The sequence below is a fragment of the Primulina tabacum genome, chromosome 1 (genome assembly GCF_025594145.1).
Source record: "Primulina tabacum isolate GXHZ01 chromosome 1, ASM2559414v2, whole genome shotgun sequence".
Classification (NCBI taxonomy): Eukaryota; Viridiplantae; Streptophyta; class Magnoliopsida; order Lamiales; family Gesneriaceae; genus Primulina; species Primulina tabacum.
Genome location: NC_134550.1, coordinates 7,161,448 through 7,232,668, shown reverse-complemented (window position 1 = coordinate 7,232,668; position 71,221 = coordinate 7,161,448). Strand labels below are relative to the sequence as shown.

Below are 71,221 nucleotides of genomic sequence, written 5' to 3'. Positions count from 1 at the left end.
ATTCGCGAGACCGTCTCACAAGAGACCTGTTCATCAAAAAAATTAATACTAAAGGCATGAAATAATTTTTTGTGCTAGGAAAGAAAAAGCTCAAGAATAATAAATATACATAGTATCAATTTACACTACTATATAATATATATTTTTCATAATTATGGGCCTCCAATAAAAAAAGGACCTGAGTCGGATGACTTGTTTGCCTTCAAATTGGAACAGCTTCGACCTCGTTAGCTAGGTAAATCGTCCAGTGTGATAGGTTCATCCAAGATGTGTTGGCAGATATAATTGAACATCTGACCACTGACCAAGCGCTCACCAATTCTGACATCCCTTCGGGACGTTACTAGTTGCTTGTTCGTTCAAAGTTATGTTCGACGAGATATCATATCAAATATCAAATAATTATTAAAAAAAGCTCACAATAATGTGTTCAAATTAGTGGAACTGGCAAACACAGTTAATCAATAGCTAAAACTTGATTCCCTCTATATCAAGAATTTTCGGTGAATCTGTCCTAATACGATTTACCTAACTAATGTTATTTACCGACAACTACGTCTATGTATACAAAGCTCCCTCACAAATGTGAGCGTGTAATTATATTATATTCCAAACCAATTAATTATTCTTGTAGAATTTTAAAATAATCATATATTATTATAATACTAATAGAAAAATTATAATTTTTCTAATCATGAAACCAAATCTTTATCATATATATATATTCCTCAGCTTCCCTTCTAAAAATACATTTACAGGAAACTTTTTTTCAATAATAATAAAATGTAACAAAAAAAAGCCAATAACTCTTTGGAAAAGCAAAAAGCATCTGTAGTACAATATTAGCTAATTTGTGAAAAGTATTGTGTTCTAGAAGTTGAATTAGTGCAAGTTGTTTTCCAAATAAGATGATTTTTTTTTGTCAAACTATTTTTTTTTTTAAAAAAACTTTATTCTTAATTTTATCAACGACAAAAACTTGTGTGAGACGGTCTCACAAATCGTATTTTGTGAGACGAATATCCTATTTAGGTCATCCATGAAAAATTACTACTTTTTATACTAAGAGTATTACTTTTTATTGTGAATATCGTTAGGGTTGACTCCTCTCACAAATAAAGATTCATGATACTTGGTTGGTTGATATATACCAGTAATAAAAAAACCCCTTGGATAATAGATATTATAAATTATATAATTTTTTAATCAAACAAAAGGAGGACCACATACAATATACTTTTTAAAATATCCAGTAGGGATCAACTAAATTTAATTATGTTGAAGTCACCTATGGCGCCATATATTTGGCAAGTGGACATTTATTAATATTTGTGATTACCTAACATTTAGACCTTAGTGAAACATAATTATAAGGCCAATAATAATTCTTATAAATTATGTCATAATCCAAGTTGTTTGACTTTGAAAGTAAATGCATAGCTACAAGATATTGGTCTCACATAATATTTTTTTAAAAAAATTATCGCGATTTCGGATGATGCTGAATAATGAACATTGAGAAAGTAGTTATAAATTTTTTCTTTCCGTTGTACTTTTTGAGATCATTCAAAAAAAAAAAAAAATCGTCGAACAAAATATTCGAATTATAATATATTATTTTCAGTTGTAACATGTTCAAATAAATGCTAAAACATACATGAAGATTTCAATCACAAACGAATGAAATGCTTAGAAGAGTAATATATAGAATTGATTTAATTCAAAATCATATTCCGTTCATATGAAAATTCCGTTTTAACTTTAGAAAAATTCGATTATTTCGGTTTATTCGATTTAATTTCAATTATTTATTTTAGAAAAATCAAATAAACCAAATAACCGATTTTTCTAAATATATTTCTGTTTTTTTTCCTTCCTATGGAGTTGCATTACATTCAAATAAACCTAGTCAATTGTCAATTTTATTTAAATTTCAATTAAATTCTGTTAATAAAATTAATCAAAATTTTTTTTTGTTTCGTTAAAAATTTAGATGCTTCGATTTGTTTAGAAAAAAAACTCAATGTCGTCGATAATTAAATTAATCGAACGTACGTGCGCGACTGATATTAGTTAATTTTTAAACAATATTAGTTTTTTTGAACAAATATTAGTAATATTAAAATATAATTTGATATGCTATTCTCTACCATTTTTTGGAATGAAAACCATCGTTAGCTTCTATATTTCTTGTAAAATATAATTTAGAATATTTTCCAAAAAATAATATTTTATATACAATAATAAATTTTTAAAATGTTTTCCAAAATACCATATATATATATATAACATTAGTTAAATTTATTTATTTGTTGTATAATCGTAAAACCCTAGAGTCTCCTCCTCTGGTCTCGTGAGTGCGAATCCATCTTTACCAGAGACGATACCGTAAATCACCGATAATTCGATCGTTCCGCCATGGCTCGTAACGAGGAGAAAGCTCAATCGATGCTGAACCGCTTATTTCCATGAAAGAGGATGAGAAGAAGAAGCCCAAAGAACGCCGCCCCTACCTCGCGTCGGAGTGCCGAGATTTGGCGGAGGCTGACAAGTGGCGCCAGCAAATCATGCGAGAAATCGGGAGAAAAGTTGCTGAAATCCAGAACGAAGGTCTCGGAGAGCACCGGCTCAGAGACTTGAACGACGAGATCAATAAATTGATTAGAGAGAAAACGCATTGGGAGAGGCGCATTGTTGAGCTTGGGGGGGCGAATCACGCGAGGTATTCAGCGAAGATGACTGATTTAGATGGAAACATTGTGGACGTTCCGAATCCAGGTGGACGTGGGCCGGGATATAGGTATTTTGGGGCGGCTAAGAAGTTGCCCGGTGTCAAGGAGTTGTTTGAGAAGCCGCCTGAGTTGCGGAAAAGGCGTACACGGTAATTTTTTTGTTCAAGTTTGCTGGTTGAGTGAAGAATTGAGGCACTGTGTGTGTTTTCTTTCTTATTTTGTGGATTAGGGGTGAGGTTTTGAGTTTATGATGAGTGATATATATTGTTCCTGTTATGATAATGGTTTTGTTTGCTTTGCACATTTAGAAACCAAGGGAATTTTTTTCGAGCTGGCTACATTTTTTAAAAATTTATTGGGTACACAGTCCAATCATAAGGTGCATAAAATGTTACATTTTATGAGATGATTGTCTCAAGTAAACTTCTTTAGTATACTTTTTACAGCACAAATAACAGGTTTCTGAATTAATGAATGGTTAAATTCAGAGAGCCGGACTACAATGTTGGCCATAGACGCCTTTATATTACTGACTAACTTGATATATAAGTTAGGAAACTCGGATTCTATATGGTTGTCTTGTTTGATTTTTGCTTTAAGTGAGAGTGTAAATTCGCATCCTTGACGACTGAAATTTTTGATGTAAATTTTTTGGACTACGGAAGTCATGATGGGTTTTCTGATTTGTGTAATTATCTTACTGAATCGTCTTGCTATTTTATTTTATTTGTGAATGGGACTTGAGCTAATGTAGCTCATGCACATTATCCGCAGATATGACATTTATAAAAGAATAGATGCAAGCTATTATGGTTATAGGGATGATGAGGATGGGATATTGGAGAAGTTGGAAGGGCCAGCAGAGAAAAAAATGAGGGCTGCAGCTCTGGAGGATTGGATGGAGATGGAAAAGATAAAGAAAGAGGCAAGGAGGGAGGTGAAGAGTGGAGAGGTGGCAGACGTGGGTAATGTGTCCAGCATATTATTTGAGGAGGAAGAGGATGTGGTGGAGGAAGAGAGGATGAAAGAGAAGGAGAGAGGAGAGAAAGAGAAGGAAAATGAATTTGTTGCGCATGTGCCACTGCCAGATGAGAAGGAGATCGAAAGGATGGTGCTGGAAAAGAGAAAGCAGGATATCTTGGACAAATACATAAGCAATGAGCTGCAGGAGGAGATGACTGAAGCAAAGACCTTGCTTAATATACAAAGATAGATGGTATGCTGTACTTTTCACCTCACATGGCTTAATGTTGCTGTTATTTTTTCAGCACGTTTAGTTGGTTGATGTATTCATTGATTGACTGACGATCGTTGTCTCTTCTTTACATTGGGATCCTTGCTTTTTTTATTCTTGTTCATGGCATTGAATTATTCCTTAGTCTATCAAATGAAATTTCATTATAGATGTGAGGATTATTTCAGATAATCTCCTTTCTGTTTGTTGCATTTTGAAACATAAAAATCTCTATCTTTTTTTTATGACTGCCTTTAATAGAGGCAAAAGATGTGGCATTGGAGCGGGCGTATGGCATTTTCTTTCAATGAAATAAACCTGCCTTTTACATGGTCTTTACGAGCCTAACAACTTTGTAGAGATGTACTAGGCTGTGGTTGTCTTGAAGTTGAATCCTTTGATGAGATGTCTGATGTACCCCGAACGGAAGCGATGCAATTTTGGATGGCTGTGTTGTCATGTTTTTTTTAATCAGATTAACCTTGTTTGATGTATGATATGATAGCCATAGATGGTGTCTCTAAGTCCTTGCAACATGTCATAGTTGTGTGCTGATTCTTTCGGCCATGTTTTCTCTACATTGGTTTAGGTTTTCAGCTTTTGTTTGGATGTTTTCATGTTTCCATCTTATGCAGAAGTCAATTATATTTGCATGCTACACAGGTATGCCATCGGTTGTGGTAGGTGAGTGCTTTGCTATCAGTTGTGGGAGGCGAGTAACTTGAGATGCTTTTAAAGGTGAATGAATGATCAAGATTATGACACAATTGCTATTTGCAAGTGGCGTGCATGATGGAGGCTTAAATAAGGCGAACCTGTCATTGATGGACTTGAAAAAATTGAGCTATGAAACTTTTGTTATGCCACTAATGATACCACTGTCAGTTGTGGAGCAATGGATATACAACTGTTGTGGCTTTATTTTACTGTATGTTTAGGTGGAACATAACCTGCAACGAGCTGCCTGAATGGTTTCTGCTAGAGGTTCCTGTATCAGGCGAGAGTTCTACTTTTTGATGTGTTGGTTGTATTTATCAACTGAATTATTTTGTTATGCACTTGCTATTCTTGCAATTTCCGCATGTAACATGTTGCACAAGATGAAAGCTTTTATTTATCAGATGGCACGTATACAGTCCCTTTTCACCAAACAGATCAAGTAAAACAAGCTCATTATTGAAGAATGAACATAATGGTTGATATATGATATGCGCTATTAGATTTGAGATGCAAGTGAGGCTAGGATTGTCGTGCCAAAAATTTGAACTGCATAATGTTAATGAATCTCGGGGACTATCTTCCTCATTCTCTACTCTTTGTGAGATGTACATGTTTCCTTTACCATTTCTCCCTATCCTCTGTTGTCAGCATATCTGTCATGTAAAAAGAGGATTTGTCGAGTTACAAACTTACAAGTTACAGCATTTCAGTAATATATACATGTACAAGAAGAGAGGTAGAAGATAGGAGTTTAGCCGAGCCGGATATTAAGAAACATTTAAAGCTCGAATTTGGTTGAATCTATTATATTCGAATATGAATTTGTTTAAAGCTCGAAAATTTTTTTTGCTATCAAGGCTCAAGTAGGTCGAAATTCAACATGTTCACGAGCTTCTATGAAATTAAATGCGAAATATATGTATTTAATAAAGGTGCGAATAAGGGTGTCAAATATATTTATTTGACATATAATTGTACGTAGCAAATTTATTTTATACAACTTTTCCGTATACCTATGGAGAAAACCTCCAACCATTTAAGAAGTGGCTTTGTCAGAATGTTTTCTGGAATTCACTAAAATTAGTATCAAGTATGATCAGTTCGAAGACGGTAGAAAAATGAGTTGGTGGTGGCCCGACTTTAGTTAAAAGTTGCCGCACAAGTCATAATTGTAAACTTCCACCTATGTCACCTCCATTTATCAACTGTTGATATTTGCTATGTCATGCCACGAGGTTTTGTTATTTTTAAGTTCATTTTGGACCACTAAAAAATTACCATATCGCAACATCGATAAAAAGGGCGACAGAATGAGATGAAGTTTACCACAAAGAAACATAACTAAAAAAGATTCTGTTTTCTTTTTAATGTTGCTCTTTAATTGCACAAGAAATGGAGGTTTATACAATAGGCCACATGCTACTAAATTTCAAAATGATTTACTACTTTTGACAGTATAACTAACTCCCACGTATCCACAATTCTATACCAAAAACTGAAATTCCCAAAACCAGACAATTTCAATTTTATCTTCCCTCGAATCGAAATCAATCAATCCCTTCATCAAAATGCGGCATACCAGAGTTGGATGGTTTCTCCTTTTGATCAATCAAATCATCTGTGCCACCGAATCCTTTACTGATGTCACTTCTTATTGGTTTCTCGGAGAATGAAACCAATCCCATAGTCGTCAAGCTTTGCGTTAAAACATCTAGGTTGATGGTTCCACTATAAAGACCCCGGCTTCCAGCAGCAATCACATTTTGCTTGTCATCGCTGCTGCTCAGCATGGAAGGCAATACATCAAGAAGCTGAGAATTGGGTTGGCTGGAGCCGCTTAAGAGCATCCGAAGCGTTTCCCTAGCACCTTTTTCTAACATGGATTCAGCATCTGGAAGAGGGCCCACAAGATTTGGATTTAATGCAGAAATTGCGGTCGAAATAGCAGGCCCTGCACTGACCAAATACCCTTGGCCAGAAGAACAGACATCAATCACTGGAATGTGGACAATTGGATCACATATCAAAGGTGTAAACGTAGGAATTTGCTGAGAAGTTGGCAGCCTGACAAAAGGCTCAGGCGCAAATGTAGGAAAATCTAGAGGAGTTTCGGCTATATTTAGGGATTGATTTGAGGTTAAAAGCCTGGACTGTCTAGTAGCTGATAGGAGAGAAGAAATCGGAGGCAGAGATAGTGATTCAGTTGATATAGATAGGTGTGAATTTCCTTTAGTGAATTGTAGAGCAGATGCAACAGGAGGGCACCAGCAATACTGAGGTGACAAGTGAGATGAGCCTGAAGAAGGAATTTGTATTTCTGAACCTGAAAATGGAGTCTCCGAGGATTTTCCAAGTATCTCCAACAAACTGAATGCGGCTGAAGTACGACTTTCATTTGGTTCTGAAACTCTGTCTTGCTCAAAGCAATTAGTACTAGATGGATCAAAATTGTTTGATGAAGCAAGAGCTAAGCTTTCAACATTAGAAACGTAATTCTCCACACACCACTTCAATTTCTCTCTGGCAGCACTCCTCATAGAAGACACACTCTTAGACATGCCTTCCTTGAACTGGTTAGACTTGGGACTGAGGCTACCCTGGTAGATTAAGTTTGTCTTTGATCCTTGCCCGCCACATTGCCGGACATAGGAAAATTTTTGGCACGTTGAGGAAGGTTGAGAAAAATGTTGTTCGCAAGGATCAATGCTGTCAGAGGAAGCTGACAGAACACCACTAACTTGAGTACTGGTTACAACTGATCCCGCGAGATAAGCATGAAGATGAGTTGCAAAAATGTTCAGACGTGACTCACTAATTCCGCTTAGTTCAGTAAGTGAAGGTTTTCTCATTAGCAAATCCTTCATCTAGACAGACATAAAAAGGCAGAATGAGGAATCATATTAATTACACAAGAAAACATTAGAACATATATGAATTGTATTGACGATCTTACATTTTTTAGCAATTCGTTTCCCAAAAGCTTAGATTTTTCAGAGCACCAAAAATAACAAACCACAGCATCTGAAATCTTTATTAAGAATGATCTTCCAGATTTGTCAGCAGAGATCTCTTCAATTTCAATGGCAGTGCATTGAGCCTTGGTGCAAAATGTTGCCAGCCTCTCCACAGAACCATCATCACCATAGAATGAGATGCGTAGGTCAGAAGTTGGCAAAAGTGAGAGGCATAATTTTCCTCTGTACAACATGCCACACAAACGAAAGGATCAGAAAAGTAACCACCAGCGTGAAGCATATCACAATATATATCAATTCTAAAGTAAAAGAGAGTTGTCATAGGCATGTGCAAGACTTCATACGTCTCCTGACTCCAACTAACAATACGAAAATGTGAGTTGTGATCTGAGTCCAAAATTTAAGATGATAGACAAACTATCTAATCCTCTTCCAAAGTAATGCATGAATCTAAAGTTTTTCTCTATTAGGTACCAAGATATTCACAGATAAAGGTAAAAGGTTATTGACAGTTTCAATAAGTTTTCATTTAATTTTTTTCACAACCAATTTAACCCACGGCTTAGAAGTTAGAACATGGAAGTAAGCAAATTATTAAATAAGCCCCAAACCTAACCATCAGATATATATTGGTTCCATTCATAAGAATGAACAGAGGGAAAAATAGATCAAATAGAATTTAAGTTGTGCAAACAATTTCGAAAGATCAAAGCCCATGCATACGTAGGAGTCCCATCCATATCATCGCGGGCATGCTGCTGAAAAAATAATCAAATATCTAGAGAAGGAAAGTAGCCAAATGCATGTGATAAGAACCAAACGTACAAATTAAGATGTTACAACAGCAAATTAATAAGGTAAAACTAACCAAACTATTAAAGCAAAGAATTACGATAGATATAGAATAGTTACACAACAGCAAAAGTACTATATGAGAAAGATAAAAATGTAGTATGAAAAAGGACACAATTCTGGCAAGATATAATATAATACATTAACATAAGATCATGAAGCTACCTTTAATTCTTCTTATTTCAGAGATCATTATAGTATAACGCCAAATTTACCTACAAGTCAAAAGATATCCTCACTTGGAAGGCCAAATAATCTAGCCATTACAACATAAAATACAGCACTTCGTAAGGACGGTATGATCAAACGTAGAGGACGAATAAAGTCATATTAAATACCACCTTGTCAGCAAATTATTCTTTTAATTTCTTAAACATAAATATTATCAATGAGAAATCTCAGCGAATACAAACATCTTATGCACATAAGAGATATAACATGATCTAAAAGACAAAGGAAATGACGCCAACATACTGAAGCAGATATATTCACTAAGTTGATTCAGTTTATCAGATTTCATATGAGGTTTTCATATAACAGAAGTCAGCAATAATCTCCCTTGATAACCAATATAAGAATATATACACCACAACAACCTTCCCTGGTGTCTTCACATGTCATACGCGCACCTCATAGCAATGTAAAGTCATATCAAGATGAAGGGATCTAAGAAGATTCCCGCATGTAGTGCCGAGATGATTTAGATAGGTCTGCAAATGCACATACAAGACACTCAAAAATGAACCCCAACATGTTCGGGGTCAGAGATGATAACACAACTCTCTAATCCTAGGAGTCACTTGGCATGTAAAAATAATACGAAGACCCATATCATATAACAAATTGGAAACTGACCCATATCATACAACAAATTGGAAATTGTTAATTAAAATCATCAATATGCATAATTAAGCGCACACAGGCACACCAATAGATGTATATGTAAAAAACAAATGATTCACTTCTTACAAAATGAAAGGGAAGATGATCATTCATAATGGAAAAAAGCAAGTTTGGCAACATAAAATTGAACTTGGACAAAGTTAAAGAATTTATCACAACAAATCAACAGCCTAAGGAAACATAAAGCTGGTTTATCATTATTTTACAAAGCTATATTGTATCTTTACAACAAGTAAAAATTGAAACTCATTCCCATATAGCATTTCTGCCAAAAGATAAATTGGCAAAAGAGTTTACATAACACAAAATTGACTTCTCAAATTACATTCTTAAAAAATTGATTAAAAAGCCAATGAGGTTATCATTGCCTCAACAGACTACAACCACACTTTCCTATAATTTATTTGGGCAGAGTATTTAGAGACCCGTTACTTGCATGTTATAACAGAAGTATATAAGTTAGTTGTACAAAAAACGAAAAGTAAGTGTCACTAATGATTACCAATTGGGGAGTATAAAAAACAAACATCATGTCAGAATTCATAATAATTTTTTTCACCCGTGACTCCTTGCACTCCGATTTATTTTTCGATGCACTGTCTCTACGCAACCCCATATACTCAAACAAGTAAAAAGGCCCCTTTGTCTATCCCTCACATCCAAAAGAACCACCGAATCACAAAAACTATCACAATTTGTGAAAGAAAATATTCTTAGGCACGGCACAAGATAAAGTGATCAAAACTTTGCCCATATAATACCATATAATTTGTTATGAAACGGTACAAATGCGTGCAACGAACTACCTTATCGATGTTGGAGACAAAAGAGTTCCTTTCTTCTCGATCTTTCCCACCCGAATAGAAACAAGAGGTATGCACAGGCACCTGGCCAAAATAGCGACTTCTGATGGTTCAAAGTGCTGGGAGACGACAAATAGGAAACAAGTCAGTGGCCCAAAACTGAGAAAAGCAGAAGCTTCATACAACAAAAATGGTCAGAATCAATCAGAAGAGAGATACAAGGCAATGAAAAACTCAATTATAAGTTCAGTATCAAACAACTTCGTATATAAGCATCACAACCACAAAATGCAAGTCAATACAATTACATGTAATTAGTTTCATTATAGAATTAGTAAATTAATGAATATCAGTTCAACAAATTGATTATTCATCAAATCAGATACGAATCCCGGATCCAAAACCTGCCACACCCATAAACCCTATCTGAAAGCAACAGGCAACACAAGCAAATCTAGTTCGACCGATCGAGCATACACATACCTGACTAAGATGAGCTAGCAGACGATCCTCAGCCGCCCCAGTGGAAACATTGAGCTTCAGCAAAGGTTTCAACCTCTCATCCGCCCGGCACGCACCCATCACCTGAAAATCCAAAGCGCGAAACCATTGCAGAAAGCCATCCTCCCTATCGCTAGTCTGAAGCAGTAGATCTCCATCCCCATCCTCCATAAATATCTCCGTCAACCTCCGCACAATCGACGGATTCGCGTTTGCCAACGTCTCAGCACCAGACGACGACTCGTCAATGGAATCATTTCCGTCGAAATTACGGTCCCCGCGATTATCATCTTCACACCGTCGGTTGTTTCCAGATTGCTTTTTCTCAGAATTAACCATTTGCCCAAAAAAAAGTTCGTAGATCCCAACAGAATCCGAAATGGAATAATCCCTAATCTTCGGCTCTTCGAATCCGAAGAAAACAATACACAGATACAAAAATCTCAATCAAGAAACCGTAACCTTAATAAGATTGGATGAAATCTTCGGCCGATGATGAATGACGCCAAGATGAGGCATCAAATCAAATATGATTTGTAGAAGGCCCGGACTCGAAACATAATATTCTCTGTGTTTAGTATTGGTCTGACGTCCGAAAAATATTATTGGTCTTGGACGTCAAACACGTCAGCACTGGGCCATGGTCGGCCCATATGTCCCACACTATAAATATCGAAGTACACGAAGCCCTACATTTTTAAACTAAAAAATATTTAAAAAATATCATTATCAAATAATAATTTATAAGTTAATTAAATTTAAAGTAAATTTTCTTTGAATCTCCAAATCCCTACTTAAGGCTGAAAAAAATTCTTATAGAAAAAATGTGTTTGAACTATCTGATCTAAAAATAATAATTTTGAATTCTTTGAGTCCATATATATGTTTTTTGAGACGAAGATGGTTACAAAACATTGAAAATATGACATTAATATATGTTTCTGTTTGTCGCGAAAATTTGCGGGCGTGCCAGGCACGTGTTCGTGCCGAATGTGAATTAATCTGACTTCGTTTACCAAGCGTTGCAAATCTCGATTCGACCGTTTGTTCTAATTCCCTCGAAATGACTCCAAAAATAAGAACGTGAAATGAGAAATATAATGAAATTAAAGGAGGAATTCATAAGCAACATCAATATTTATTATGCCGTTATAAATTCGAACAAAGCATTCACATGAGACTTGGATGGACATTGCTAAAATCTATAGAATGCTTGCTGGAAATGACAATAAACAACGGAGCAAATAAGAGAAATTTTGCATAAAATTGATAAGGAATTCTGCAGAGTTTTTGCTGTAGATTTTTGTGTTGATTTTTTTGTCGGTCCCTTTCTGATTATTCTTTTTGCTTTTGTTACATTCCGCACAGCAGTTTTCTCTTCCCCCATCACTCCACGTTCTTCCACGTCGGGCACTGGCAGCAACTGATATCACGTTGATTCATTGGGCCAACTGCAATTTCATTTGGGCCGAATTTTGGGCTTCTGAAATATTAGGCACAACAATTGCCCCTCGTAGCCAATTTGGCCCATGGGCCAATTTGGCTATGTTTTCGCATGTCCCTTTTCAAAACAAATGGAATTCCTTCGCACATTTCCCAAGCATTCCGATCTTCCTGGAGTCTTCAAAATGAGTTTAACAAATGTAATCCCTTCACAATAAAAGATCCTGGCTTATTTATGTTTCTTTCTCAACTTTCATTTTCAAACTTTATTCCTCGATCCCCGCGTCAAATCCCTAAAAATCCTCCACACTCCCTTCGTTCCTTCCATTGTCTTCTTCCCCAACTCCTCGCCTACGCTGGATAACAAAAGCATCGATTTGCCTCATCATTCCACGTTCCTCGATTTTGCCCATCGCCCAAATCCTTTCGGTTTACTGGGAGCCGCGGTCTGTGATATACCGCGTGCACCACCACCCTCATTCTCCTCTCTTGGTTTTCTCTCATCGCCACGCCGTTATCCAAATAGTGTAAGCTCCTCTTCACGGGTCTGTGATTCCTTCACTCGCCGTCCACCGTCCGGGCAACTACAAGGAACATATAGATATCCCTCTTTTTGTTTCATTATCTCGGTTGATTCGATTGGATGGTATTTTGTGTCTATTCAAATTTATGTTGGAGTATTGCTCTGTGTGGCTACGTGTTCTTGAGTGCTTCATAAGGATGATTACTGCACATTGGCAATTCCTCTTTGTCTGTTAGATACGCAACTTTAGCTCACGTGATTCTTCTCAGTACCAATGTATATTTCTTCGATTTTCTTGTCTGGGACGTGAAACGCCTTTCGTATTTCACCTTGTAGGGATAACCGGTGATCTTTCACTCGTGGGCGCACACTCGTCAGCGTATCGAAACCAATCCTCTACGCTTAGCGATGAATTCGTTATTGGGATGTCTACCCCCGTGTATGTTTCCTCTTTGTCTGGGTGTACTTTGTTAAGTATTAATTCCCCTTACTTTGAATCTTATGCCATTTGCAGACTTTCGATGATCACTGAGGGTGATTCTAACTTGGTGGAAGCCTTTGATCATACTGTTGATCCTTCCTATAGTCATATTCCCTTATCCCTCGAGGCCACCAACATGCTATTTCCTCTTTCCATCCTTGAGCCAAGTGCTTTACTGCTAAATCGCACCGTTGTACCACCTTTTGAGTTTGCCAAATTTAAATCTTTGCCCAGGGGAGATGTTAACTGGAATGTTTGGGTTGAGAGGTTGAAAAAGTTTGATGGGAGAATGTGGCGAAAACATGGCCTTTACCAATTCATCCAAATGTCCACCACCGATCGTACTTTTAATCTAGACCTCATCGAGGGTGCCATTCGGTTATGGGCACCGCCTTGTAATTCTTTCATTCTCCCCTGTGGCCCTATGTCCATCACTCTTCAAGACGTTTTGCATCTCACTGGTCTTCCCGTTCTTGGAAATGAATTTGCCAGCCTGGTGGATACCCGGGACTTACCTCAGCTCTCTGAACAATATTGGAGTCCTTCTTCTTACTCTCAGATTATCAGGTCTTGGAGCGCTCTCAAGAGGACTTCCCCTACCAGCGAAGAACGTATATCCTTTATGTGGGTACTGATATGTAAGTATCTTTTTTGTCCTTCTTCTGGTAAGCCGACTATGGAATACTTGGCCCTTGCCAGGTCCCTGAGCGTTGGAAATGTACACGGTCTTGGTGTAATGTTTTTGGGATCGATCTACCATTGGTTGAACGTTGCCGTGAATGATGTGCCCCTCTCTAGACTCAATGGGGTTATGTGGTTTCTTCAAATGTGGCTGTTCTCTTACTTTCCTGAGTTGAAATCCCCGCCCGGCCTTCTTTCTGAGAGGTTGTCATGGAAGGAACTCATAACTTGTCAGAGTACTTTCACTGTTGCAGGGGTGTGTACTTTTATGCGATCTCTGCCCTTCTCTCGAGCAGTTCATCGGCCTCCTTTCCTTACGATCACAGCCGATGATTACCCGTGGATTGGGTATATGGCTACCAGTAAAGCGATAGACGTATCTTCCTTGGTTAAAAATGTGCGGACTGCCACCCTACATCCTCGTTTCCTAGTACATGACGGGGTGTCCCCACGTGATCAAAGTACCCATATTTTTGAGTTTTAAAATCCAACCTTGTACCCCTCCCAGCTAGGTTTGTGTCCAACCGTGCCTTCAAACGCATTGTATCTGCCTCGCCCCCTGAACGAAATGATAAAAGCGGAGTTGTCTCAAAAGAAATTCACTTCACTATCGTTGATCGAATTATCGGAGCAAGCCGAATATTTTAAGACCCCTGTTGTGGAGGCCCCCATTTCAGTCTCTGATGACTACCTTGCATGGTGGACTACAAGATACCGTTGTCTTATCCCTGCAGAGCTGGACATATCAGGTATATCTCCTCCTGCTTTTTGTATGATTTGCTACTCTCATATTTTAAATATTATATGTTTGGATATGTAGACCCTCAAAGTCCTCGACAAGCCTTGGATCTGTCGGTTGCAAGGAATGATAGAAAAGGCAAGGAGGGAAAACCAAATCCTACTCAAGTGACTCCGTCTGCTCAAGTGAAACAAGTACATGTTCCTTCGCCGTCAAGATGGCGGACCCGATCCACCGCTCAATTGTCTCGGGCAATCCAACCACTCACTTCCATTCCCTCAGCTGGCCCTGTGACAATAGAAAATCTTGACTCCTCCTCAACCTCCAGCCCTTCCGCAGAGACCGAGTCGGATGAGCATGTCCCTTTGGCCACTCCTTTGGCCTCACTCAAGCGTAGGAAAGTTCTCCCCGGGAATTCTTCCGATGATGTGGCAGAGAAATCTCCCTCGGCTGGCTCCCACTTTCTGGTAACAACCATTCTACTCCCTCTTTAATTATCAGTTTGTTGTTTGTGTCTCACCTTCTCCTTGGCATTTTAGGATCTATCGGCACGGAGAGCGATGGTCTCTTTGGTAGAGGAGACTTTGGATTTTGATTTCAGCTTTTTGGAGTCAGGACCCTCTCATATGGCCTCCTCTTTGAATGTCCCCTCTGGTTTGGAGCTTGCTACCGCAAAAGCTTCACTGAAGCATTTCTTGAATATGAACCTCAACGCCTTAGGGGATATGGAAAAAACCACCATTTTATCTGCTGTGTCTATCCTGAAAAGCAGCCCAGATTTCTCGTCATCCCCACTTCATGAGGTGTTGGCTGCTTTGCCAAACATATTCTCAGCTTTCCAGGACTCGAGTTCTATATGTTCAGAGACACTAATTCGAGTGAACAACTTCAAGGAGCAAAAAAGACCTTTAGATGGTACGCTCTCCGAACGGAAAGTTGCTCTTTCTGATTTACATCAGAAAAATGAGGAGTTTGACGCCAAAGAGGAATTGGTGAAGAAGCTAGAAATGGAAATCGCCCAACACAAAGCTGATATGGTAACTCTCCTTCATGACAGTGAGGTTTTAAAGACTTCCTCTGACAGACTCAAGGCAGACATCCAAAGCTTGGGCGACAATTTGGTAAGTCAAAGGCATGCCTAACAGCAGTGGGAGGATACATTGAAAACGGCTTAGCAGACTCGGGTTGAATGCTTGTCCAAGTGGGAAGAGCTACGTCAACTTGATTTCTCTTGAAGACTCCATCTCATCTTTATGGCGATATTGGTTTATGTTTTGGTATTTTGTGGACTTTCTGGACTATAGAGTAGTACATTCTTGACATATTGCGCCTGTCTGCCATGATTTGGCTTGTTCTTTTTCTTTTTCGTGAATGTTGGGGAATGTTTAGAAACTCAGCTCTGTTGTTATAATGCATTATTCTCTGGATATCTGTTGCTTGGGGCTTGTTTGCAGGTGTTTTATATTTTTGGCATATTATACTTACAAGCGAAACTCTGCCAAAATTTTTTCTAAAAAGTGAACATTTAATAACGATGCAAGCAAACGCAAATCAACATACATTCCCAATGAACGGCCAAACCACAATTTTTGAATAAAACTCACCGAAGTTTCAAGACATGCACTTAAATGAACTTCGTTTTGTTACCGATTTGGCCAACTAACAAAACGAGCACTCTACCCAAATTAACTACCGCGAACTCCACGAGCCAGTATTTTTATTTATTTACAAATGCTCCATCACTCTTTACAAATAAGTTTGCCAAGGAATGGCTTAAAGCCTATTCCTTGCATATTCACAATAACTTTTTACAAGTTAATACAATGGATTCAAACAAAGTGGCCATCTAGCCTACTTTGTACCAACTCCTTCTCATCCAGCTTCATGAACCCTTTGTTTCTGACACCCCTACCCAACTACTGGGGTAATAATGCTTCAAATATTTGCCATTAATGCACCTTCTATGTGGCTCCCCATTAAGACTTGCCAACCAATATGCATTTCCATCTAATATTCGATGAACTTTGAATGGCCCTTCCCAGTTGGGTGACCATTTGCCGAACTCCCTGTCATTGGTCCCGAGGGGTAAAATCACTTTCCAAACCACGTCTCCTTCTTCAAATATTTTCTTATTCACACGCTTATTGTAACTTCTGGCCACCTTGGATTTCTGAAGCATCAAAGCATTATATGTCTGCATTCTCAGCTCATCCAAATCCTCAAGTTCCATAATCATAGCTTCCGTGTAAATCTCTGGTTCCAAATCATTCTGCCTCATCACTCTCAAAGAAGGGATTACCACTTCCATAGGCAATACTGCGTCATGCCCATAAGTCAAGGTGAAAGGGCTTGTACCAGTAGCACTTCTCTTTGAGGTCCGATAAGCCCATAAAGTCTCTGATAGCAGTCGGTGCCAATCTCGGGGATTGTCTTCCATCATCCTTTTCAACATCTTGATCAATACTTGGTTTGAAGCTTCAGCTTGACCGTTGGACTGGGGATAATGAGGTGAAGAATTAATTAACTGGATTCCGTAATCTTCGGCAAATTCCTTCATTTTTGACCCTACGAACATAGTTCCCTGGTCGGTAGTGATCGATTGCGGGATTCCAAATCTGTGAATAATATGTTCTTTTACAAACAGAACAACATCTTTCTGCTCTACCTTTTTCATGGGGAGAGCCTCAACCCACTTGGTGAAGAAATCGGTTGCCACAATTATAAAGGAGTGTCCTTTAGACGAGGGAGGATAAATTTTACCTATCAAATCCATGGCCCACCCCTGAAATGGCCACGGCTTTATGACAGCGTGCATTTCATCGGCTGGTATCCTCTGAATATTTCCGTGTTTTTGACATTGTTGACAACCCCTCGAATATCTTATACAGTCTTTTAACATCGATGGCCAGTAGTGGCCATGTCTGCGGATTAGCCATCTCATCTTGATTCCTGACTGGTGTGCCCCACATATTCCTTCATGTACTTGCTGCATAACTCTCATGGACTCTGGGAAATCCAAACACCGCAACAATAAACCATCGTATCCTTTCCTGTACAGTTCATCTCCCATCAAGACATAATGCAGAATTCTCATCTTCAAACCATGAGGCAACCTCTGCTCAGGATTCCTCAATGCATTTTTTATTTCATCTCTCCAATCCCCAGCGAGGTCAACATCAATGTCAAAGGTATCCACTTGTATTCCTCGCTGATGGATAGAAGGGTGATTTCTTTTTTGTATCAACAAGAGTTTGTGGGTGAGCTCGGACGACATCTTTAAACTAGAAGCAATTTGAGCCAATTCATCAGCTTCCCAATTGTCTTGCCTTGGCACATGTTGGAATGTCACATCCTCAAAATCATCAAGGAGCTGTGAAAGAGCAGTAAAGTAAGGGGCCAACGCCAAACTCGAACATTTATATTCCCCTGACATTTGCTTGAGACTAACTGGGAATCCCCAATAATCAGCACATCTCTAGCTCCCAAATCTCGTAAAATTTCCAAACCAATCACTAGTGTTTCATATTCAGCCTGATTATTGGTGCATGAAAAGTCCAGATTGAATGACAAAGCCGTCTTGACTCCTGTTGGGGATGTTATCACGACTCCAACCCCTGATGCCCTCTCCGTGCTGGAACCATCAAACTTCAAAATCCAAGGCTGATTAATACAGAAAACTGGTATATCTCCTGGCACATTCCCTGTCACATCAATCATAGGATGGTCTGCTAGGAAATCAGCAACGGCTTGGCCTTTCACCGATTTTTGTGGGCAATAGATCAAAGTGAATTCGGCCAATGCCAGTGACCATTTGTCAATTCTCCCAGTCAAAACAGGCCTGTGAAGCATGTACTTGACTAGATCTGTCTGCGAAATCACATAAACTCTTGAATGAATCAGATAATGCCTCAATTTAGTACATGAATAATACAACGCCAAACACAGCTTTTCTATGACTGAATATCTAACCTCCACCTCTATTAATGATCGACTCAGATAATAAATGGCTTGCTCATAATTCTCTTGGTTATTTTGTGCCAAAAGACACCCAATAGAATCCTGAGCGGCCGATATATACAATTTGAGGGGAAAACCATGTTTTGGGGGCATCAAAACAGGAGGTTTAGACAAATATTCTTTTATTTTATCAAAGGCTTCCTAGTGACATTTTTCCCATTTAAATTCCTCCGAGTCTTTCAACTTTAATAGTAGAGAAAATTCACGAGTTTTACCTGCCAGGTTTGAAATAAATCTTCTTAAATAATTTACCTGACCGAGGAATCTTTGTAGCTCCTTCTTATCCTTCGGTGGCATCGCTGCCATAATGGCTTTAGCCTTATTTTTGTCCACCTCTACCCCCCTGCTGGTGAACCAAAAATCCAAGGAAATTCCCAGCCTGTACACCGAAAGTACATTTCAAAGGATTCAACTTCAAGTTGTGCTGCATCATCCTTATAAAACTTTTCTTAAGATGGCCAAGGTGATCTGCTGCTTTTTTAGATTTTACAACAATGTCATCAATGTATACCTCTAAGCACTGACCGATCATGTCATGGAAAATGGTATTCATGGCCCTTTGGTAAGTTGCCCCCGCGTTTTTTAATCCAAATGGCATAACAAGCCATTCGAACGTGCCGATCGCTCCGGGGCATCTAAAGGCTGTCTTAGATACATCCTCCTCGGCTATTTTTATTTGGTTTTATCCTGAAAAACCGTCCATAAATGACATCAACTCGTTGTTTGCTACTGCATCGATTAACATATCAGCTACTGGCATGACATAAACGTCTTTCGGGGTGGCACAATTTAAATCTCTGAAATCTATGCAAACTCGAAGCTTCCCATTCTTTTTCATGACAAGGACTATATTTGCCAGCCATTCCGTGTATCTTACTGGACGAATGAATTTTGCTTTGAGTAGTTTTTCAATTTCTTCTTTTACTCTTGCTTCAATCGCCTTGGACATCCTTCTAGCCGGCTGTTGGTATGGTTTGAAACCATCTTTAATTGGTAGTCGATGTTCCACCAATTTACGATCTAAACCCGGCATATCTTCATATTCCCATGCGAAACAATCTTTGAATTCCATGAGAAGTTTCACTATTTCCCCTTTCATCTCTTCCTCCAATAAGTCACTGATGTACGTGGGTTTAGGGCATTCCACAGTCCCCAGATTCACCTCTTTCAAAGGGTCCTGAGTCTCCGGCTGTCGATCTTCCATCTGTGCCGGAGCTAAGACTAAATCTTCCAGCTGTAACTCTATTTCCTCACCGTTATCAAATTCATCTTCAAATATTACTTCAGTTCCGTCAATGTCCCATAATTCATGAGATTGTACTTCACTCACCAGCTGCTGCAATGTGGCTTTCCATTCGGAAGTTGCAGCCACTTCCATTTCTTCTTTAGTGAACTTAATCATCGACCCCCTCGATAACAGGTCGAACCATGGGTCTATGAGAGACCATGGCAGTGGGTTTGAGAATTATTTCAACTGCTTTCTTTATTTTCTTGGTGTCCATGTAGACTGCTCCTTGCTGCCCATTCACCTTGTAATCACGAATTCTGATAGGTCCGAAGGCTCCATCATAATATCTAGCTTCTACTGCGTTGGAGTTTGACTGATACGGCTGTGAATCAGCCTGTACCACTTCCACCTTATCTCCTTTCCACATCAACAGCAACTGGTGCATGGATGATGGCACACAATGATTGGTGTGAATCCAATCCCTTCCTAACAAAGCGTGGAAACTTGCACTGGAATTTACCACGAAAAAAGCTGACAACGAAGATCGGGACCCTACAGTGATGTTTGCTGGCAATACTCCCAAAGTTTTTGTAGACTCCCCAGTAAAAGCCGCCACGGAAACTTCGGTGGGAATCAAATCCTCCACCTTCTTCCCCAATTTCTGAAGAATTCTGTACGGAAAAATATTCACAGCAGACCCATTATCTATTAACACTCTAGACAACGGTTTTCCATTCACATGCGCTACAATATAGAGTGTCTTGATATGCTGAGTCATTTCATTTGTGGGTCGCTTCATCAATACTCTTTTCTCTTCATCGACAAAAACACCGACGCTTTCATTGAAAATATCAGTCTGAACAGGTTGTGTACCATTTTGATTTCCAGCGAACACCTCGGATTCACACATCCTTTTGCGTTTGAATTCCTCTGGAAACATTAACGAGTCAGTGGCACACTCAAATGAAACCAAAATCTGCCCTACTTTGAAAGTAGCCCTCTTGACTGGTTCACTGTCTTCCTCCGATAAGAGATCATCATCTTCCTCCTCATTATCTTCAGTAGCCTTCCTCCCAAATTTTTTCTTCTCTTTAAATGACTCCTCTACCCCAGACCTACGTTCAGCAGCTTTTTCTCTCAACAAACGTCGTTTTTGGGTTCTAGAAAGAGGCTTTGGGAATTTTGGATGTTCTACTCGCCTCCATACACCATCAGGGATTTCTCTGGGAGGAACAACAAAGCGGGAATTCCTCTCATTTTTTTTATCGGTGCTCAGAAGAGATGGCCTCTGTGTTATCTTATGACATGACTGCTGGCCACTTCTTCTCTCGTTATTCCTCGACCAAGAATATGGGCTCCTTCTGAGGTACTGGTTCTCCGGCCTTTTGGCCATGGATTCCCTATCATACCTCATATTCCTTCCAGTATAATGCAGATCCTCCCCACTGTAATAGCGATTTTTTCCATGAAAAGTTTCTGTTTTCTTCTCCCTAACCTCAAACATCATTTTTCGAGGCACCCAACACTTCTTTATAGTAATTCCTGGCCTAATGGACATGTCCCTGTTTCCACTCCTTCTCCTCTCATTGATCAAGAAGCGCAAATCAGTACTGCTCATGTTCACATTGGATATCGGGGGAAAATGATCTTCATCCACTATCATTGCTTCCTTTTTCTCGGGGAATTTCAGGATACCCTTGTTGATTCTTTCCTGCAAGACATTCTTGAAAGCCCAACAAGTATTAGTATTATGGTTGAAGGAGTTGTGATACTTACAGTAATCCCTTCCTTTCAATTCCTCCCTAGTGGGCAGCTTGTGGTCTGAGGGGAATGTTATAAACTTTTCCTTCACCAAGTGATCGAAAATTTCCTCCGTCTTTGATGCATCAAAAGTATAGGGTGTTTGCACTGGAGAAATGTTTTTCTTGGAAAGTTCTTCACTTTTGCGTTTCAAGAAAGGGACAATCCGTGATCCGGAGTTTGCTACTTCTTACAATGCAACTTCCTCCACTTCCTGAAAATAAGAGCCCACTGTAGACTTTCTTTTATGACTCTCCTCTCGTAACAATTCCTCATACTCTGATACATTGGCAGCAAGTTCATAAAAATCACGGAATTCCATCCCTTGGAACTTCTTTCTAAGTTCAAAATCGAGTCCTCGCTGTGCCATCTTCACGTATTCTGATTCAGGGAGGAAAACTCGGCATCTGCTCCTCACCTTCTTGAACTTACAAATGAAATCATCGGCAGATTCCCCCGGGTTTTGGACCACCCTTGACAGTTCCGCTATACTAATCTCAGGTACTGTCCGGAAGAATTGTGTATGGAATTGACGTTCCATATCGTGCCAAGTCATAATAGAATTTCGAGGTAATGTTGCATACCATGTGAAAGCAGTACTGGTCAGGGAATTGGGGAACAAACGTAACTTGTAATTAGAAAAGTTCTCCAAATTTGCCAATTCCCCACACTGAATTATAAACCTGGCCACATGTTCCACGCTGGATTGACCGTCTTCCCCGAAGTATAACGTGAAGTCTGGAATGCGGTATCCTCTTGGGTAAGGGTTTTCATGATCCACAATATCAGGATACGGTTTATGGAATTCTGGTCGGTTGATTGGCCTCACTCCTGGGCCATACAACTCTTGAATCGCATCACGTACCATCTCAAAATCCAACGCTGGAGTTTGTCTCAAATGGTGAGGAGGATAGATTGCCCCCCGAGTGTTATGTCCCGAACCTGGCGCTGAATATCCACGCATTCCCCCATCAACATACATCCCTGGATGTAAGTTAGGAGACGTCACAGAGAACACGTTACCAGCCATTTGTTTACTGTTGCTGCAGTTTTGAAATTTCAACCCCAACTCCTCATCCCTTTTGTGCGGAGGAGTGTATCTCCCTTCCTTGGCAGATTCAGGAACTCGTGCTTCCCCCAAGCGGCGATTTTCACCTGCTTGAGAAATCCCTGATCCTTGGCCTTGATCTTTCAGCAATTTAACGTCAGTTTCTTGAAGTTTAACATTTTCTGGCGTAACAGCCTCTCTCTTTGCAGACTTCCTCCATTCCTTCACTTCTGCCACAAATTCCATCATGACAGTAGAGAAAGTTTGGGTCATTTCTCTGAGACCACTGCAGATATTTTTCTCCATGGCCAACATAAAGTTCAGCGAAGGCCCACCACCTTCAGAAACATCAATTCCTTCCTTCATATTCTCTTCCTCGAACTTGTGTACTAACCTTTCCACCGTTCTTCCATCTGCATCAGTTTCCTGAAACTCTTCTTGTGAGCGATGACATTTCCCCATTGATGGAGGAATTCCTTCACTCTTCTCAGTACGCTTTGGAGGCATTGTGTCCCACTGGGCGTGCCAACTTGTTTGTCGCGAAAATTTGCGGGCGTGTCAGGCACGTGTTCGTGCCGAATGTGAATTAATCTGACTTCGTTTACCAAGCGTTGCGAATCTCGATTCGACCGTTTGTTCTAATTCCCTCGAAATGACTCCAAAAATAAGAACGTGAAATGAGAAATATAATGAAATTAAAGGAGGAATTCATAAGCAACATCAATATTTATTATGCCGTTATAAATTCGAACAAAGCTTTCACATTAGACTTGGATGGACATTGCTAAAATCTATAGAATGCTTGCTGGAAATGACAATAAACAACGGAGCAAATAAGAGAAATTTTGCATAAAATTGACAAGGAATTCTGCAGAGTTTTTGCTGTAGATTTTTGTGTTGATTTTTTTGTCGGTCCCTTTCTGATTATTCTTTTTGCTTTTGTTACATTCCGCACAGCAGTTTTCCCTTCCCCCATCACTCCACGTTCTTCCACGTCGGGCACTGGCAGCAACTGATATCACGTTGATTCATTGGGCCAACTGCAATTTCATTTGGGCCGAATTTTGGGCTTCTGAAATATTAGGCACAACAGCTTCAAATCTGATACTAATATATGATTTTTGAGTATCCAAACATGTATTACAAATATTTATACTAATGACATTTGTTTTTTAGATAAAAATCAGTACAAAATATTGAAAATATAGTACTAATATATGATACATAAGTACCAAATATTTCAAATATGATATTAATATTTGAGTACTTAAATATATGTAACAAATTTTCATATTAATAAATAAGAAATGAAGATGAAAGAATAAAGGGAGTGGGAGATCGAATGGAAAATTTTATAAATAGGCAAAAAGACTGATATTTATAAGATGTTTTTATACTATATATGGAAATTATGACAAATGGACTCATAATATGTTTCGTTTTTTAAAATTCTCCCCTATGTTTCTTATTATTGTTATTTAATTAAATTTGAGGCATACATACTAATCAACTTTTACATTTCGTTGTTTGGACAGCAATAATGAGTAAAATAAATGGTAAAGGAGAGACCGTAGTTTATATACTTTTAAAAGCTGTAGTTATTATATGTAAATTGACATCTCTTTTATATTTTTAACAATAAATAACTTTTATAGAACAAAAATAAAACTATAACCACAACGGATATAAATTTTTATCCTCATATGTGTACTTCTTTGCGTTTCTAATGTCCTGAGTATGTCTCTCATTTGACAGTCTCACAAATCTATTTTCGTAAGACATGTCAACCCGTTCTATATTTAAAATGAAAAGCAATACTTTTAGCATAAAATATAATACATTTTTATGAATTGTGTCAGGTTAGAGATTCGTCTTACAAAATTTACATTTGAGACGATCTCACAAGAGTTTTTATGTTTTGTCTTTTACATTGTCAAATTTAAATTTTAGTCATGTATATATCAAATTTTGTTAGTTTTATTCATCTTTCTAAAAAAGTGCTGATGCGTCAGTGCATATATTATTGTCATGTGTATAACATCAGCACCAGGCTTACACTGCCACATCACAGCCATCAGGGCTACCTGATTTTTCTTGCGCCCAAGACGAATTTGAAAAAAAATGGATCATTTTAAGCGATAAAATATGATATTTATTTTATCAATTTTTTTAAAGACAAAAACATTTAAAATAAAAAATAACTTAAATATTGTAAACTGTGTCATTTGAATGCAAAAAATACCATATAAATTTATTTTACAAAAGTTCTATTTGAGTAGAGCATAAAAAAAAACCTAATGAATCATACTCTATTTTTTTTAAAAAAAAATCTTGAAGTGACAATTTCATAGACAACTTCTCAAATAATTGATAGATGGAGTTGTTAATGTCATATGCAGACTAAAACAAAGTTGTAATTAAGCTCTATCACTTAACAAGAAATTGAAATAACTTTCTAGAAACATTTTCACACATTTTTAACGACTTCTCCGAATGTTTCATATCAATATTCACCAATAAAAATGAAATTCAAAATATTACGAATGAAAAATCAAGACAAAAAACTAAAAATTCAATGGGTCTCAACTATGTCGCATGATAATCGTTTTTTATATAGTTTATGATTCGAAGGGGCCCAAAAAAATTTTTCGGACCGTCGAATTTAGTAGATAATAATTGAATTAGCTAGAACTTAAAAATTATTTTTTTTAAAAAAAAATTAAAATCAATGTGTATAACTTATTAATTTTTGGGGATCCGTTAGACGTTGTGGGTATGAGGCGAAGGCATCTTGGGCCTCCCCCCTAAGGTCCGGCCATGACTGTCATGCTTATTTTTATTATTTTTTTGAAAAAACAAACAAGCAAGCGACCAAATTTTGACATACCAATGAAATTTAACAACAGAATCGCAAGAGACCCGTAAATATATACATGATCAAATTTACAAATTTGACTATTCTTGCTTAACACATGAGGATTAACTAGAATCATATGGATGCATAGATTATAGAAATATGAATATTCTCAAATGCTTGATATTATCGTGATAGTTGATGAAGATTGGAATTTTTACCGCGTCTAGTGGTGGATAAAATTGTTGATCCTCTATACTATATTATTAAGTTTGAGATACTTAGAATAACTAAATTTTGGTGTCATGATCTGTTTTAATAATTATATATACACACACACTCTCTCTAATAAAGTGCCTAAATTTTGATGTGAGTTAATATAGCTGTGGACAAAGTCTTTATTCTCTAAGTAATAAGTTGTAAGTTATATTCCTACATGGATCTTTTTATTTTTACTTTCTTATTTCTATTTTTTTAATTCATATTTCAAAATGGCAGTGTAGTCCCTCACTATTTTTTAAAACAACATTTTGATCTTCATTTAAATATAAATTAACTGAATTAGAAAAAAACATTGTACAAGCACGCAACGCATGCGTCGATGTACTAGTGTATACTAAATGTCTAGGCATTTTTAAAGATGATATGTACCTTTAATTAGTGCCCTTGTAAATGGGCAAAGAAGAGATAACAACTTACTAGACTTTGGCACTCTGTTACCTTCTCCAGAAATGTTGAAATTGTGTAATATATAAAATTTTATCATCCAGCTCTAAATGAACAATATTGTTACTTTGTAGATGCCGGCTTTGGAGTGTTGCATTTGTTGGCGGTTTAAACAATAGCAGTAAATTGAGAAACTCAAAGCAAAGTAAAATAATAAAGACCACAGAAATGTATATATATATATATATATATATATATATTCATCTACGTATCACAATTATTACATGCAATCACAACCTTAATTCCCACGAATCATTCTTCAAGAATGGCAACTCAAACTCCTCTAGCATGGCCTCTTTTGATCACTCTCTTCTTCTATTCTGTGCTACTGATTGGCTGCAGTGCTGCTAAGTCTGATGGCGAGCAAAAGGCAAATATCGGTCCCCCTTTTTGTTTCTTTTCACGGAAGAAATTTTTCGAAAATAATATTTCATTTTCGAGTCATATTCATCCCTTTTCCTATCCTATGAAACATACAACAATTTTAGTTTGATCTGACTATTTTTTTACTCCCTTGTTAACTTGGTATTTTGTCTTTCTCACTATGGTCCACGACTGTTGGATTGGAGGGAATTGAACCCCTATGAGTTGATATGGGATCACTCGATCCAATAAGTCCAGTTGCACAGGAGTAGATAACTCGGTGCAACAGGATACCGGGTGATGCGCAGATCGGTCGCGCATCATCGTTTAAATTTTGTTGTTTTTTCATGCATATATTTCTAGGGAAACTATGTCCCCTTATGAACGAATCACATGTAGTGCAAGTGAAATTTCACTTGGATTAGGATATACATATGAATCCATTTTTTTTTTGTGGGCGATGAAAGAAATTGTGGTCAAATAGGATTTGGTGCAAAATCCGAATTATTTGCCAAAAAAAAAACGAAAATTGAAATTATCGATTTTAAAATGAAATGTTTATTATGAATATATAAATAATATTTTTGTCATATATAGGTGTACATCGTGTACATGGGTGATCGTCCAAAAGGTGAATTCTCGGCAGCGGCGCAGCACTTGAGCATGTTACAAACCATTCTGGGAAGGTTGTTTGCGTAGCCCTCTAAAAAATTAAATTATGGTTTATATTTTTATATTTTGATGGGTTAAGTAGTAATTTTCATTCAAAGTAATCACCATAGTTTATTTGTTAAAAAAATTATGAAACAATGAATTTATCTAATGGTTATGATTTTATTAAAAGGGAAAATATCAAATCAATAATATAACTTGATCTAATTGTGATTTTGGTTTTCTAACTAGTCGAAATTCAATCTTCTTACCCTGATAAGATTGCTTCTATGTTAATTTTAGTCATTTTTTTTGCTAGAACACTGATGTGACACAATATAAATTGTTGACGTTATGCTAATCATTTTTAACGTACTCGGTGCCACATCGGCAATTCCTTAAAAGAAAAAGACTAAGATTTACAACATAATTAAAGTACTGATTAAAAGAGTTTCTATAAACTTGAGGTTTCAATGTATTGAAATTAATTATTTCGATTTTTAATCTACATGATTTAGTAATTATTAATTTGGTTGGATTTTGCAAAAGGCCGGCATTGGAATCTTGGATGCACAGCTACAAAAGAAGCTTCAATGGCTTTGTTGCAACGCTGACTGAGGAAGAGAAGAACAAAATAGCCAGTAAGCGAGCTTCGACTGGTTTCATTTTTTATTTTCTAAAAAAATAATCGAACTTTATGTTAAAAGAAAAGCGTATGTTTTAATTAATATCTTTGGTTATTCAGGCTTGGATGGGGTCGTCTCCGTGTTCCCTAGCACGAAAAAACAACTTCACACCACGAGATCATGGGATTTCGTGGGGTTCCCTGAGAAATCTCCGAGATCGGGCAAGGAGAGTGATATCATCGTTGGAATGCTTGACACCGGAATTTGGCCGGAGTCAGCTAGTTTCGATGATAAAGGGCTTGGTCCACCACCGAGCAAATGGAAGGGAAGTTGCCATTCGTCCTCTAACTTCACTTGCAACAAGTAAATAAGCTCGTATTTAAACCCTTTATTTGTTACTAATAGTCAATATACAAAATCAAGAATTGTGTGCATTCATTGGGTGTTAGTGATTTCCTATTCGTGAGAAAAATAAAAAATTAATTTCATTTCTTCAACCGGCGATGAGAAATTCATGTTTTAAAAAATAATTCGCATAATGTGTATAAACCTGATGTTTGACAGCAAAATCATTGGAGCAAAGTATTACCACAGTGAAGGAGCAATTAGTCCACCAGATATTCCCTCCCCGAGAGACACCGAAGGGCACGGAACACACACAGCTTCCACAGCAGCCGGGGAATCGGTAGCTGGCGCGAGCCTGTATGGCCTTGGATCAGGAACTGTACGAGGTGCCGCGCCTTCTGCTCGCCTCGCAGTCTACAAAATATGCTGGTCTGATGGTTGTTCGGATGCTGATATTCTTGCAGCATTCGACGACGCAATTGCTGATGGAGTTGACATAATCTCACTTTCTGTTGGAGGGTTCTTTCCTTCTGATTACTTCGAAGATCCCATCGCTATCGGGGCATATCATGCAATGAAAAACGGAGTGCTCACATCAAATTCTGCGGGAAATTCTGGGCCAGGCCCTGAATCCATTGTTAACTTTTCACCTTGGTCACTTTCAGTTGCTGCAAATGTCATAGACAGGAAATTCTTGACTAAGGTTCAGTTGGGTAATGGTAAAACTTATGAGGTAAGTCGATTTTTGCTATGCAATATTTAAAACTTTGCCATACTGATAAAATATTAGTCACTTTTTAACATCTAACGTCACTTATTTATGCATATACCACTAAAGGGAGTGAGTGTAAACACATTTGACCTCGAGGGCAGTTCATACCCATTAACCTATGGTAGAGGTTGTGATTCCCTGGATCCCAAAGCGGTGAAAGGAACTATTGTCCTTTGCGACTTTTTAAATGATTCCGAGCCAGCAGCAGGGGCAAACGCTACGGGAACCATAATGCAGGACAATGGCTTCAAGGATTACGCCTTCTCTTTTCCCCTATCAGCTTCATACTTGGGATCAAGCGACGGTGCTGAAGTTTTTAAATATTTCAATACCACCAGGTATCGTTTCGCAAGACTACAATGGTTACAGTCTTTGAGAAGTATTTCACACACACATTTATATAGGAAGCAACAAACTTTACACACCATGTTTCAATAAATAATTTGCTTGCAAAATTTGATAATGCAGTAAACCAACAGCAACCATATTAAAAGTGCCGCAGTAAACGAGACATCAGCTCCATTTGTGGTGTCTTTCTCATCCAGAGGACCAAATCCCATCACAAAGGGTGTCATGAAAGTAAATATTTAATCTTATTTCAAGATTTAACCGACCCTGTTTCGTGATTGAAACCCTAATATTTTCATATTTGCAGCCTGATCTTAGTGCTCCGGGGGTAGACATTCTAGCAGCATGGTCTGAAGCCACAACTGTGACAGGATCACCAGAAGATAGTAGAGTTGTACCATATAACATTATATCTGGGACATCTATGTCTTGCCCTCATGCTTCTGGAGCTGCTGCTTATGTTAAATCCTTCAACCCGACATGGTCTCCCTCCGCCGTCAAGTCTGCTTTAATGACTACGGGTAATTAATTTCTTTTTAAATATCTGTGATAGAATTTTAGAAAGTAACCACGGTCAAACTTCAATCATAAAAAAAATACCTCTATTTAACTAAAAATATGTCGTCTTATACTTATTGTCATGCCTTCTGTGAGGATCGATTATTGGCACTAATATACATGTTCAATGTTTTTTCAGAAAAACATTGGCATCACTCCACCTTTTTTAACAAAAACACGTCGTTCTACAAGTAGGATTATGTATTTTTGGGTTAACATACAAATATATATATATATATATCAATCATGCATGCATTGAGTGAATTACTTAGTCATAAACACAAGCTGATTAAACATTATTATTTCCATCACCAGCTACTCCAATGAGTGTGAAAACAAACATCGATGCGGAATTCGCATATGGATCAGGCCAGATCAATCCCCTTAAGGCCAAAACCCCCGGCCTAATATACGACCTGGCAGAATCAGACTACATAAGTTTCCTCTGCGGCCAAGGCTACAGCAGCAAGAACTTGAAACTCATCACCGGAGAAGACATCACTTGCTCCTCAGCCAAAAACGCGACTGTTTACGACCTGAACTATCCATCCTTCACCACCTTCGCCACATCTGGCACCTCGGCCAGCGGAACCTTTTACCGGACAGTCACAAACGTAGGTTCTGCTACATCGACTTACAAAGCAATCGTGTTGGCACCATCCGGAGTCCGTATCACCGTCAATCCTAGCACTCTCGAGTTCAAGTCTATTGGAGAGAAAAAGACTTTTGTTGTCAAGGTTACAGCGACTATAGGGGACGCAGTGCAGTCGGGTTCTTTGGTGTGGTCCGATGGGATTTACCATGTCAGGAGCCCCATTGTCGTACCGGCTTCAGATTCTTCAATTTAATTCCAATATATATAGCTTTCTTTCCCGATCTTTACGATCAATTCAATAAATCAGCTGATCAGTTGAATGTGTTGTAATTTCTGAATCTTAATGAAATGTGACCGAGAAAAGAGCTACGTATTCAAGAAATATGTATAACGGAAAACTGTCACTCAAACAACAATATTAATATTGCTTTCTATATCTAAACAATTATAAGTCACGAGTAGGTCTATTGTAAGACGGTATCACGAATCTTTATCTGCGAGACGGGTCAACTCTTCCGATATTCACAATAAAATGTAATACTTTTAGCCTAAAAAGTAATAATTTTTCATTGATGACTCAAATAAATATCTGTCTCACAAAATACGACCCGTGGGACCGTCTCACACAAGTTTTTGTCACAAGTCTTTTGCAAATCATATAATTTTCTGGCTACTTTGGTCCAAACTTAGTGCTGGATATATCGACATTTTCTGATATTTTGTTAGCAATTTTCTGGCATTATATCTAAATTTTTTGATGTGACCTCAGTAATTTAATAAATATGAATAAAAACAAGATAAATTCTAATTTATTCCAACCAAACCAAACTTTGAATAATTAGTGAACCAGAATCCAAAATAGAAAAAATTAATAAGATAAAAAAATATATTTCCACGATTTTAATATTTCTTTTGGTTGTTTTAATAAGTGCACTTGTTATTATCGAAGAATTATAGAATCAACAAAAATCTAAATTAAATTTTTAGGTCTCGTTTGCCGGGCTAGGATCCACACTAGAGAATAAAATTTGGTAATGCACCAAAGCTGCCATAATCTATCTATTACTATTATTAAGTCTAAACATAATAAAGTCAAAAGTCTGGTGTCATGGTCTATTTAATTTTTTCCGATTGTTTTTTTAATCAATTCAAATTAGAGTTTATTCTCTCGTTAATTATGATAATATTCTTATTTCATTGTAAATAAAAATAATGATAAAAAATATTGTATAAAAATATCACGAGTATACCAGTGCACTAGTAACACTTTAAGGGGTCATTTCTCAGTCTATAGTATAATAAATATATATATTTATACTATTTATTAATGTTAAACCTCATTTTATACTAAGTAAATTTGGCATAGTGGTAAAACTTTTTTTATAATTCTCAAAACACGCTCTAACTATCCAACTATATATAACACATTTTTTTCTTTAAATTTTATTTTCTTTCATATCATTTCAATTTCAACAAGTAATAACTTTCATTAAAAAAAATTTGTTATCTAATTTTTCTATGGAACACATGCATGGCATGTGTCACAATCTGATAGTTATCTATTAAAGTTAAATCCGAATAACTAACTTTGATATGTTAGTGAAGAAGTTTTTTTGTAATTCCAAAAATTTTTTTTAATAATCCAACTCCATATTTCACATTTTTATTTTCACAAACACCATTTTAATTTTTAAAAATTAATAACTTTCATTTTATTTTATTTTTTTAAAAACTATTTCGTTCTTTATTTTTATTTTTATTTTTGAAAATCACACCTACCCCATACTTGTGCCACGATCCACTGGTAAGAGAATAGATACTAGTGGCTGACAGACATGCATTACGTGTATATAAGTTGCTAATAGTTAACACTGAACTTGAATTAATTAATATCCCAACATATTAAACTAATTACCGTGATGAAAAAAAATTTAGCCACTCCCAATAAATTGTTAAATTTTGATATTTATACAATAAGTTGGGTTAGTTTATACTTTTAGTCGTTTTCCTCAATGCCTACCAAAAAACTTTGATGGCATATGATGATACCTCTATTAGAGTTCGGGTCATGAATGACTCAAGATATTATATGGATAATCCAAATCACGGTAAATCTTCAGGAAGGGTACGTCAGAAGCCGGACAGGTGAATGTCCGAGACATCTTCTTACCCGTGACATCTTCTTCTTGGTTTATCAGAAACCCGGACTTTCATACAAGTTTCCGGGAGGCTTTCTACCAGGGTTACCTCGAAAATAGCATTTCACTCGAGTGTAGCAGTTGGGCTACCTTATGTTTGACAATCAATACTATCAGAACTATAAGGGTTTGGCGTGTCAGAGAATTTATCAAAGGTAGGGTATGGGCAGCCACCTTACCCTAATTAGCAGGTGGACATTGATAACAAGGTAATCGTAGTATTTCCTTCCTATAAATAGCAGGTATGTATTTCATTTGAAGGATTCTGGACTTTTGAGCATTCACGTATATTCACACATATACATAGTCATTTTATCTTTCATCCATCACCTGCTCACTTAAGCATCAGAGTGGCAACGACGAACACCACTCCGACGCCCATTCACGAGTTCATTTCTTTGTTTGCAGGTTAAAGTTACAAGATATATCTCCTTAATCATTTTCCTAAAACGAAAACTCTTATAAGATCCGATGGATTGTCCGGACCCTGCTCATTCAATTCGCTGAGATCGCATGCATCAGCATACAAGATAAAAAACCTGGAAAAAAAAAAAAGACGAATTCGCAAAATTGAATTTGAGAATTTTCCTTTTTTCTTTTTTTCTTTTTGACCATTTCCATTGTGTTTGATAGTTGGACAACATGGCTCCCACAGAGAGTTATAGAACTCTCCAGCTGCCCCGAGAAAATCTGAAGGGTCAGAAAAAACAACGGAAGTTTAGACTTGATGTTTGCATGTTTAACTCACCACTTTGTGTTAATTCTCAAATCAAATATTTTCCTGCAGATTCGTCAAAATAAATATATTCCCAAGAATCAAAATATCTTGGGAAGAAAAAAACTTTATGCATGTTTTGGTATATATCTTTAAGGAAAGTAATGGAACATTTGAGATAGAAACGGATCCCAGAATTTTGACAACCGGACGATATCAGAAGATCGGAAGAGGCAAAATTCGATGTTTCAAAAATTTATATATATGTGTAAATATATATATATATATATACATACATACATATATATATATGTGTGTATGTATATATTCATATTAAGGATATCGATTTGGCTACGATAATAGTCAACTATCTACATGTCTGACCTGAAGATATGCTAAATGTATGAGAATAAGCATACATATGTCATGGCATATGTAAGAAAATCTTAAGACATTTATCCTTTTCGGCATTACAAATCTACAAATTTTATTTACAGAAAAATAATATAGGAAAAAAATTACAATTTTATTCTCGTATATTTATCTTTTTGAAATTATAATTTTAATCATCTATGTTATAGTTCCATTCTTAAGTTAGTTATCTTTTGTCTTTCTTTTTTACAATTTTGGTCCTTGTCCGTTGTGGTGTTGACCTGACACGGGCGTGTACAGAGCTATATATTCACTTCCGATTAAAAATGACTAAATTTGTTAAAAATAAGAATTTATACAATTAAAACCTGGTTTTAAAACATAGAAGACCAAAATTACGAAAAGACAAACATGCAGACCTCAAATTGTAAATTTTTTTTTCAAAGGTATGAATGCTTTTTTTTTCAATATAATGAATGGTTTTTTTTTTTTAAAAGAAACCACGTAATCATTCACATAAATCAAAGTTAGTTACATCCATCAATCATGATGATACAAACTCTCGGATTAAATGATATGAATATATATATATATTTATTTACTAATTTGACTTGAATTCACATTCTTTGATGCATCTCTAAACATGCTTGGGAGTTGGGGGCACGTGGGAGAGACCCACCAAGAAGATAACACTGGATAGATAATCGGATAAGGTTCTCAGAATCATGTTCATGCATATGCTGTCATAGGTCAAATTAGGAGTGGAGCTAATACTTCAATAGTGAAGGGAATAAAAAATTAAATGAGACATTTTTATAGAATGCAAGAATATAATTATTTTATAAAAAAAATTGGTTGTGAAAATTACAATTTTGCTCCGAATAAGTTCTCGTTTTTTTACCTGAGACGGATATATATGGCGTCGACATGACGATCACGTGTGTAGTATCACAACAACATTGATGAAAAATGACTATAAATGTCAAAACTTGTCAGATACATAAATAAAACTCAATTTTGATGATATATAAGACCGAAATTATGAAAACAAAAACATTCGTGACAAAAATCCTAATTTTCCCAAATTCCTTGAGCAGAGCGAGTAAATTTCAATTCCGGAGTATATTTGGTTTATTTATTATTATGTCAAAGATACGCGCGAGGATGGCATGGCTTTTTCGCTTGGAATTTAAAAAAGGATATGAACTTAACGTGTGACGAAATTGAATGAAATAAGTTTGGTTCATTTAACATTGAACATTTGAAATGAGATCTCACAGACTTGATTGGGTTCCTCATGCAAGTTGTGAACAAGATTCATTCATACATATAGATATATGTGTGTATATATATATATATATGGTTTTTCATTTTTGATCATGTTATTGGTCAACTCATTTATATTTGGTAGGTCTCTTGTGAGACAAGCTCACAAATCTTTATTTATGAGACGAGTCAACCCTATTCATATTTACAATAATAAATAATATTTTTGGCATAAAAAAATAATATTTTTTCATGAGTGATCTAAATAGGAGATCGGCTCACATAATATTTTTCATGAGTGATCTAAATAGGAGATCGACTCACATAATTTTTTGTGATTTACATTTTTTCGCATTTATCCATTTTACATTTTTAGCATCCCGACAAAAAAGTACTAAAATTGAAAAAAAAAAATAGAAATTAATAGTTTAATAATATGAATTGACAGATAACCTAACTAAAAAAAATGTATAAGTTACATGATAAAAATATGAATTTCCCCAAAAAATTTAAATTATATTATCACCATTCAAGAATTCTTGTGATGTTTATTTTGAAATGGAGACATTCTCATCCCCTAGACCATATCATATCTTCGTTAAAAGGTGCATGCATGCCTATAAATACATGCCACTATTTCGTTTTCTTCATATCTCTACAACATAAATCTATCTACTTCCTTCCTTCCTTCCCCTAAATCTTCATCTTATTATTATTATATTATTATATATTATTATTATTATTATTCATAAAAATTTACTATTTTATAATTAATAAAAATAAAATAATACCGATATATATTATTATGGAGAAATCAAAGCATTCGGGGAGCTCATCTTCGTCTTTTACAATGGACTTGTTTGGTCCAAAAGAGTCTTCGACATCTCCTCTCTTGGGATCAATCTTTGCTCCACAACCCACTGTATGCTAATTACATTCATCTTCATTTAATTCGTCGCCATTTTTTTTTACACACACATCTACGCTCGTAAGAATTTTTTTTTTATTAAATAAAAATTTAGAAATTTAGAAATATGTTTTTTGTAATTAATTAGAATAATATACAAGCACGATGGTTTTTTTTAATTATTTTTAATATTTATGGTACGTGTTTTATAATAAGTACTCTTTTAAATATTTTAGATTAAAATTAGATAATATACATTTATCTCTCCGATCCACTACCTAATACTTTGATATTCTTACATGCATATATAAAGTTAAACAAGGTCATGCATAAATGTTCATAGAAAGGATTTTGTTCATTAATTATTCTGACAATCTATTGTTCAATGAAATATAACAACTTCAAAAACTAAAATATAATAGGATTTTGAAATTAAAAAATGAGACATGGGAAACAAGTATTTCATTAATTTAATTTTTTTTTTGTGAGATGATCTCACGAATCAATTTTGTGAGACATATATCTTATTTGGATCATCAATGAATAAATACTGCTTTTTATACGAAAAGTATTACTTATTATTATAAATATGGGTATGATTGACCCGTTTCACAGATTTTAAGCTCGATCTGTCTCACGGAAAAAAGATAGACCGTCTCCAAAAAGACCTACTATTCCTTAATTATATAAAAGTAATAAATTTCTTATGACTTTTTTTTTCCTAAAGGTAATAAAACCGATGAACTAGACGTTACGTATCTCGAAGGTTTGTGTTTATCGGAATCTTTTGATCTTTTTTAGAACAGAATATTTTGATTTCTTGTCACTATAACACTTTATCTTTTAATCAAGAGTTGAAATATATTAGGATTTTTTTTGAATCGCCTTCGTGACTTTTATTAAAGTTATAGTAAAAATGACTTCGAAGATCTTTTCATTATATATTTTTGAGTTGGGGATAAATTTGTCACAATCGAGTCTCGAATATAAGATATTGTTTTAAATTTGAAATTTTAATATAAAATAAACTATAAATATATAAATGTTTAATTTATTTTCACTTTAATGTTTGAATTTCAGATCTCCAGCAAAGACACATCGACATCCACTCCTTCACTTGCTCGTGGTAACTCCAAGAATTCAACCACGGGTTTGTCTGATTTTTATAAGAATAATATATGCATTAAATATTTCATTCTTTGTTTTCCGTGGAGGATTGTCATGTTTATTAAAATACTTATATGCTAGTGTAAATAGATCTTGTCTTCGTTGAATCTAATAATCTTTTCGTAAATTCGACAAATATCCCACAAAAACTAAATAATCAAAGTCTTCTATATTTTTAAAAGTGAATTTTAATACGGTATTTCAATTTTTGACAATCCTAATATTTTTTTTATTGAAATTGTTGATGTGACAACAAACAAATTATATCATTACGAGTCAGTACCATGATAATTGGTGAGAGATTATTTCGAAATTTGGATAGTGTGAATGAATTGAAAGCACGTTTGTAACGCTTCATTTTAAGAAATATTTTCTCCCTCTCTTTAGCCACATGGATGTGAAAATTAAAATTTCTTTCAGGATACAATGAAATTATTCTGAATTTGTAGGTGACTAAATCAAATTAGAATTCGAATGTTTTTCTTGAACTAATGATGCCATATATATAGAGATGAAACATTGATTCGGAACAGACGCGACTCTTCATTAAACAATGCATCCTTTCATGAAAACGTGTCATGAAACAATATGTTGTTTCCAAATAGTTGTCTTACCCCTTGCGAAAGGTGCCCCCAAACCCCCACGACCTGACCGGGCAGGTCGATACCCGTAATTTTCGCAGTAATAACTTTGTTCGTTATCAACAACAAAATAAATTATGAAAAATTGATCTAACAATAACTATTCCTCAATTATGCACAGAGGACTCTTAATCCTACATCTTTTGATATTTGACAATTTTAATCATTTAATCTTTTAATAAGCGTTACAAATGACTATATTTATCGATGATAGGAGTAATTTAACTTTGTCGTGTTGCCTTTGTTTCATGAACAGATTCCAAAATTTCAAAAGGCAATAATTTGAATAACACAGTGGAGCCTTGCTACTACAACTCATCCATCTATTACGGTGCTCAAGAACTTTATCCTTCAACGAATCCTAATGTTAGTCCTCCCCAAGTTTGATTCTAGATTTTTATTTTTATTTTATCGTTTCGACATCGATTGATCATCATCATCGTCATTATCACCGAATTCGCATTAATAAATATGCATAAAAATAATATAAAATATCATATTTTTAATTATCTTCCATGTACATAATTGATCAGATAAAGAAAGATGGAGGAGATGCTGATCCAAATGAAAGCAATTCTAACTGTGCCTCCAGAGGAAACTGGTGGAAGGGTAATATGAAAATAATCCATATTAAAAACTTCCATATTTATTTAATTTTTAAATAAATTTTTATTTATTTTTTTATTATCATTGTCACCATTATTATTATTATTTTGCGGTAAGAGACGTACTAAATTAAGTTCAATACTGGGTATATTTTCAGGATCACTATATTATTAAGCCTTCTCTTTGGGTTTTGGCCACGGTTCTACGTTATAATAGCAGGTAATTCAACAAAAAAGTTTCTTGCAGGACCAGCAGATAAGACGATAGAACGGGATGATTTTATTTTATTTTTTGAATTTTTATGTGTAATATTTTTATTTAAAAAATCAAATTTAACAGCCTAAAACCGTTATCTTTAAACAACCACGCGACACGTGCATCGATACATGAGAAGAGAACTAGACCAAGACTTCTCGAAAAAAATTCGTACAAAATAACTACTGCAAGACGCGCTTTTACCCCCTAAAACCATTGTTCCTCCTTTAAAAAAAATTAAGTTTTATGTAATTATCACCATTTAAATGAAATTTACAATATTATTCGAAATTTTGCAGGAACAGAGGGAAGGTGATGATGAAGATTGGAATTTTAACTTACCTCAAGTATCAGGAAAATGATTGTAAAGCTTCAATGTAATGTTCTTTTTTTTCCCCATGGTTTTTACTAATAAATTTTGCTACAAATTACAATGTAACATATATGAAGTATATTTAATCAAGAAAATATTGACGAATTTTGTAATATCCTTGTCCCATATTTTAAAAATTAAATATTTAAAATGAGTTTATAATGAGCTTACAATTGACTTTTATAGCAACTTGGGTTAATCGTGTTCGTAAAAGCGAGGACGAATACGGAGTAGTTGCTATAGGGGCCCATTGTGCAGTCACGCAGGCGCAGGCCCGGACCCATGCTCGAGGCGTGACAAATTTATTGAATTAAACGTTTTAAACCTTAGTTTTCAATTACCCTCGGTTTGAAAAATAATGTTAATCGTTTTTTATCATCACGTAAAATCGATTAATATATCGAAATATATCGGGAAAAATACAATCTTTTTCAGAATTTAATTAGAAGTGAAATATAAATTTTTATTAGCCACACACAAAGTACAATGAGATGATTAAACAGAGAAATCATCCCATTTTGATACACGATATATTCCCCTTACAACTACTCTTCATCCACAGAGCTTAAGGCAGTATGTAATCTGCAAAGTACACAAGAAAACAGACTATTAAATCAAGAAAATTTGGAATAGAACTTTTCATACACGAGCATGTTGTATAAATGTGAGATAGGACATTACAAGAATAAGGATTAAAACTATATATTTAACAGTACTAAATATCTTGAAATTCAGTTATTATAACGGTACGCCCCACAAGACGAGCGTCGACACAGAAAAAACTATGTGTATATGGTAGATTCCAATAGCTAATACTCGATTCTGAATTGCCCGGACACGTTGATGTGAGACGTTAAAATTAGAATAGGGAAAATGATTTTTTTGGTCTGTTTTGTCTCGTTTTTTGTTTTGGTTCACTGAGTATTCAAAGTTTGATTTTAATAAAAAAAAATTGATATATTTGGCTTGTTGACATTTTCTGCCGGAGTACCGATGCTGATATAATGTAGGAAGGATTTAAAAAGTACTAAATGAGTTGAAGAAAGAATTCAGAGGCTAACCTCCACACTTGTATCCCACAGGCCTATCAGCAATATTACATCTCTTTGGAATGGTCATAGCAATTTCAAGCTTAACACCCGAGCTCTTTGCGGTATTAGACAACATTACAGCACAAAGACACTTGGGATTCTTCCCCAGTTTCAGAACCTGAGTACAACAACTCCTAGAAACCACGGCATTCGCGTTTAGAGCTGCAGATAAGCATGGAATCAGCTTCATGAGTTCCATGTCTGGGGTCGATCTCGGGCACTCTCCGGCTGCGTTTGCACCGTTGAAAAATGGGTTCCCGAGGATCAGAATGAATCCCAAAATGTGTAAACGCTTGGATGATGCTTCCATTCTATCTGATTTAGTTCTGTTTTGGTGCACGGAGTCCTTGTCTATCGTGTGGTATTTTATAGAGGCATTTTAGAAGCCAATTGTAGCTGACTGGAAATGCATTATGATCTGAAGTGCGTTAGGCATTATTTAGAAGATATATTACAATTATTGCTAGTGCTGCAATGGTACATCGAAGCATGATTTGCAAAGGGATGTGAAATCAAGTGGAAATATATAGTGCTGTTATTTTATTGAATGCTGAATTGCAAAGACATGACAATTTTTGTTTTCATATTAACATATTTAATCTAAACAAGACCCGCGGATTTCGGGGTCAGATCCGGTGGGTCGAAGGATCCAGATTTATATCAGACTAGAATCTATCATCCGTGATCTATAGATTAGAGAGATGCCATCGAACCAAGAAGCATTTGACAATAAAGTTCGGTTTCTAAAAATGCATATTCAAATGCAATGTAGAAATATTTCTAACTACCTTGATGTTTTTCCTTTCATAAATCATTATGATTTTGTTTGGGAGACAAAGAAACTATCGGTTTTTGTCTTTTTTTTTATTATTTACAAACTTTAAATATGTAAACGTAAATCCTTAAAAAAAATTGTCATTGCTGTACTTCTGATCAGCATCCACTCTACAATTTTTTTTTTTAAAGAAGAAAAAACCACTAACTTATCTATATTATTTTATAAAACTTCAGCCCCCTATAATAAATTATTACAAAAACTGGTGTGAGATGATTTTTTAAGAGTCAATTTTGTGACACGAATATTCTATTTTGGTCAGCAATATTAATTTTTATGCCAAAATGAAAAATGTACCAGCCACTCTCTATATTCCCTACACACTCGGCCACGGTTCATCTTCAAATATTGAAAACAGACTTTCCACTCACAACAACAATCGCACGACTTTCACTCCGTAAGTTTTATTTTCCTTTGATCTCTATTCTTTCCTCTAATTTTATAACCACAGAGAGATGCAACTCTTATAAACCAACATCAATCTGTTTTATTCATAACAATTCTTATGAATCAACATCAATATGTTTTATTCATAATATACGCGAAAACCCATCAAGGTAAGAATTTCTTCTTCGTTTCCAGTTTGACTGTCCATATATGATCGCAATTTGTTCTGTGCAGTTTTGCTGTATTTGTCACAAACATCCAATTTTATTCGTGATATGATATTAATTTAAAAAATATTATTTTTTATGTCAAAAATATTATTTATTACAGTGAAAATGAGTATGACTGCTGTGTCATCTTTTGCTTTTCATAATTAGTTTTGAAAACAGTCTACTATTTTTTGATTAAAAACTGAGTGTTTTTTTTGTAAAAAAAAAAATCACGTGTATCAATCATGCCTTCACACGTGTTTCCTTTCCAAATTGATTTCGCCGTTATTGAACATTTTATAATTATCTGTTAAGTTGCTTTGGAAATTGAATAAATGTAGCATTTCATAATATTGAGAATTCTTTAGACTAAAATTTCATTATATATATGGTTTCCGGCATTCACGTTTTTTATCCCGCGAATGACCGTCCTTGACCAAACTATTCTCATCCTGTTTTTTTATTTTTATTATTTTTATTATATTTAGGATTTTGATTTTAATTTTAGTTTTGATTCCAAGTTGATAGATAAAAAAGATTAAATTGAAATTTCATTATATATGGTTTCTGTTGTTCACACCCATGATTCCGGCAAATCCCGTCTCTATTCCGAGTTCAGAGTGACTTGACATTAGATATCATCCAAGATTTGTGTGGTGTTAATTTTATTGTTCATTTCTTACATTTTTCGAACTCTGAAATTTAAAATTGGATTAATGTTTGGAATTTCGAATTACTTAGTTTGTTTGTAGGATACCCAAATTAATAATCTATACATTTATGGTTTCTGGTTGTGGAATTAATGGAATTTATTAAAGTTGTGTTCATCCAATTTCAGGTTTTTTATGTCAAATGGCAAAAATTTGTGTGAGACGGTCTCACGGGTCGTATCTTGTGAGACGAATATTTTATTTGGGTCATCCATGAAAAAATATTATTTTTTATGGTAAGAGTAATACTTTTTATTATGAATATCGATAAGTTTGACCCGTCTCACAGATAAAGATTCGTGAGACCGTCTCATATAGACTTATTCTATGTTAAAATAGTAGTTATGTCGATGCAAGGAGGCTCGAGGAGTCGTGAAAAAAAATATTTAACTTGAGTTTTGAAATGTATGGATGTTGCTACTATTACATAAATCTCTACTATTTTACAAAATTTAGATAATATTCAATTTTTTTGTCCGACGGAACATAATTTTTCATTTTCTATCTTTGAAAAATACTCTTTTATCTCCTAGAATTAATGGGAAAAACGACAAAATTCATTTTCCAGTTTAGTCCGTGAATATATATGTTTCACTTTATCGGTAAAGTCGATTATGTCTCATCAAGCACTGCCTGAATTCACTCATCGGCTGCCACGTAGAATTTTTTTATTGTTTTTTTATCCATTGACCCAAATGAAAACTCCCCAACCATGGTTTAGTATCCACTACCACCTGGAATTACATATTAATTTTCTTGACAATAAAAATACTTTTTTTATGTAAATTAAGTAAACGTCAATTACTGCTTCGTTTTTAGATATGGTATTTCAAATTTTGTAGATCCCTCCTTGTCGCCTCCCAAAATTTTCCCCCATTTTTTTTTCTCACAAAAAGTCGATCGTTGCCGTCGCCGCCGCCGACTCCATCGTCACTTCCACTGTCACGCCGCTTCTCACCGTCACGCCGCTGACTCCAACACCACTTCTCACCGTCGCGCCGCTTCTCACCGTCATCACCGCTTGTTTGCCCGTAGACTTGTTGATGCCTTTTTCCATGTATTTATTATTTTCTCATTTTTGTGTTTGTTTTCCATTTTCTCACAAGGAATCAGCAAAAATGTCCACCAATTCGTTCGTTGGGATGCTCTGAGTTTGCCCGTAGAATTATTGATGCTCAACATGCAAAAATAGTCTCACGTGAGTTCATATCAAATAACTTTAAGAAATTCATCCTTTGTTGCTACCTTTTTAAGATTTATTATTGGTCTTGGCCGAAACTCTAAGAACCTGAAATTCCAGCAGTAGCAGTAGCAGTAGCAGCAGCTAGCAAATTTCAGCAGAAGCTAAAAATTTCAGCAGAAGCTAATATTTCAGAAGCTGGTATTTTTCCAGCAGATTGGAATCCAGCAGCAGACAACAGATAAAATCCAGCAGCAGCAGCACGAAATCCCAGCAGACAGTTACTAATTCAGACCATAGCCAGACCATAGCTTGTAACTGAAGCATTTAACACGAAATAAAGATTGTTAATGTCAGATTATGGCCTTAATTGGGAGGCTAACAGTCAGAATTTCACCTATAAATATCACCCTCAAGTCTCTGAAATGGGTTACACAAGCTTTGAGATTATCACTTAAATTTTCGAGTTAAGAGAGAGTGCTTTTGTCAAGCAGTAAAATCCAGTAGCGAGAGCAGCCAAATTCCAGTAGACTTCAACCGAAATTCTAGCAAATTACAGTAAGTGGGCTTATATATAAATATCTTGAAATCAGTTTGATAATTCTGTTTCAAAGTACAGTTTCTGTATGTGTATTTCTGATATATGATTTTGAAGCACTGAAACTCCCTAGTGAACTAATGGTAGGAATATATATTCTGAACATTTCTGAATTCTGATTCTGATTCTGGCCTCACCCCTTAGAGGAGAGAACATATAGGGGACTGATATCAGTTTAGCCATGAAATTCACTAACGTGCTCAGTGCTTACTAATTCTGATTTCTGTTCTGAAACCTGTGATATCTGAATTCTGATTTCTGTTCTGAAAAGATGAGTTTCTGTATATTATTGTATTACTGTTTTTGTTGAAAATGGTTTCGAAAACTGGGAGTTATTCCCGCCCCTGCCTACTGAGTGACAACCATATCACTCACCCACTAAACTCATCTCAGATAAGAACGAGGAAGAAATATTAGAGGAGAAAGAGCAAATCCAGTTCTGGGGCTGGTGAAGAAGATTATTGTTTTCAGTTTATGTTATGTTATGTTAATTCCGCTGTATCTGTTAAGGCAATGTTGTGTCTGATTTTACATTTCCGCTGTAAAACATCAGTATTCGAGTTGTAACAGATAATTGATTTATTTCGTATTATGAATAAAAGACTGGTTTCTGAATTCTGTACTCTGAGGCTTGTTGTTTTCGAATGTAAATTTGAGAGCAACGCCGGTGTCAACCAACCCCCGTCCCGGGGCGTGACATTGAAGTGGTATCAGAGCAAACCAGGTTTCATAATCTGGGGAGGAGGAACTAGAAATAATAAGTTCTGATAGAGTTCTGAAATTAATTCCTGAAAGTTACTGAAATAAGCTACTGTAATAAACTTCTGAAAATTTACTGCTGTAATAGACTACTGAAAATATAGACTAACTACGTACAGTTGGGAAAAATCAGTAAAGGAAACCAGTAGCCCGAAACCAGAACCAGTAGATGGAAACCAGTAGACCCAAAACCAGTAGCCCGAAACCAGAACCAGTAGATGGAAACCAGTAGACCCAAAACCAGTATCCCGAAATCAGAACCAGTAGACAGAAACCAGCAGATCTGAATGCAGAAGACTGGGTCAGTAGACTCGGAATGCAGCAGACTGGTTCTAACAGTGCTGGAAAAGCAGCAGACTGATTGCAGTAGCATCAGAATTGCAGTAGACCGCGAATTCCAGTAGACCGCGAATTCCAGTAGGCGCATGCAGTAGACCTTGCAAATGGCATGGAAGTTGAGGTGTTTTTCGCATAAACTTCAAACGGCCATAACTTTTGATCCAGGAGGAATTTTTACTATTAAGAGTAGGCGTTGGAAAGCTCTCGACGAGGAGAACCTAACCTAGAACTATTTAATCGTTCTAGCACCACCGACGAACCCCAAAATCCTTCGTTAAGATAGGGATAGTTTCTTTGTAAATAAAAAAAAGAGACAAAAACCGATAGTTTCTAAATAAAAAAAGACAAAAACCGATAGTTTCTTTGTCTCCCAAACAAAATCATAATGATTTATGAAAGGAAAAACATCAAGGTAGTTAGAAATATTTCTACATTGCATTTGAATATGCATTTTTAGAAACCGAACTTTATTTTCAAATGCTTCTTGGTTCGATGGCATCTCTCTAATCTATAGATCACGGATGATAGATTCTAGTCTGATATAAATCTGGATCCTTCGACCCACCGGATCTGACCCCGAAATCCGCGGGTCTTGTTTAGATTAAATATGTTAATATGAAAACAAAAATTGTCATGTCTTTGCAATTCAGCATTCAATAAAATAACAGCACTATATATTTCCACTTGATTTCACATCCTTTTGCAAATCATGCTTAGATGTACCACCGACGAACCCCAAAATCCTTCGTTAAGATAGGGATATCATCATTTCCGTAAAATTTTCCAAAATTTTGAAACTTTGAGGAATTTTTATTTTCAAACGGCTTAATATTTTTGCACCAAACTTGGTACCATTCATGTTCTTGATGTGAAGGATTTTTAGAAAAATTTTCACGCTATTCTGAGACCGAAAATTTTTGAGCCATTTTCTTCTACTAAATGTTATAGGCATACTGATTCTGTTTATTCCAGTAATTGTCTATAGTTCGACTTGTATTATTGATATCATTTCTGAACCTTCACTTTCATGATTTGGATGTAGGATATGGCTGACCAGAGTAGCTACATTAAGAGCTTAGAGAAGAAGCTAGAGAAACTTAAGGAGCATAACTACTGCCTAGAGCTGGACAAAGACGAGTTAGAGCGTCGAGCAGAACACTTCAGGTGTGATGTTCAACGATATGCTCACTATCTGCATGAAGCAGAAGAGAGGAATAAGAAGACTCAAGAAGAGTTTGAGACCTCTCAAGAGACTGTTGCCGAGTTCATCGAGTTACGTGATACATTAGTTGAGAAGATCCAAATACTTAAGGATCAAAATCACCAACTCGTACACCAACATAATCAGTACAGTGAACAGACTGATGCTCAGATTCAAGAGCTGCAGGACACTGTTGAAGTTCTTAGTGAACAGAATACAGTTCTGCATGGTCATATTGAACACCTACAAGCAGTAATAGCCAACCTAGATGAACCCGAGGAGGATCCCGAAGAAGAAGAAGAAATCGAAGAGGATCCTATGGATTTGGGATTAGGAGAAATGATAGATTAGAACATCAGTAGTGGTTTTCTTTGTAATACCACGTGTTCCATTTGCATTTATGTTCTCATTTTCGATGTTTGGTTGTAATTGCACTTTCTTGAGGAATCAATAAAATTTATTTCAATCTATTGGTTTCATATTTAAACTTTGAGCAATTACTCTATCATCAGTGCTTCATTTGTTTAGTCTCTATTCTGCCATCAACCTTAGAACTTTCTTAATTGTAGAAAATGGATGGACGACCAGTTAGAAACAATCGCAATACTCGCTACGGCAACCGCAACAATAACCGAAATGATGAGGATGCACAGCAACAACCACCACAACCACCATCAGCAGTTGGCCTCAGTCAGGTGGACTTGATGGCTATAGCCACGATTGTGGCAACCACGCTACAAGGGTTAGTGAACCCTAATGCTAACCAGCCACCGCCACCACCTCCAGCTCAGAATGGGACGAAACAGCACTATGAGGCTCTCCGAAGAGCAAGAGTTCCAAACTTCGATGGAAGCTCCGATCCTGAGGTTGGACAAAATTGGATGAAGGAGGTGGAGAATCATCTTCGGCTACTTGAGGTTCCACAAGGGATCAAAGTAGATGTGATTACACTTTTTCTTGTGGACAAAGCAGCCAAATGGTGGGAATGAGTCTCACCAGCTATGGTAAGGGCGGGACCTATCACTTGGCAAAGGTTCCGAGAGGCATTTTTGAAGCAGTACTTCCCGACAGCAGTCCGAGTGCAGAAGCTGTCAGAATTTGAAAGCTTGGTTCAAGAACCAAACATGACAGTGGTAGAATATTCATCTAAGTTCCACTCATTGAGAACTTACTCCCCAACCATCATGGGAGACGAGGCCTTGAAGATGCATCACTTCAAGAAGGGATTGAACCGTCGTATTCAATCTGCCCTTGCCGTTATCGAGCCCAATAGTTTTGATAAATTGATGGGAGCCGCCATCAGAGGCTGAGAATGACATCAAGAGGCGTGAAGGCGAGAACAAACTCAAACGTCCTCAGCCAAGCCAGTACCAATCGGGCCAGCAATTCAAGAGGCATAGGTTTTCAAGCAACCAATTTACCAGTGCTCCATCCAAAGGAACCACTTCTTCTCAATAACACAAAGAAGTAGTCAAGTGCCAAACTTGCGGATTCACACACACTGGTGAATGTCTTAGGAATTCTGGAGCTTGTTTCCGTTGTGGAAAGATGGACCATCGCATTGCTCAATGTCCTCTTCCAGATCCAAGAAACGGACCAGCATGAGGAACAACTCCAAACAAGCCTAAGGAGAACAAGCCAAATGCTCGAGTTTATACTATCACTCAAGAGGAGGCCGACAACTCAAATGATGTCGTAGCTGGTACCATTCTAATCAATAATATACCTGCTTATGTGTTATTTGATTGTGGTGCTACGCATTCATTCATGTCTAAGAGATTTGCCAAGAAGTTAGGAGCTAAGCCTGATAACTTAGAAGAACCATATAGAGTAGCAACTCCTGCTAATCGAATTTTAGAAACTCGCACTCTATATCGGAATATTGGTATTCTCATAGAAGATCAGAATTTCAAGGCAAACCTGATTCAACTAAACATGGTGGAATTCGACGTAATTCTTGGAATGGATTGGTTAGCCAAGAATCATGCTTTAGTAGACTGTCATGGAAAGATGGTAACTATCCAAGCTCCACACCAAGAGAAACTTTTATTTCATGGCAAGACCAAAGAACGAAAGACTCTCCTTTCTGCTTCTCAAACTTGGAAATCCATGAAAAGTGGAGAAGAAGTTTACCTAGCTATGTTAAGCGAGGTAAAGAGAGAAACCACACTTACACTAGAAGAGATTCCGGTAGTACAAGAATTCCCGGATGTCTTTCCTGAATAACTCCCTGGCGAACTTCCCGACCGCGAGGTGGAATTTGAGATTAATTTAGTGCCCAATGCTGCACCAATCTCAAAAGCATCATACCGAATGGCTCCGACAGAGTTGAAAGAACTCAAAGAGCAACTTCAAGAATTGTTGGACAAGAAGCAAATCCGACCAAGTGCATCTCCGTGGGGAGCTCCGTTCGGATTAACAAACGCTCCGGCAGTATTCATGGATCTCATGAACAGAGTGTTTAAACCATTTCTTGACAAGTTTGTTGTGGTATTCATCGACGACATTCTAGTATATTCGTCAAGTGAAGAAGACCATAAAGAACATCTTCGTCTCACCCTCCAGAAGCTGAGAGAAAAGGAACTATACGCCAAGTTCAAGAAATGTGAATTTTGGCTAGAAAGCGTCACATTCTTGGGACACATAATATCAGCAGCAGGAGTATCTGTGGACCCTAAGAAAGTAGAGGCAATCTCAGATTGGCCTAGACCAAAGAATGTGACAGAAATTCGAAGCTTTCTTGGGATTAGCAGGCTATTATCGAAAATTTGTTGAAGGATTCTCTTCAATAGCCATACCCCTCACCAAGCTCACACAGAAGAACTCTAAATTTCAATGGAGTGAAAAATGTGAGCAAAGTTTCGAGACTTTGAAGAAGAAGCTTACATCCACGCCAGTGTTGGTATTGCCAATTGAAGGCAAAGACTTCACCATCTACAGTGATGCATCTAAAGAAGGTTTAGGATGTGTACTCATGCAAGAGGGAAGGGTGATTGCATACGCATCAAGACAGTTGAAGCCGTATGAACAAAATTACCCAATGCATGACCTCGAACTAGCTGCAGTGGTATTTGCACTAAAGATTTGGAGACATTATCTTTATGAAGCCAAGTGTGAGATTTTCACCGATCACCAAAGTCTCAAATATTTGTTCACACAAAAGGAACTAAATATGAGACAAAGACGATGGATCGAACTCATGAAGGATTACGACTTGACAATAAGCTACCATCCAGGCAAAGCCAACAAAGTAGCAGATGCTTTAAGTCGAAAGAATATGAGTAAGGTGATCCTGACATCACTTTCAGCACAAACATGTCTTCGAGAGACAATCAAGATGAGTCAAGATAGAGATTCCGCTTTGGTGAAACTAAAAGAGCAAGTTAAAGAAGGGAAACCACCAGATTTCGAGACGGATAACAAAGGAATCTTGTGGATGAAAGGACGATTGTGCGTACAAGACATCGATAACCTTCGACAAGAAGTAATGTCTGAGGCACATAAGTCGAAATTTTCAGTCCATCCTGGCAGTACCAAGATGTACAGAGATCTGAAGAAAATTTTTTGGTGGAGTGGAATGAAGAAAGACGTGGCAATATTTGTTTCCAAGTGTCAAGTGTGCCAGCAAGTCAAGGCAGAGCACCAAAGACCTGAAGGACTTCTGCAACCTCTAGAAATTCCAGAATGGAAATGGGAACATATCTCCATGGACTTTGTTGTCGGGTTACCAAAGTCTAGACAAAGTCATGACGGCATCTGGGTAATCGTAGATAGACTCACAAAATCTGCACATTTCTTACCTGTCCGCATGAATTATAATTTGGACAAGCTAGCCACATTGTACATGAATGAGATCGTACGATTGCATGGAGTTCCAGCTAGCATAATGTCAGACAGAGATCCGAGGTTTACATCCCTTTTTTGGAAGAGCTTTCAACAAGCTATGGGGACCAAAATTACTCTTAGCACGGCCTATCATCCTCAGACCGATGGCCAAACAGAGAGGACAATTCAAACTCTAGAAGATATGCTGAGAGCATGTGCTCTAGACTTCAGTGGTAATTGGAGCGAACATCTGCCCTTAATCGAGTTCGCGTACAATAATAGTTACCACAGCAGCATTGGAATGGCACCATACGAAGCTCTGTATGGAGGAAAGTGTCGATCACCACTGTATTGGAATGAGTTAGGGGAAAAAGCCATTGTTGGACCCGAAATGATCCAAAAAACAATGGATAAAGTTGCCGTGATCAAGGAGAGATTAAAAGCTGTACAAGATCGACAGAAAAGCTGGGCTGACCTTAAAAGAAGACCCGTGGAATTCGAAGTTGGAGAGAAGGCATATGTGAAAGTGTCACCCATGAAGGGTGTTATCCGATTCAATAAGGCTGAGAAACTGAATCCCAGATACGTCGGACCATTTGAAATCCTCGAGAAAGTGGGAACACTTGCTTATAAATTAGCACTTCCACCCGACATGTCAAGAATTCACAATGTATTCCACGTTTCGTAGCTGAGAAGATATATTTCTGACCCTAGTCATATTCTTGAAGCTGGACCACTGTTGGTTGAGAGAAATTTAAACGAAGAGCTGAAATATGAAGAAATTCCGATTCGAATTGTGGATAACAAAGACCAAGTACTGAGGAGACGAACTATTCCATATGTAAAAGTACAATGATCCAATCACACCGAAAGAGAAGCTACTTGGGAGTTGGAAGAAAAGATGCGAGAACAATAGTCCTTATCTTTTTGAAGATCATGCATAGCCAAGTTTCGAGGACGAAATTTCTCATAAGGAGGGAGGGATGTGAGAACCTGATATTCCAGCAGTAGCAGTAGCAACAGCTAGTAAATTTCAGCAGAAGCTAAATATTCCAGCAGAAGCTGGTATTTTTCCAGCAGATTGGAATCCAACAGCAGCAGCACGAAATCCCAGCAGACAGTTACTAATTCAGACCATAGCTTGTAACTGAAGCATTTAACACGAAATAAAGATTGTTAATGTCAGATTATGGCCTTAATTGGGAGGCTAACAGTTAGAATTTCACCTATAAATATCACCCTCAAGTCTCTGAAATGGGTTACACAAGCTTTGAGATTATCACTTAAATTTTCGAGTTAAGAGAGAGTGCTTTTGTAAAGCAGTAAAATCCAGTAGCGAGAGCAGCCAAATTTCAGTAGACTTCAACCGAAATTCTAGCAAATTACAGTAAGTGGGCTTATATATAAATATCTTGAAATCAGTTTGATAATTCTGTTTCAAAGTACAGTTTCTGTATGTGTATTTCTGATATATGATTTTGAAGCACTGAAACTCCCTAGTGAACTAATGGTAGGAATATATATTCTGAACATTTCTGAATTCTGATTCTGATTCTGGCCTCACCCCTTAGAGGAGAGAACATATAGGGGACTGATATCAGTTTAGCCATGAAATTCACTAACGTGCTCAGTGCTTACTAATTCTGATTTCTGTTCTGAAACCTGTGATATCTGAATTCTGATTTCTGTTCTGAAAAGATGAGTTTCTGTATATTATTGTATTACTGTTTTTGTTGAAAATGGTTTCGAAAACTGGGAGTTATTCCCGCCCCTGCCTACTGAGTGACAACCATATCACCCACCCACTAACTCATCTCAGATAAGAACGAGGAAGAAATATTAGAGGAGAAAGAGCAGATCCAGTTCTGGGGCTGGTGAAGAAGATTATTGTTTTCAGTTTATGTTATGTTATGTTAATTCCGATGTATCTGTTAAGGCAATGTTGTATCTGGTTTTACATTTTCCGCTGTAAAACATCAGTATTCGAGTTGTAACAGACAATTGATTTATTTCGTATTATGAATAAAAGACTGGTTTCTGAATTCTGTACTTTGAGGCTTGTTGTTTTCGAATGTAAATTTGAGGAGCAACGCCGGTGTCAACCAACCCCCGTCCCGGGGCGTGACAGAAACATCTTATTTAACTAATACCTTTTTAGATTTATTATTTGACTTGACCGAAACATCTCATAAACTATTAGTTAGTAGTTTATATCTAAATCTACTTATGTCGTTGCTCTACGAAGAAGAAAATGTGATGTGGGTTCGCCTTTATTGACATACTTATACACCAACATTTGTTGACATACTTAGAAGCTTACCTATGAACCAGTGTGTCCATCCAATTTGAGATGTTTCGGGCAAACCAACTTTAGGAGATGCCATATTTATGACAATTTATTTGAGAATTTCTGATTCTATTATTAGTCACTTTTTGGTCTGAAAAAATCTTATTGTGAATTCTTTTTCTTTAGGTGTATCCGATTGAACTCGAATATTTATACCAGTTGGTTTTTTTGATTGAAAATGGAGGATAACAACTCATTATCACTTGAAGAATTGGAGAGAGACGATGATGAAGAAGTAGTTCAAAGTCAAACTGTGCCAGCAAACTTTGAGGTACAAATTGAAAACTCTGTTGTTGATGTTTTGGAGAGTAAACTGCTTGTGGGTATGGTTGTAAATAGTTTCGAAGATGCTTATTTGTTGTATTGTCAATATGCACATGCCAAGGGCTTTTTAGTGTGAGGAAAGGTGATCAACGATGTTTTTCTCATACTAATGAACTTCAGTCAAATGAATTTAATTGTTCATGTGAAGGTTCAAATGATGAAAGAAGTTCTAGTAAAAGGATTCTAGTTTATCAGAAGTTGATCACTAGAACTTGTTTACTAATTGATTTTTTATATTGTTTAGGGATTTGATCATGAAAAATGAAAGAACACTGGAAAGAGATGCTGGAATTGGGTGTAATAACTCTACTCAATCAACAATCTCATTAATACATTAAGCAACAAAAAAGACAACATATGCAAGGCAATAACTCTACTCATCATCACTAAAATGCAGGGATTCCAGCATGAGTTTGAGCTCCTCGGAAATCTCCATCATTCTTAACGCATTTTTCTGATGTTCACGAGCTATATCTGCTTGATCTTCTACCAATTGAGCTATTTTCTCGTTTTGTTTTTGTTTCCTACTCGAACTTGCAGTGGCAGTGGCAGTGGATGTTGAACTTGAGCATGCGTTCTTAGTAGTAGAGTTAAACGTAGTAGTGGAAGTTGAACTTGAGGCTTTCTTCTCCATATATTTCTCAAATAACTGAGATCAGTGAAGATCATAGTGAAGATAATAGGATTGTGGAAACCATTTTAGATCTGAAAAGGTGAATAAATCGTGGTGTGGGTGTAGACTTTACCATGGTTGGGAACACGTACAGGAAAGCTACTTTTCTTACACAAAAACAATGACTTTTCTCATTTGGGTAAGTGAATAAAAAACAATAAAAAAATTCCACGTAGCAGCCGATGAGTGGATTCTGGCAGTGCCTGATGAGGCATAATTGACTTTACCCACTTTTTCTTGCGTTGATTTCCCATTTCTACAAGAGGGAACCTCAAAGGCAGCGAGGGGGCAAAGTAGTTGGAATCACTGGCGAGAATTTCATGAATATCGATATATTAAGGTTGTTCTGGTATTGTTTTAAAAAATTCGTGTTTTTTTTTTCAGATTAGAGCATTATTGATTGGGAGTTTCATGTTGCTGCGAGTTTTTTGGTAATACTTTCCCATTGGTGATTTTTGACATCTTCTATGAAATGATGAATAGATGATTCTTACATCAAATGATTCCACATCTTTCGGTGAATTTGAATATATCCTCTGCAATTTTATTTCATTTGATTAACTTTAATCTAGATATTCTCTTAATTTGCGGATATTCTGATTCAATTTTTCTATGTAATGGTGATTAAGTTGCATTAATTCGGATTACATAACAAAGAGGAGAAGTGAGTATTTTGATGGAAATTTGTTTCTGAAATGGCACTTTCCTTACCAGGGATGTCAATGGGTCCGAGTTTTACCCAGACCCTCAATGGACCCGCGCGTATGGGGCGAGTTTGGGCATACTAAATGGGTCATGGGGCGGGTCTCGGGTCCAATTTTTCAGACCCATCCGGGTATGGAGTGGATCATGAGTCCTATAATAACCGTCCCATATATGTTGATATAAATACTCTATGGTTTTAATTTTATTAATTTTCATTTTTTTAGTAACTCACATCAATCATAATGATCTTAGTTATTTCTATGTCAATCGTTGCATTTGAATTTGCTTTTAGCAATAGTGGAAGAATAGTTGGTCCTCGTCTTAGTAGGCTTAATCCAACGACTTTGGAGGCATTGATGTGCTCGCGAATATGGTTGTGGGGTGAGGTAAAAAGTAAATAAATCACAGTTTTATTTTGTTATTGTAATTTCATTTTAATTTTGTTACCGCACTTTCTCTCTTTAAATTACATTTTTTTACAGTTTTAAATTATAGTTTTATTTTTTCAATGTAATTTATCTCTTTAATTTTGTAGTTAATTTTTCAAGTAGTTTACCAACTTGTCCCACCATTTTTGATGAAGAGGAAGATGATCCCCAAGAATGTGTCTGAAATATTTTCTACTTGCTGATTTTATATTGATCTGTTTAAGTTATGTTATGACTTTTTTTTTGGGATGTCAAAATTTTTTTGGAGAGCTAGTAACTCATTTTTTTATGTAATTCTTTATGTCGTGAAAATACTTTATTTGTTATTATTAAGTGTGGTCGAAGTCATGAATAAATTTTCTATTGTGTTGTATTTAGAGGGTTGTCTGTTACATAATTCAGTCATGTGAGAAGAAATATTAATGTTTTTATTTAAAAAAATCACGGGTCTCACGGCCCCGTTTCATATTCAAGGTGGGGCGGGTTCGAAGAATATTTAACCGGAGTGGGGCGGATAATGGGTCAATTTTTTTTTCATGGGGCGTGTCTTGGGTTTAGCCATATCCATCCCATACCCGCCCCATTGACATCTCTATTCCTTGCAAGAAAATTGGTCGAAGGTTTCTTTACAATGGGAAGAAACAAGAGGCACAAAGTGAACACAAAGAATTTATCTGGTTAGTGATATTGAGATTTTGGTTTTTCTATGCAGCTCAAATAATTCAAGATTACAAAGTAGTCTTGGCCAGACTAAAGGTCTATCAAGATTTTTTGGCCTCCACTGAATTGATCAAATATAAAAAAATATTGCTACCAACTGTTGTAGGCTTGTAACCTTGTGAGATTTGGTTATTCATAGAAATATTATGTCAAATTGCATCATTTAGTAAAAATGGCATTAGCATAATACTCACGGAAGGTATTTTGTGTCATGTAAGTAATATAGTTTTAACATAGTTTTTTTAGAGGAATGCCTGTGTCGTTACCTTGTGTTATATTGTTTATATATTTATCAAATCAGATTCTAATAAACTACAAAAAGTATTTTATTTTTGTATGCCAAAATACCATAACTAAATCAAATACTTTAAAAACAAAATGTGTTTAGTTACATACGTGTTGTGTGTGCCTCGTTCGCTAATATGAACATATAAATCATATACGTGAAGGTCAAATGGATAATTATTTAAATACCGACTGAAAAACATTAATAACAACTTCTACAATCTATTAGAGGGAATTTTATCCCAAAAAAAAAATTATTAGTGGGAATTGTATGTTATGTAGTAGGTCTTTTGTAATACGATCTCGTTGATATTTATCTGTGAGACGAGTCTGTTGTGTATATATTTACAATAATAAATTATATTTTTGACATAAAAAGTAATGATTTTTTTATTGGTGACTCAATTTGGAGATCCGTCTCAAAAAATTGACCCTTAAGATCGTCTCACAAAATTTTTTGTGGTATGTTATTATGCTAAACAATTGAAAGAATAAATAGGGTTTAAATATTCCTCGTTATCTTCATCCGCCTCAATTATATAGGGTATGTTAAAAAAAAATTTTTGTCTCAAATATTTAATCATGTACCATGTTTAACAATATTTTCTATTCTTTTACTAATATACTCCTATTTAATTTGGGGTATTGTAATTAATTAAGTACTGAAAACTGGAAATAGAGTTGTCAAAATAATCTAGGACCGCCATGCATGCTACATGACTAGTTTTGGTGAGTTGTGGAGTAGCTCACTCAACCTATAAAATATAACTAAAAATTGGAGGACGGGTCGGCCAAATAGGCGGATTGAATTGATAATTTCTAACTCACCCAAATGACGCTTTTTTTCGGGTTGCGGGCTTGCCCGCTGTCACAAGTCTAATATCAAGATAACAAATTATTTATATCAACAATCATTAAATTAGAATACGCTTGAAAAGTTGTGTTAAGTTTATTTTCATTGAATTCCTTATTCTATGTGAAAAAATAAACGACCTATATAATTACGGAAAATTTATTATTTATGTTACACAAAAACTCCTATAAAACTATCTACAACTTAATTTTGTTAGACTGATCATCCTCTATCTAACCCAACTTGTGAAAAAAATATTATTTTTATGTTGAAAATTTTATTTTTCATTCCAGATATGGACCATATCAATACATTTCTCGGATATAAATATTTTAGAATGTCTCACGTCAAACATATTAATAATTTATACGTATGAATCCATATGCATCGATTAATTATTCGTAAAAGAAAAATACAACCAGGGCCGTGCTTATTCAGAGTCAAGAGAGTCCAACGACTCAGGCTCATCTCTTTTTTTGGACCCAAGATTTTAAATTTTTTTTATTACATATAAAAGGAAAAAACCATTTTTTAATTTATAAATATTAAAATATAAAGAATCAATAAAATATCAAATAAAAGCCTGAAAATTGCTCTTCCTTTTCACCGCTCCACTCTTCTATCCTTCGTCTTATCCATATTTGACTCCAGCATCAATTGCTCACCCTTCTAAGTGTATTAATGTTATGTACGCTAATAATTTGTATTATAATACTTTCCCCCCTGAATCTTGCTACTTGAATAATTTGATTTCTATTGATATATTGGATTTAGGTTTGTAGTTTTATGATTACAAGTTGGGTTTTCTTTCGCTGTGATTTCTGGGTTTTGTTTGACGCGTGTAGTGTGTGGTAATTGCGCGTCATTCTTTTTCTGTAAATTATTTACAAGAGAAAAAGAAAATGAGATTTTATGGACTATGGTATGAGTGGCTTTTTCTTTGTTTATTTTCTATTTTTGAATTATGTGCTCCGAACGAGATTGATAAAAAAAATGTACTTTTTCCTTGTATTTCTAGTATACCCATACAATTTTCTGGTCTAAATTAATCAAATTTGGACATTGTGGACATATAAACCACATTTTATGTTTGCGAAGGTTGCTTAGTTATGTACTGTGATGTTATGCAGGGCTGAGTGAGGAATGTTTAACCCTTAAAATGAAATGTGGTTACATATCATATGTAATTTTTGTAGCCTCGGAGGAGGATACGGAGCTGGTGGGGGGTCGAACAGGGTCCTTTACACCCTTCAAATGAAAATGTAGTTAAATTTCATGTAACCTCGAAGGAAGCAGAGCTGTTTCAGCATTATTATCTGTAATCACTACAAGAAAAACACCCAACGACAATGCATCTACGACAACGGTTTTTTTTGAAAAACCGTTGTCGTAGAGTTTTTAACAACGGTTTTAATGAAAATCGTTGTCGTAGGTGCGACTTTACAACGGTTTTTACAAAACCGTTGTCTTTTAGGGGGTCAAAGACAATGATTTTCTAAAAATCGTTGTCTTTTAGGGGGTCAACGACAACGGTTTTTGGAAAACCGTTGTCTTTCAGCGTTTTTTTAGGGCAAAAGACAACGGTTCTATGAACCGTTGTCTTTTGGCGTGTTTTTTGGCCAATCGACAACGGTTTATGAAAACCGTTGTCGATTAGCGTGTTTTTTTGACAAATGACAACAGTTTTTTTAAACCGTTGCCATATTTAGCGACGGATTTAGAAATTCCGTCGCTAATTTCAACTTAGCGACGACTGTAGGCAAGTCGTCGCTAATTATTGCAATGCTTTTAGATAAACCGTCGTTACGGATAACGACGGTTTAAGTTAAATTCGTCGCATGTCAAAACATGCCACAGTTTTTTAAAAACCGCCGCTACCTTTAGCGACTGGTTTTCTTGTAACCGTCGCAACATTTGGCGACGGTTTTATATAACCGTCGCTAATTTGAAATTAACGACGGTTAAGCCAAATACCGCGCAAACTCTCTATAAATATCTCTATTTTCGATCTATTTTCCACTACAACACATAAAAGTTTTTCTCTCTTACACTATTTTATTACTTCTCACAACACTTAAAGTTTTTCTCACTACTTCATAACACTTAAAATTTTTTTCTCTTACACAATTTTATCACTTCACACAACACTTAAAATTTTTCTCACTATTTCATAACACTTAAAATTTATTTCTCTTTAATGATTTTACTACTTTACAACACTTAAAATTTTTCTCTCTTACACGATTTTAGTTTCGATTGTTAGTTTCTTTTAGATTTATTAAATTATTAATAGAATTTTTTTTATTTTTCGAAACAACTTAGCGGCGGAACTCATGATTAAAGACCGTCGCTAAATTTAGCGATGGTCGTTATATTGTAACCGTCGCTAAATTTAGCGACGGTTACGAAGAAAACCGTCGCTAACTTAGTTAGAAAACCGTCGAAAATTCTACCTACCATGACGGATAAAAATCGTTGTCGTTGAACGGACTTTTAACAACACCCTCATTTGGAACAGTTTTAAAAAGGCTACGACAACGGATAAAATCCGTTATCGTATTTCGTTTTTGTTGTAGTGAATATTTGTTAGATTTACCTGCTTGGATTGCGTCTAGACTGTGAAGCTTATTTAGAAAAAGTTGTTATTCTAAAAGAAATTTTTGTTTGGGTTTCATTTGAAAAAGAAAAGTTTTCAGAATCACAAGCCTGAAAAGTAGCTGAACTGCAGCTTAAAAAAAACTTATATTACTACTGTCTTTAAACATAGACATGCTCCTATTGTTCATTGAATTATTTGTTTTTGAATTGTTAGGTTAATCATGCCTCCTAAGTACATGTCTGGGTCTCAAAAAAGAAAAAGAAGGCTAAATATGAAGAAATGATTCAAAGTCAAGCTGGAGATATTAACAAGTACTTTGTTTCAAACAAAAACATAGTTGCAGAGGTTGAAAACACGGTTGATAATTCAATTAGCAGAGAACAAGATAATGAATTGGATGAGAATGAGATTGATACTAAAAAAGTCCTTGAGTCTATCGATGTGGATGTATTCAATGATCATGAGAAAGATGAAGAGTTTGTTCAATATGAGAACTTGAATCAGGAAACTTGGTCTGATGATCCGGCAAAGTGGGACAACATTGATAAAAAAGTTAGAAACTTTTTAGTAGAAAGAGGTCCGAAATAGAGATGTCATAAATGTGTTTCCTAAAGATAGCGCTAACAGGCATTTCAATGTTTCACATTATATGAGAATTTTGCCAAACGGGGAGGAAAGTGATAGAAGATGGGCTATTATATTCAGTTTCTTGTAACAAGATTTTTTTTTTTGCTGTAAGTTATTCAAGAAGCAAGTAACAAAGACTGGATATATATGGTCAGTTAGCTAATGAAGGATACAATGATTGGCATAATTTGAGTCGATGTCTTGCAAATCATGAAGCGAGTAAGGAGCATATGGAGTGTATGACGAATTGGCTTGAATTGGAAAGAAGATTGAAGACAAATAAAGTGATTGATGCAGGAGTACAAGTACAAATTAATAAAGAAAGAGAGCATTGGAAATAAGTGTTACAGAGGATAATCGCAGTTGTTCAACGATTGGCGAAAAATAACTTAGCATTTCAAGGAAGTTGTGAAAAACTTTATGTTGAACAATTGTTTGTTTCTACAAATGATTGAAATGATTGCAGAGTTTGATCCAGTAATGAAAGAGCACCTCCGACGGATTAAAAACCATGAGACTTATACTACATATCTTGGTTGCAGAATTCAAAATTAGTTGATACAGATGTTGGCAAGCGAGGTAAGAAAAACAATACTTGCAAAGGTAAGACAAGCAAAATATTTTTCAATCATATTAGATTGTACTCCTGATATCAGTCACAAAGAGCAAATGTCCATTGTCATACGATGTTTAAATGATTCAGAAAGTTTCACAAAAATAGAAGAATATTGGGTGCAATTTTTAGATGTTGATGATACTTCGGGACTTGGGCTTTATATGCATCTTAAAAATGCTTTAGTCAATGTTGAGCTTGATATTGATGATATTAGAGGTCGAGGATATCATAATGGATCTCATATGAAAGGTATGCATAAAGGTGTACAAAAATGTTACTTGAAATGAATCTCAGAGCTTTTTGTACTCCTTGTGGTTGTCATTGTCTCAATTTAGCTTTGTGTGATATGGCGAATTGTTGTCCTAAGGCTATGTCATATTTTGGAGCAATACAACGGATCTATACATTGTTCTCCTCTTCTACCAAGCGGTGGAAGATTTTCAAAGATCACGTAAAGGGTTTGACAGTTAAGCTATTATCACAAACACGATGGGAAAGTCGTGTTGAGAGTGTTAAACCTATAAATGAGCAAATTGCACAAATAAGAGATGCTTTGTATGTCTTGGCAAATGATAGTGAAGATCCCAAAACGAAGAGTGAAGCTAAGTCCTTAGTGTTATATGAACTTGAGAATTTTGAATTCTTGCTTGGTGTGGTAATTTGGTACAAGTTGTTGCATGATATCAACACTATGAGTAAATTTCTTCAATCTGAAAATATGGATATTGATGTTGCTATCAAACTTTTAAAAGGAATTGTTTTATTTCTTGAAGAATTTAGAGAAGATGGTTATGATAAGTCCATGGTTGAAGCTAAAGAAATGGCATGTGAGATGGGCATTGAAGCTGTATTTCGAGAGAAACGTGTTATTCGAAGAAATAAACAATTTGGTGAAATTAACAATGAAGAAGTGATACAGTCAGCTGCAGAATCTTTTCGAATTAACTATTTTCTCTTTATAATCGATCAAGCTCGTTCTTCTATGAAAGCTCAATTTGAACAGTTTCAAAAATATGAAGAAACATTTGGTTTTTTCAATCTAAAGAGGTTACAACGTGCAGACGATGAAATCTTGTTGAGGTCTTGCAAGAATCTTGAAAATTCTTTGACTCGTAAGGGTTGTTCTGATATTAATGGGGATGATCTATTTTCGGAGTTGACATTCTTGAGGTGCTCATTACCAAGAGAAGCTAAATCGGCAATTGATGTAGTGAATTACTTGAAGAAAATGGATGGGTGTTTCCCAAACGCTCATATTGCTTATAAAATCTTGTTGACTGTCCCGGTCACTGTAGCAAGTGCAGAGCGAAGTTTCTCAAAGTTAAAGCTCATCAAAACTTTTCTCCGATCAACCATGTCACAAGAAAGATTGAATGGATTGACTCTATGTTATCGATTGAGAAAGAAATTACTGAACACCTTGATTATACAGACTTGATTAATATTTTTAGCTCTAAAACTGTTAGATGTGTTGTTTTTTAGTGATCATTTCGGACATGTTTGATATTTTTATTCATTTAGTTTTTTATATTGTCTTTAACGAATTGATTTAATTTGAAAAATTGCTATGGAACTAAAAAAAATATGAACACAAATTATGATTCAGATGTCTCTTTTTAAAAGTTAGACTCAAGCCCAAATATTGTTAGGATCGGCCCTGAATACAATCTGTTACTATTTTTTATGTATGAGTCCCATAATCTTCGGTTAATTATTCGTAAAAGAAAAATGCAAACAGTTATATAAATGTTGGTAAATGAAACCTATGCAACTCACACTACTCTTATTTATAGAAACTGGAAAATTATATTTTTGATAATGTGATTTGTATATTTTTATATTTGGATTTGTATTATAGTCAATTTCTGATTTTATTAATTATCATTTTTTAAATTTTTGTAATTTTTTATTGACGGCGCTGACATGTCGTGAGGATATGATGAAGTGTCATCGAAAATTTCTAACGATGGTCACAAAAATTGTCGACATGTCCCAATACTCTGATTAAAAAAACTAAAATTGAAAAAAAAACATATAAATAGAATATAGCCGTGAATTAATCGATTACATAACAAAAAAATGTAAACGACGTCATGGTCCATTTTTTTTCTCTTCTAGAAACGGGTGGAACAATAAACAAAAATTTTCTTTGTAAATGTAACATTAATATATTATTATAATATGTAATGATGATTTCTGCAGTAAACAGTAGGAAATGTTTTATACTATTTCTTGTTTCTGTGTTTCCCCTTCTTTCTTTTTTCTTTTCTTTTTTTTCTTACCTACTTCTCTCAGTATTCGTGCTCATATTCATTTATATTCAACATCTTATCGTACAAACCACTGTCCGGTTCTCAGAAAGAAAGAGAGAATGGAAAAGCTACAAAAATACTGAGGAGAACCTCGGTACAAAGGACCTGACTCGAACCCTAGCCCGTACCAACTGAATCTCATGTTAAGGTATTAAAAATCCCTCTTCCACAAACAGCATATCTTTCCGTTTCAGGAACTGAAAATATACTGTATGTAATCAATTATGTTCGTATTTTCTTGGAAATAAGGTTTTTGTAGACTTTAATGTGTGAAAACTGGTAATGGTTCTTGATTTTACTGCTTTCCAAACGTGGATCTCTATTTTTTCTTGCTTATTTCAAGTGGGTTTCTCCTCTCTTGGCTTTTCCAGATGAAATATTGTAGCAGTTAATAGATCAGGGTTTTCTCAAGGAAGAATTTCTAGTCTTTTGTTGTTAAAATCTAGGGTAATCTGTAAGAAAAAAATAGAGCTAAGAAATTAAATTTCATCTGTTTAGATTTTGGGATTTCTCTTCCTTGGATCTAATTCTTGAACTAGATAGAATAAATATTTTGGGGAAAAAAGGTAAAAGGTGCAATATATTATTTATATCTCTTTTCTATTACCCCGATGTAACGGAGGAGAGCTTGCTGGTGCATTCGAGAGTAATTTGTTTGTTTGTTTGTTGAAGTTATTAGGAGAGAGAAACAAGAAAGGGCTTAGTTTATTGTGTTCAAATCTTTAGCGTCATTATTTTCTTGGAATTAGAGAAATTTGTTGAAGAAAAAGGAGATGGCGAATAGATGGTGGGCAGGAAATGTGGCGATGCATCAAGGTCACTCTCTTCACCTAGTAAACACCGCAGAAGATGAAAATGCAGCTCTGAATGCATCAAATAGTAGTGGAAGCAACCCTAACCAAAACCCTGATGATGGAGAAAACGAGGAAGATTTAAACCCTTCTGGGGATCTTGAAATCTCGGAACCATCCTCCAGCTCGGGACGCCGGCCGAGGGGAAGGCCGCCCGGTTCGAAGAATAAGCAAAAACCACCTATTGTTATCTCTAAAGAAAGCCCAAATGCCCTCCGTAGCCATGTCTTGGAAGTGAGCAGCGGTAGTGATGTTTCCGAGAGCATTGCGACCTTCGCACAGCGGCGCCATTGCGGTGTTTCGGTTTTGAGTGGTAGTGGGATTGTTACGAATGTGACGATACGCCAGCCTTCTGCTCCAGCTGGAGTGATCACCCTCCAGGGAAGATTCGAGATACTGTCATTGTCTGGAGCGTTTTTACCGGCTCCTTCTCCACCCAATGCTAGTGGGCTGACGGTGTACCTGTCTGGTGGTCAGGGGCAGGTGGTAGGGGGCACGGTTGTAGGTGCCTTGATGGCATCGGGCCCGGTGATGATTATTGCAGCAACTTTTACAAATGCGACTTATGAGAGGTTGCCAATGGAAGATGAGGCCACCGGAGAAGGAATGGAAATGTCGTCAGGAGCGAATACCGGGGCAATTGGTGGTTCAGGATCTACCCCTCATGGTTTGTCAGCGAATCCTCCGGCGTCATCCATGCCTCTCTATAACCTACCCCAAAATTTACTTCCCAACGGACCGGATGTCTTTTGGGCTCCCCCACCACGCCCTCCTCCTTATTGAGTCGTGTAATTTGAATGGATGCAAGCCTCGTCGATCGGATTTCTCGTGAGCATAGGATCATGAAGCAAGGTTAGGATCATTGTGTACTCCTTGTAAATGAATTCTGTCACTAGGTCTTTAATTTCTCCTTTTGCCATGTATTTTGTCTTAATTGTGAACCCATGAAAATGCACAACGAATAAGGTGACATCTCTGAATTTCTTAGCTATTTGATTTAACCTATCTTTTATCATTATGTTTTTCTAAAATTTTATGCTCCTTCTCTGTACTTTTCTATATATAAATGTTGATTTGATGATATTAATTAGTATAGTAATTAGAAAACACACACACACACACTATCTATATATATATATATATATCTATTCTCAAGGTAACACAGTACTAAACCATTAATCTGTATTCTCTCTTAATCTGTCATTTCAGGGTTCAAATTGGTTGGAAAAGTGACCCATTAATTAACTTTTGATTTTGTTTGGTATCAAATCAATATGGCTTGTGTGGATATTTTTTTACTTCTCACAACTCGAGTTGAAATGACCCATTTTAGCTCTAATTCTAAGCATCGATTTGATCATCGTAATCCTTGCGATTATGCCTTCAAGAGCACAATGGCAATTATGGACTTGCGTATGGTGTATAGTTGGGAAAATTGCATTTTTGGTTCGGAATATCTGACTATTTTGTGATTTCGGCCTTGGATGTCGTTAAATTTCAGATTTAGTGTGTAATATTTTTTGTGTGTGACAATTTAAGTCATTTCTCACCTTACAACACTCTTTATTAAAATAGCTAAAATTGTAAAAAAAATATCGAAAGATACAATATTAATAATGAAATTTGATAACATAAAATATAGAAAGCCATTCATAATCGAAACCAAGATTACAATTCTCCAACTTAAATATTTAATATGAAATTTTAGGTTGAAACTCATATTCATGAAAAGAATCCTCTACGTACGGTCAGGAAAGAGATTAGTCACATTTATTGGTAATTATCGGTAATTTTGGGGTCATTATTCTATTTTAATTCCATGAGCTTAGATATCCGAAGTCCTAAAATATAATTTGATCTTTTCGCATATATAGATTTTATTTTTTATTTACTTATTTTTTTTACAATTTTGTTTAGCTTGTTAATTTTTAATTTGTTTTGTGCTTTTACTCTAACGACCGTAACAATCATGGGTCATAGGTTGATCCAACATGAGACTCGGCTCATGCTTATGCACCACTACTCGTAATAGGACGTAGGTCGGTCTAGCATGAGCCATAACACATGTCAATCTATCGTCACTCATAAAATATCTCATTTATGGAAAGTGGTTTCTTTTGTCTGTCACAAGCACTTGAACCCAATACCGCCAGACTTATTTACTTATATTCTTAAAGTGTTGGTACCAAATTGACTAGTATGAATGACGGTGTATGAACATGAACTACGACTCATGTTGGATCAACTTACGATCCATGACCGTCTCATGTTATCTTACTGCCCATGATCGTTACATTTATTTATATATATTGACATTTGAGAATAGGGGAGGCTGGCCGAGAGCTTAAAAAAATTTGATTTTTTCCATTTATTTTTAAATAAACAGACCTCCAAATACCACCCTGAAACCACATTTGATTCTTTAGTTTCTCTAGCATTGTATAAGAAGGAAAATATGGCAAATTTAATGGGTGTTTAACCCTTTATATAGTGTGACACTGGTCTTTCAGGCGATTCTGTCAATGTTCTGTCTTGATTGACGCGACAATTTTTTTTGCAAATCAAATAATATTTTTATTTTTCAAGAACTATTACACCTACTGTCTATATATTCTCTAAATATATATAGTAGGCTGTATTTTTTTAAATAAAATCGAATATATTGCAAATCAAATATTTTTTTGCTCAGGAAAAATAAAATTTAGTGCATTAAAATAACACTTTGACGGATTAAAAGAATAAAATTTAAAATTAGATAAATTAGTGAACTAAAAACCCTAATGAAATATTTATTTGTAAAGGTGGGGGTATACACACATACACACTTATAGTCTATGTCACGTCCCAGAAACGGGGTTAGTCGACACCGGCGTTGCTCTCAAATTTACATTCGAAAACAACAAGCCTCAAAAGTACAAAATTCAGAAACCAGTCTTTTTATTACATAATACTAAATAATTCATTGTCTGATACAAACTCAAATACAAATGTTTTACAGCGAAAATGTAAAACCAGACATAACAATGTCTTAACAGATACAACGGAAACATAACTTAGAATTTAACAACAACAATATTCTTCACCAGCCCCAAAACTGATGATGCTCTTCTTCTTCTAACATTTCTTCCTCGTTCTTATCTGAGATGAGTTTGGTGGGTGAGTGATATGGTTGTCACTCAGTACGCGGGGACGGGAATAACTCTCAATTTTCAAAGTCATTTTCAACAGAAACAGTAATACAAATAATATATAGAAACTCTTATTTTCAGAACAAGAATCAGTATTCTTGAATCAGTATTCAGAACAGAAATCATAAATTTAACAAGTAAGCACTGAGCACGCTTGTGAATTTCATGGCTAAACTGATATCAGTCTCCTATATGTTCTCTCCTCTAAGGGGTGAGGCCAGTAATCAGTAATCAGAATTCAATAATGTTCAAAATATATATTCATACCATTAGTTTACTAGGTTTCGGTGCTTCAAAAATCAGATATCAGAATTCAAAAATACATATACTTTGCTTCAAAACAGAAGTCATCAAACGGTTTTCAAGATATTAATACATAAGCCCACTTACAGTAATTTTCTAGAGAGTTTCGGTTGAAGTCTGGAAATTGGCTTGTTCTCGCTACTGGATTTTCTTGCTCGAAAAAGACACTATCCTAGCTCGAATTTCAAGTGTTAACTCAAGATTTGTGTAATATCAATTCAGATATTTGAGGGTGTTATTTATAGGCAAAATTCTGACTGTTGATGTAACGTCTCGCTCATTTTAAAAGTGCGGAAATATATTTTTTTAAAGGCTAGCATTTATAAATCTACATTTAAAATAATCATATTTATTTGACAACAAAAATAGCGCGGTTTAAAATAACCAAACTGGTCCAAAACCACGTAAACGTAAACGTGTAAAAATCATAAAATCATCATCGTAAGAAAATGTTCATCTCCTCTCAATTGCATAAATCGTAATGCGGAAAACATGTGGTCCTCGGGTTGTGTCACCGCACCAGGTCTGCCTACTCATAGTTCGGCACCTCCAGTCTCCTCAACATTTAGCTCACCTGCATCACACACGCCTAATGAGTCTAAAGACTCAACACACCTGTACCAGGAATAACAAGTACATATACATAGCACATAGCAGTGAAAAATATCATACTCAACATATCTTTCATGAACTTAAAAGCATAACGTAAACGTGTTGTGTAAAATCATATCGTGTCAAAGCATGTCATCATATACGTAAACGTGTCGTATCCTTTCAAAACATGATAATAATCATAGCATGTATCATCGTATCAACATATACGTGTTAAAGCATGTCAACTCATGTCATCATATACGTAAACATTTCCTTTTTAATTGAATTCAGTTCATTAGTTGTGACTTTCGTATCAGCTCTATCATATCAGCTCTATCGTATCAGCTCTATCGATGGATCCATCTACATGTAACCGTGGTACCCGGCGGCGAGGGACATCAGCGACAGCATTACCCGTCCACTGAGCCCGGGCCTCAGCTCATCATATCTCATATCATCGTATACATATATATCATCAGTCACAACCAAATCACATCCTTCAAAAATAGCATCATAATCATCACTTAATAAAAACATGCATACACATAACTTTTTCCTTCAAACCAAGCATGCACTGTATTTATCATAATTGCGTAAAACTCATAAATGTGATGCATAAACATTTAAATCATGATAAAATGTGCTCAGGGCGGTGCCAGGTCCAAAATCTCACCCCGGGTGCAAAATGACCATTTTGCCCTGGAAACCCAAAAATTATCGTTTCACCTCTAGACGTAAAATTTCACATTTGTGACCTTTTCTTAATTCCAATGACTCTAACGTATCCCAAATAATTATTTAAGCCTACAAGAATTTTTTCATATTTTTATTTGGCTTAAATCGATGACCTTTAAATTAATCCTTAATTATAACATAATAATGCGCTTTAATCCCGAATTAAATCAAACCTTAACATAAAATTCCCAAATTAAAAACTTAGACTTCTAATAATTATTTGAGCTTAAATATAATTTTCTATAATTTTATTCAGCTTAAATATAGGCGTTTCAATTAATCCTTTAATTAACGTTTCGTGCGGCGATTAAATCCCGGATCATTCCAAAACTCATTATTTTGATCCGAAACTCACCAAGCTCTTAAAAATATCTCAAAACATATTTAAAAGTATTTCTTAGACGTAATTTCGAGCTTATTTAATAACTTAATCGAATTGTTTTAAAACTTAGACCGAGGTCCCGGTTTTAACCCGAATCGAACCGAAACTTAACCAAAACTTTCTTAACTTTTTACCACACCTTATAAACTCTTAAAAGACCTTAATTTCCCCAAAACCAGCCCCTCAGTCCTTCGAACATACCTTGGGCAGCAGCTGGAAAAATACAGCAGCTCATCCCTCACCCCTAGCCGAGCTACTAGCACACGATCACCACTCCTTCACCAAATCCGATGGCTCCAGCCACCCACCAACCTTTCTTAGACCATCCTAGGACACTACTGGACTGAATCAACCCAAGGATTCAGTCTCATGCACGCTGGAAATCGCACTCCCGCGCTGACACGCCAAGAGCTCCACCCGCGGCCCTAACTCCTTCACTCGATCGATCTGTCCCAGGGGTGGTACCAGCAGCACACAGGCCTTCCTCAGCCACTGCTCAGACCTCTTATGGTCTGGTTCAGGCCTTGGAATCAACTCTCAAGCCATCGGCTCCACTCATGTCTCCCGATCTGCACCACCCGAGCCCCTCCTTGCCACAACTCACGATCTACAACCCAAACTCCTTAAGTCTCGACTCCATCACCAAATCCCCTAACTCATGACATGTCTCGGTCCCTTAGCAACAAAACTACAGCAGTCCCTTGCAACAAATCTTGAAAAACAGTGAGTAACAAACCATGGGTTGCAAGAACACACTCAAAACCCGAAAACTCTTATGCATAAGAATGGATCGAAAGTTTCATGCACAAACTCAATCAACAGTATATAAAACGAGTGTTATGCAAAAAGAAATGATACAATGCGTGCCTTATGAGTTTGGAGAGCAAGAATGAAGCGAAGGAACCCGGGAGAAGTTTTTCTTTTGCAAACCAAGATCATAAAAGCTTTGCCATGCCAATACCGAAAAATGCATAAACATAACACACATGACAGCACATATATGACGTGAATGATGCAGAAATAATGATACAATGCGTGCCTTATGAGTTTGGAGAGCAAGAACGAAGCGAAGGAACCCGGGAGAAGTTTTTCTTTTGCAAACCAAGATCATAAAAGCTTTGCCATGCCAATACCTGAAAAATGCATAAACATAACACACATGACAGCACATATATGACGTGAATGATGCAGTAATAATGATACAATGCGTGCCTTAGATGTTATAGAAGCGAGGAGATCGAAGAACGAGCGCCGGAGACAAATTTCTTTGAAGGAAATGCTATGGCCGAGGGAACTAGTTGCTAAGTTGCTGAAACTGAGAGAAGAGGTTGAGGGAGGGGATAAAGTCTGCTATCTTCACGTGGAGGGGCTGCTGAATTTAAATGGGTGGGTGGAAAATTAAGTTTAGGTTTAGTTTAAGTATAGTTTAGGTTAATTAAAATGTGTATTAATGAGCCTCAATTAAAATAAAAAAGATTTTAAGTCCAATAAGCTTAAAAATAGGCCCGTTAATTCCAAACACACTCCCGAAAAATATTTCGTATTGGAAAGATTTTGAAATTATTAGCCGAACCCTCAAAAAGTCCCCCGATTCGATAAAATTTACGTATCGTTAAAAATTAAAATCATGCGGGTAAAAATACCCAATAAATCCTAATTCCTGAAAAAATACCTTTAAAACATCTTATTTTAATTAATAAAAATTAATCATGTAATAAAATAGTTTTTCCTGAAAATTCTCCGGTCTCCGTTCCTCGTTCGAGCGCAAAATGAAATTTAAAAATTTTTAATGCATGAACTTTTAAAATTTCATGAATTAAATCCTATCATGCAATAATAATGCATAAAATGCATAAAAATAATTAAACACAATTTAATAAAATAAAAATACATTTTATGCTTTAAAAGAATTTAATAAAATACCAAAGAATTTAATAATTTGCATGCATGTGGTTCACGTGGACTTTTCGATTTTCGGGACGTTACAGTTGACCTCCCAATTAATGGTCATAATCTGTCATTAGCAGCCTTTATTCCATGTTAAATGCTTCAGTTACAAGTCATAAGCTGAATCAGTAAATGTCTGCTGCAATCTCGCGCTACTGAACTCTTCTGTTGCTGGATTCTATCTGCTAGAAAACTACCTACCAGCTTCTGGAATATTAGTTGCTACTGGAATCGTTAGCTTCTGAAATATGATAGAAAACTACCTACCAGCTTCTGGAATATTAGTTGCTACTGGAATCGTTAGCTTCTGAAATATGCTAGCTACTGCTATAAATTCAGGTTCTCACAGTCTAAGTTCAATTAAAATAATTAATTTGGTTTAAAATATCACTCAACCAAGACAGACGGTTGAGTGATAATTTTAGTGTCTTGGTTGAGTGGTAATTTTAGACCAAATTAATTATTTTAATTGAACTTAGTCTATATGTGTGTGTCTTGGTTGAGTGATAATTTTAGACCAAATTAATTTTTTTAATTGAACTTACTAAATAGTTCCCTCTAATATACACCAATGCTTCAT

General features: G+C 36.0%; 7 protein-coding genes, 3 long non-coding RNA genes and 1 pseudogene across 16 annotated transcripts; 6 read left to right on the top strand and 5 right to left on the bottom strand.

The window, feature by feature from the left end:
- Positions 1-2,311: 2,311 nt before the first annotated feature.
- On the top strand, positions 2,312-5,048 carry LOC142538486 (uncharacterized). The gene is given in 4 exon segments (XM_075643804.1): positions 2,312-2,458; positions 2,461-2,881; positions 3,507-3,948; positions 4,602-5,048. Coding segments are annotated over 3 exon segments (900 nt in total). The 5' UTR covers positions 2,312-2,418; the 3' UTR covers positions 3,946-3,948; positions 4,602-5,048.
- Positions 5,049-6,222: 1,174 nt separating this feature from the next.
- On the bottom strand, positions 6,223-11,249 carry LOC142538478 (uncharacterized). Its single transcript, XM_075643797.1, has 4 exons — positions 10,703-11,249; positions 10,223-10,338; positions 7,640-7,883; positions 6,223-7,550 (listed from the first exon to the last, which is right to left on the bottom strand). The coding sequence occupies exons 1-4, from the start codon at positions 11,057-11,059 to the stop codon at positions 6,234-6,236; spliced, it is 2,034 nt and encodes a 677-aa protein (XP_075499912.1). The 5' UTR covers positions 11,060-11,249; the 3' UTR covers positions 6,223-6,233.
- A 5,220-nt stretch (positions 11,250-16,469) lies between these two features.
- Positions 16,470-19,982, bottom strand: LOC142556825 (uncharacterized). The gene is made up of 4 exons (XM_075668327.1): positions 19,315-19,982; positions 18,857-18,983; positions 18,002-18,454; positions 16,470-17,957 (listed from the first exon to the last, which is right to left on the bottom strand). Exons 1-4 carry the CDS (start codon positions 19,980-19,982, stop codon positions 16,470-16,472), a joined length of 2,736 nt encoding a protein of 911 aa, XP_075524442.1.
- A 7,809-nt stretch (positions 19,983-27,791) lies between these two features.
- LOC142517383 (cucumisin-like) lies at positions 27,792-30,876 on the top strand. The gene is given in 8 exon segments (XM_075619915.1): positions 27,792-27,915; positions 28,020-28,263; positions 28,465-28,978; positions 29,084-29,355; positions 29,486-29,502; positions 29,505-29,596; positions 29,673-29,886; positions 30,239-30,876. Coding segments are annotated over 8 exon segments (1,959 nt in total). The 5' UTR covers positions 27,792-27,842; the 3' UTR covers positions 30,772-30,876.
- A 4,858-nt stretch (positions 30,877-35,734) lies between these two features.
- LOC142538446 (uncharacterized) lies at positions 35,735-39,131 on the top strand. Of its 3 annotated transcripts, none has more exons than XM_075643779.1 (6): positions 35,735-35,991; positions 37,057-37,102; positions 38,041-38,150; positions 38,318-38,393; positions 38,548-38,609; positions 38,945-39,131. In XM_075643779.1, the coding sequence occupies exons 1-5, from the start codon at positions 35,875-35,877 to the stop codon at positions 38,562-38,564; spliced, it is 366 nt and encodes a 121-aa protein (XP_075499894.1). In that variant the 5' UTR covers positions 35,735-35,874; the 3' UTR covers positions 38,565-38,609; positions 38,945-39,131. The 3 variants fall into 3 exon arrangements, with proteins under 3 accessions (XP_075499894.1, XP_075499886.1, XP_075499880.1); XM_075643765.1 differs by having other exon boundaries at positions 35,738-35,991; positions 37,057-37,126; XM_075643771.1 differs by lacking the exon at positions 38,945-39,131 and having other exon boundaries at positions 35,737-35,991; positions 37,057-37,126; positions 38,548-38,610.
- Positions 39,132-39,455: 324 nt separating this feature from the next.
- LOC142538468 (uncharacterized) lies at positions 39,456-40,468 on the bottom strand. Its single transcript, XM_075643785.1, has 2 exons — positions 40,080-40,468; positions 39,456-39,600 (listed from the first exon to the last, which is right to left on the bottom strand). The coding sequence occupies exons 1-2, from the start codon at positions 40,417-40,419 to the stop codon at positions 39,584-39,586; spliced, it is 357 nt and encodes a 118-aa protein (XP_075499900.1). The 5' UTR covers positions 40,420-40,468; the 3' UTR covers positions 39,456-39,583.
- A 2,807-nt stretch (positions 40,469-43,275) lies between these two features.
- LOC142517361 (uncharacterized) lies at positions 43,276-53,419 on the top strand. The gene is made up of 2 exons (XR_012813115.1): positions 43,276-43,448; positions 52,626-53,419. It is a non-coding gene; the product is annotated as an uncharacterized LOC142517361 (long non-coding RNA).
- Positions 43,299-52,626, bottom strand: LOC142517372 (uncharacterized). The gene is made up of 2 exons (XR_012813126.1): positions 52,285-52,626; positions 43,299-43,528 (listed from the first exon to the last, which is right to left on the bottom strand). It is a non-coding gene; the product is annotated as an uncharacterized LOC142517372 (long non-coding RNA).
- A 5,946-nt stretch (positions 53,420-59,365) lies between the features above and the next one.
- On the top strand, positions 59,366-61,811 carry LOC142556817 (uncharacterized; annotated as a pseudogene).
- Positions 61,812-62,560: 749 nt separating this feature from the next.
- Positions 62,561-64,507, top strand: LOC142538412 (AT-hook motif nuclear-localized protein 15-like). Of its 5 annotated transcripts, none has more exons than XR_012818731.1 (2): positions 62,561-62,789; positions 63,013-63,307. XR_012818731.1 is itself a non-coding variant. In XM_075643744.1 (2 exons), the coding sequence occupies exon 2, from the start codon at positions 63,415-63,417 to the stop codon at positions 64,273-64,275; it is 861 nt and encodes a 286-aa protein (XP_075499859.1). In that variant the 5' UTR covers positions 62,583-62,783; positions 63,391-63,414; the 3' UTR covers positions 64,276-64,507. The 5 variants fall into 5 exon arrangements, 4 of the variants coding, with proteins under 4 accessions (XP_075499859.1, XP_075499867.1, XP_075499856.1 ...); XM_075643744.1 differs by lacking the exon at positions 63,013-63,307 and adding an exon at positions 63,391-64,507 and having other exon boundaries at positions 62,583-62,783; XM_075643752.1 differs by lacking the exon at positions 63,013-63,307 and adding an exon at positions 63,314-64,507 and having other exon boundaries at positions 62,583-62,783.
- Positions 64,508-67,375: 2,868 nt separating this feature from the next.
- LOC142517350 (uncharacterized) lies at positions 67,376-70,331 on the bottom strand. Its single transcript, XR_012813104.1, has 2 exons — positions 68,896-70,331; positions 67,376-67,557 (listed from the first exon to the last, which is right to left on the bottom strand). It is a non-coding gene; the product is annotated as an uncharacterized LOC142517350 (long non-coding RNA).
- Between the last annotated feature and the right edge of the window lie 890 nt (positions 70,332-71,221).

What these genes read in the sequence shown, in the direction of transcription:
- LOC142538478 (XM_075643797.1), bottom strand. Translation starts at nt 11,059, where the DNA reads ATGGTTAATTCTGAGAAAAAGCAATCTGGAAACAACCGACGGTGTGAA. An exon ending in TGCTAGCTCATCTTAGTCAG is followed by an intron (nt 10,339 to 10,702) that starts GTATGTGTATGC and finishes GTCGTCTCCCAG; the next exon opens with CACTTTGAACCATCAGAAGT. An exon ending in TTGTCTCCAACATCGATAAG is followed by an intron (nt 7,884 to 10,222) that starts GTAGTTCGTTGC and finishes CATGTTGTACAG; the next exon opens with AGGAAAATTATGCCTCTCAC.
- LOC142556825 (XM_075668327.1), bottom strand. Translation starts at nt 19,982, where the DNA reads ATGGAAGTGGCTGCAACTTCCGAATGGAAAGCCACATTGCAGCAGCTG. An exon ending in GTAGCAAACAACGAGTTGAT is followed by an intron (nt 18,984 to 19,314) that starts GTCATTTATGGA and finishes TTCGGTGTACAG; the next exon opens with GCTGGGAATTTCCTTGGATT. An exon ending in AATGTCAGGGGAATATAAAT is followed by an intron (nt 17,958 to 18,001) that starts GTTCGAGTTTGG and finishes GCTCTTTCACAG; the next exon opens with CTCCTTGATGATTTTGAGGA.
- LOC142538446 (XM_075643765.1), top strand. Translation starts at nt 35,875, where the DNA reads ATGGAGAAATCAAAGCATTCGGGGAGCTCATCTTCGTCTTTTACAATG. An exon ending in CTCCAAGAATTCAACCACGG is followed by an intron (nt 37,127 to 38,040) that starts GTTTGTCTGATT and finishes TTTCATGAACAG; the next exon opens with ATTCCAAAATTTCAAAAGGC. An exon ending in ATCCTTCAACGAATCCTAAT is followed by an intron (nt 38,151 to 38,317) that starts GTTAGTCCTCCC and finishes ATAATTGATCAG; the next exon opens with ATAAAGAAAGATGGAGGAGA.
- LOC142538468 (XM_075643785.1), bottom strand. Translation starts at nt 40,419, where the DNA reads ATGGAAGCATCATCCAAGCGTTTACACATTTTGGGATTCATTCTGATC.
- LOC142538412 (XM_075643744.1), top strand. Translation starts at nt 63,415, where the DNA reads ATGGCGAATAGATGGTGGGCAGGAAATGTGGCGATGCATCAAGGTCAC.